This window comes from Pseudopipra pipra, chromosome 1 (assembly GCF_036250125.1).
Source record: "Pseudopipra pipra isolate bDixPip1 chromosome 1, bDixPip1.hap1, whole genome shotgun sequence".
NCBI lineage: Eukaryota > Metazoa > Chordata > Aves > Passeriformes > Pipridae > Pseudopipra > Pseudopipra pipra.
Genome location: NC_087549.1, coordinates 150,709,300 through 150,780,059, shown reverse-complemented (window position 1 = coordinate 150,780,059; position 70,760 = coordinate 150,709,300). Strand labels below are relative to the sequence as shown.

Here is a 70,760-nt window from a genome sequence, read left to right as displayed (position 1 = left end):
TTTCTGCTTGCTGCTGGGTGAACCACCCTCTCTGTGCCTGTCACTGGGAATTTTTTTGCCCCTCACAGCAGTGCTCAGGAGAGAGTTGTAGGGCTGTAGGCATAAAAGAGTAAAAAATATCACAGCCGTTACCAAAAAGCTGTCTCTTCTCCGCGATTTTTATCGCGGGCAGACAGCAAACCCACACATCTGGGTGCTGGTGTCTGCCCTGCTTGGGAGGGGAAGGGAAGGGCTGGTCTGGGCAACGTGCCTACCTGTGCTGGCTGTGTAGGGGAGCACAGCAGCCAGGGCAAGGTAGTGTGGGCTGCAGCAGGGCCTGGCAAGCGGCAGCCCCCAGAGCTCACACGGTGGTTGCCATCACATCCCTCAGCCAATCCTGCACAGTCCTGTGCCAGCTGGATGGAGTCGGCCTTGGTATCCAGGGGATGGAGCTGCAGTGTCAAGGCTGCACAGAGGGATGTGGTCTGTGGTGCTTAGTGACAGCGGGAGGCGTGTGGTCCTTGCCCAGTGTGCAAAACTGGGATGACCCTGTCAGTGTTTCTCTTCAGGACATGAGGAAATGGCCTCAAACTACCATATTCAGATTTCTTTACTGAAAGGGTTGTCAAGCATTGGAATGGGCTGTCCTGGGAAGTGGTGGACTCATCATCTCTGGGAGTGGTCGTGAAATGAACGGACATGGCATTTAGTGCTGTGGTTTAGCTGACGTGGTGTTTGGTCAGAGGTTGGACTCAATGATCTTGAAGGTCTTTTCCAGCCTTAATGATTCTATGATTCTGCAGTGTTTTGGTGCACAGGGTGTCTGCTCCCAGCATCTTCATCCTTTGAGCTGTTCTTCCTATCACCTGTTATCCACTGCTGTGCCTTCACAGTGCAAAGGCTGGAGCTTCAGTGCAGGTAAAACCTGCCCTGTGGGGTTTTCCATAAGCATTCAGCCCTGGCCACACTCAGAACACACCAAGGCTGGATATCACTAATGCTGGGGTGTCCAAGACCCTCTTCCTGTTCTCTCTGAGCTGGAGGGGTCAGGTTCAGACCCATGTGCAGACTCCAGGAATACAGCTGGTTGTGCTTCAACTTTCTGTAGGTTCTTCCCTCTCCTCCTGGGACCTGGCATCCTGGCTAGTGGAAAATGTCCTCATTTCCTCTGGTGCTGGGCAAATTTGCCCTCAGATGCTGTTTGGGAAAGTGGCTCCAGAGCCACCTTCTCCAGAGGCTTTCTCCTGGTTATTTTGCTAGCCCAGTGTGCACTGGAGTAAGTCAGGCTGCAGGGCTGCCCCCAAAGCCTGTTGAAGTGCAGTGGCTTGCGCTGGTATCGGAATTTTCAATGGGGAAATGATTTTCCATGACATTGCCAGCAAACTTGGAGCAAACTGCATCCCCTCATGCTAGATATCTTCCACTTAAGAGTGAAGGAAACCTCTGAGGACAAACACAAAGAAGGACACAGTGTGACTGTCAACTCAGCAACGTGATGCTCTAGAGAAGGATGCAAAATAACCTGGGAAGACCCCACGTGTTAGTGATTCCACTCAATGCTCCCCACACTTGCTGTCCCTGTGCAACATCACTGAGACTGCAACCAGGGTCCTTCAGCAGCAGCAGCTCAACACAATTCGCAGGGCAGGGAAGCAGCTGCAAAAGACAGTTTGGGAGGAATAAAAACCCAGTTGGAAATTTCACTACCAATATCCATGCCACAGAGCCATGCCAGGCCACTGGGATTTGGCAAGACAAAGTCCTGTCTGATCCCTCCTGAGAGCGCTGGGACCTCAGCTGGTTTTGCTCCCAAGGTGTGACGCCAGCTGTCTTGCACCATCCCCAGCTTCCACATGTCTTTGTGCACGTTTGCAGACTTTTGAGAGTTGCAAAATTTCCCCTTCTGCCATCATCCCGAAGAGGGAGGACACTAGCACTGTTCCCAGCCCCAGGGTCAGTTTGCTCAGCCTTTGAAGATATTTCCTTGGAGTCCTTGAGCCGAAGTTTCTTGGCCTCTTTGAAGTTTCCCCTTGAAGTTTCTGGGTGACTCTATTCCCTCCCTCTCTGAGCCAGATCAGATCTTGTTTGTCAGCTTTGTCTTATGTCCACCTGCTTAGATAACTGCCACATATGCAGTCTTGGGCCACCAAGTCCAAGGGCTCTGAATTTCTGGGGGACTCTGCATGTACCAGCATCATCTCGTTCCTTCTTGTTAGTAGCACATTTCCCTGGTATGAGGGTCTTTGAGACATCCCTGCTTTCTGGAGGTGAAATCCTACAGCCCAACTTCATACTCAGGATTCCCACCAATCAAGAAAATAGAGTGCTTAGCCCTCATTTCCTCTCAGTTTTGCTGTGTGGGATTGAAATGAGGCTGAGAGAACCAAAACATGTCTCCCAGAGTCATAAGAAAACACCTTTGACCTTTTCAATCTTCCTTCAGGAATGACTCCTTTGCTCACATCTTTTCTGGAGGACTTTTCCAGCTGCAGTTGTGTCCTGAGGGCTGCCGTGGTCACCTTCAACAGCAGGAATCAGATTTGAACTCTTCATACTGCCCAAGGCTTGCACAAGCCACATGTTGGGTTTCGATGTCCATCCTGCAGCTGCAGTGAGTGTGCAGAGCTCACCCTCATGCAGAGCTCACTCCCATTCAGAGCCAAATTTAAGGGGAGTTGCCCTTATCCAACATCCACTGATCTATGTCTTTAATCTGGGAAGGAATTTGCTGCAGGTCACAGAAAGTCAGTGGATAACTCCAAGATTCTCGGGGTGTCCCAGTCCTGCAGCATCAGCCTCTTGGGCATGTTTTTCACCAATGCAGATATTCATGCACTTCTGGATGAGGAAACCAGTCCCTCAGCTTAGTCTCCTTACACCCACTGACCTCTGAACCCTGGAACTCCCTGGAAAAAGCAAGGATTTAAATGCTAAAAGCCAGTGGGATCCATAGCTCCACTGACACTGCTGGAATTAAGTGCCATGGAGTTAGAAGGGTGAGATGGGGAAACCCAAGATAAACAAGCTTGAATTAGCACTGATATCCCAAGCCAGAGATGGCTCTGCTCCTACATGAGAGTAATCCCTCCAAGCCAGCGAGCTGGACTCCTTGTGGAGCTACAACAAAGGATTCAAAATGTTTCCTCTTGGAACAGGATGAAGCGAACCATCTGCAACCCCATCCATTGGGCAGGTTGTCGTCTCCCCTCTCCCTGCCTCCATGCAGAGCAGCAGCTCTGCTTCTCATCCACATCCACCCTCCCCTTTGAAAGCCAAGCTTCCTGCTCTGGGCTATTTCTGACCTCCCAAGTCAAGCTGTCAAGAGCCCAAGGACGAGCTGGCCAAGGGGGGCTGCTGGGACAGGGCAGGGACCTGCAGATCTCGGGGTGCTGGAGACACACACTGAAGACTGCATTACTTTTCTCATTGAAACAAAGCAAGATTATAGAATCATAGAATGGTTTGGGTTGGAAGGGACCTTAAAGATCATCTACTTACAACCCCAGGATGCATCCCTGGTCAGCCGGGTCCAAGCGGACGATGCTTCACCCACCCCCACCCCAAGCCAAACAAGAAATCGCCACTTTTTGGCCCTCATTTTCCAGCATTCTAGTATTTCTGCATGTGCATTTATTCCCTCCTATTCACATGGATGTATAACCAGGCAGCAGCTGTAATGTAATACCAGAGTCCTGTATATAACTCTGAAAACACCACTGGAGCAGCCCTATTATCGTGAGACCAATCTGAGCAGGAAATATTATCATTACCAGGGGGCATTATTTTTTCCAATCACACTTCATATCAGTTGTCATCAAACCCTGTGTTTTATATAGTGTTACAATAGCCACAGTTGCCATGAATTGTCTCTGGATGGACTGTAAGTATTAAAAACAAAATAAGAAGCATATGTTGGAATGTCTGAAACTAGCAGACGAAACTCAAGGCTTTGACAATGTTATGGGTTTTTTGGAAGGAGCCAGATTTTAGCAATAACATTCCACTTTTGTGAGTCTACCCACCAGCATCTAACCTGCCCTATAACATCTCACTAGAGTTTACAATTTCCTTCACCTCCTGTTCCTCTCTAATGTAAACTCTCTGGCTTTTCTTGAACGTGTGGCTTGGAAGAGGAATAGCTCCAGCCTCCCAGGTGCCAAGTGGAAATCTTCCTTTGCAGGGGACGAGCAAGAACAAATGTACAATCTGAGGAAAGTGTTTATCCATAGAGCATTTTTTTGCCCCTCCTGCTCTAGCTGCAGCAAAATGTCAAAGGCATGATGCACGCATTCCTTTGAAGCCATTCCATCGCCTGATGATCCATTTTGCTTACGAAAGGAATGTACGCTCGGTGCTGTGATTTTTGTTGGAGGCCTCAGCAGCAGTGTAATAACTGCAAGGAACACTGCCAGGTTTCCCCCCTTCCTTACACATTCCAAAACATCCATCCAGTGAGCAATAAATAGCAAAAAAATATTAATTACCCAAAGGAAGAATTCTCTCCTGAACAAATATTGGCTTTGTGACAAGAAGGAGCTTGTGAAATGTGTGTTTGCCTACCAAGCCCACTCAGTCTATTTCTGATTTCCAAAGAACATAATGACCTGTGTGCCAGATTTTATTTGGGCTTTTTTTTTTTTTTTTTTTTTTTTTGCATGGCCAGCAAGAACTGTAACAAACATACAGGAAGGAAAACACTCTATTGTTGCTCTTGGTCTTTTGGTGGTTTTTGTTCTGTGCTTTTAACTGAGCTTCGTTTCTGGAGCTGCACAGAAAAAAACCCCAGTTATTCTTTTCTAACCTACTCACCAGCTCTCCCAGCTTCTCCCTAACTCATTTACTTCTTAAAAATATTCAGTAAATGAGCTTGGGAGAAATCAGTTTTGAGCTGATATGTGCCACACACACAAACACACAAGCATACTGATATATATATATATTCACAGATACACAAACGGGCTTGACCCTGTAGCCAACTGGATTAATAAAAAAAGTATAAAACCACAAAACTCTACAGTCTCTGCTCCAAAGCAAAAATTATGATCTCCATCCTGTGAGAAGTGCTGTGCACAAGGGCCAGTCTTTGTTTGAAGAACTTGGTGTAAACAAAGGTGAATAACTGATGTTTTGGGTCTAGTGGTGAATACCACCTACCCTCATCTCTGCCACCCACCCTGCAGGAGCTCAGGTCCTAGAGGTACCTCGAAGCAGAAGCTGTGCTGAACATGAGAGAGTGGCTGAACTGGGCCAGAAAAGGGTCCAGCCAACCTAGAACCCAGCAGCAGCCAAGCACAAATGGCACAAGAGGGATGTAAGAATTGGGGCAGGAGGTGATGCTGCCACCAGGATCTTCCCCAGCCTTAGCCTTTTGCAGCTCAAGGACTTCCTTAGCTGGATGTGAGTTTTCTGTGTTTAATAATCCTTTTCTGTCAACGTCTCCAATATCCCCTGAACCTGAAAACTGAGAAATTTTCTGCAGACTGAGAGGAAAAGAGAGGAACTGAGAAAAAGGAGTGTGTCTGCTCCCACTTTGGTTTGCTGGATGCAACTCCCTTCCTCCAAATGGACTGTAGGTCACCCCACTTCAAAACTCCCATGGAATTTCCCCAGTAGGTCCCCCACAACCTTCACAGGTTTCTTCCCCTTGTGTCAGGCTCAAATAATTGAGTCTAACAGGAGCTGAAAAAAAATCTTGATATTTGCTCTTTGCCTGACTTGTTTTGGGACTATTCTTTTGGGAAAACAAACAAGCAAATAAGAAAAAAAAAAAAACTCATCACTTGGAGAGGACTTGGAGGAGACCAGGAGGGAGTTCAGGTCTGTGCAGCCTCAGGGCATGGTAACCACAGTCCCAGAACATGGCATGCCAGCCCTCTCCCACAGAAGAGCATGGCAGTGACATTTTGAGTCTAAGTAAAATGATGGCAGCCTTCCTGAAAGCAAAGCCTGCTTCAAAAAACTCAGAGGAGACCACCCAGAGAAGATGAGGCTGGAGATCCCCATGAGCAAATCTCTTATATCCTAAGCTATCCCTCATCTAAGTTGCCCAAGGCAGGACAAGATCCATTCATAGGTTGTGCCCTTCCCTGCTGTGGGAGCTGGTTGTATTGTAAAGGCAGTCAGCAGTTAGGAGCAGTTACATAGAATTATTTATCCACATAGAGATCTTTTCATGAACAGAATAGTAAATCTTTTCATTCAACAATTTTTAGACAAGAGCTATTTGTTAATGTGACATTTTTCAGCTGTATCAGTGCAAACATCCATCCATTTAGTTTTTCACACACAGAAAACTTCTTTCTTGCTGTTTGCAAAAAAAGAAAGGGAGGGTGAATGAAAACTGGATGTATTTTTGTTGTTGTTGTTGTTGTTTGGGGTATGTTTTGCTGAAACAGAAAAAAAGGTCGAAATAAGATACCACTGGGAGTCTTTAATTTGGGGGAAAGGCCATTTTTAACCGTCTAAAATCACTTGATTCAATAAATGTTTCCCAGCTCTAGTGTCATGCTTTGCTAATCAGATTTCAGGAGACCATTCAGCACAGTAGATCACGCTGCCATGTCTTATCAGCTAACAAAACGTGGTTACACCATGAGCAATATCACAACAGGAAAACTCAGTGTTCACAGCCAGCCCCTGTAGGACTCTGAACAGTGCTGCTGATTTTCTGCACATCCTTAAAACCAGTTCAGTTCCTATGAGGAGCAAAAAGACAGGGAGACCAGGGAGAGGATTGCAATGGTCAGTAACATCCATTGGGATGCTTTGGGGCCGAGATCCGTCCAACCTTAGCTTCCCTTCCTCACCTTCCCCATGGTGGTGACTATCTAAGAGGGGATGGATGCAATCCTCTACATATCCTGTTTGTTCTGCCCTTGTGCAGTGAAATTATAGTTTCTGATCATTGCCTTTTTTTTTTTTCACCCCCATGCTTGTCTACACTTTCAACAGGATTCCTTTCGCCTCAACCAGGGAGAGTGGATTACAAAGCGATTCAGCTGGAAAAACTGCCAGGAAGTGAAACAAACAATTTCTTAAATTGTTTTCTGCACAAAAATCTGAATTCTGGTTTAAATTCCTAGAGGTGGAATACCACCTGGGCGATTATGTGCAGTTATCTCCAACCGCTGGGTATTCATCTTTTCTCCTGGTGTGTTTCTCTGATCATCGTTTGTGTCTTGGTAGAAGATAAATTTCTTTTAGTTTGATGTTATTCCTGGGGCTTCTGTGGTGTTCCCACACAAAACTTTAATTGCCATAAACAGCTTGAAATTTACTTCACGTAAAGAAATTAACTGATTTGATAAACAGCACTCATCGCACTAAAATAAGCGCAGCCTTGATTTCTATCATGCAAAATCAGCTCTGGTGTGAGTATTCGAATAGCAAACAGGAGGTTTCATGGGAAAGGCAGCTTGTTTGCAGCAGGTAGGATACCTTTGAATATTTCAGGTGTGACTCATTCAACAAGAGCAGACACCCAAATTGCCCATCTGAGCGAGTCTCCCCGGTCTCCCTTTGCAGTCGCTGGAGATCTCAACAAGGGAGACAGGACTCTCTCCTCCAAGGCAGGCAGCTAAACCTGGCCTGATGCCCCTTGCTCTCCAGCCCTGACCCTGGCATGGTCCCAGGTGGTCACCACACCTGGGCATTTGATGGACAAAAGGTCCAATTTTCACCCGTGCATTGCTTTGAAATCCACCAAAATGCATCCACCACAATTTTCACCTCCTACTCTTCTCGTGTGGTGATAATCTGTATTTGGGCTACACAAAGACTTAAGGTGCAGCATGTATTTTCTCCTGGTAAGGCAGAGATTGTCTGTCTTATCCCTATGCCTTGCATCCTCTAACACAGTGTGGTGTCGCTTATAAATGAACCTGAAACTCATGTAGCATCAGACTTTTCAAAATCCGATCTTGACTAGCCTCATGTTCTGAATAGATTTGGGGTTATTTCTGGTTGGGTTTCTTTGTTTTGGTTTGTTTGTTTGTTTGTTTAAGAGAAACCTTAACCCATTCGAAAATCTTAGAGGGAAATTGCAAATGTTATGCTTGTCTGAACAGGAGTCACTCTTGGAAACACACTACAGACATACTAATTTCTGAGACTTTCCCTCCTGCCCCCTCCCCCCCCATCCTGTGCATACTCAGACAAGGAATGTTCTGTTTTGGCTTATTCCCATCTTCTAATACACACACACTGCTTATCAGAGATGCACTAGTTAAGGTAGAGGAAATTAAGGTGACCTCTACTAGGTTAGGTCTTTATGCAATTTGAGATGGTCATTAGTCACATATTTTGGCATGCTGTGAATTAAAGGCTCTGACAGAGTATCTCAGATCTTTTGTTTTATATTTTGCTCTCCTTTGTATGACTGAACACTCAGGAAGGTCATTTTATTCATCTGACTCTTAAAACTGATTACTTTATACAATTTAAAACAATAATATACAATTAAAAAATCTGTATGTCTTCTCTGGCTCTTTTGGCTAATAACGTGTGAAAACTCCTTCCAGATTCGGTGGGAAAAACGTTTCTCAGCTATTAATCAAGCCATTGATTTAGGAATTTTGCTCAGGGAAAGAACTTAGCCCTCATGCAGGGAAAGGACCATAAATCTGCGAGAGGAAGAACTTCTGGGGCTCTGTTACTCATCCTCTTCCTGCCTGTGTGAATGGAGTGACTTTTGCAGACCAGATGCAGGAGTCAACACTGCAAAAGTGGCAGGGAAATCCCTGTTTCCCTCTTGGCATGGAGGAGACACGATTTGAAGATGTTTGGCTGCAGCCAAGGATGAAGAGGCAGAAAACAAGGTGAAAATCACCCCTGGGCTCTGCAGTTGTGCTGACACACACTCACTGGAGGACAACAGAAAATGTTGCTGTTCATAGAATGCCCTGAGCTGGAAGGGACCCACATGGACCAAGTCCAGCTCCTAGCTCTGCATAGGACACCCCCAAGAATCACACCATGTCCCTGAGAGCATTTTCCAAATACTTCTTGAACTCTGTCAGGCTTGGTGCTGTGACCTCTTCCCTGAGAAATCTGTTACAGTGCCCAACCTCCCTCTGGGTGTAGAACCTTCTTCTAATAAGCTGTTGGGACACCCACATGTGTTTCCATGCATGGATCTAAATGCTGCACAATGAGATGACATCAAACCTCCCTTTGCCATACACCTGGACCCACACCACCTCCTTAATCCTGGTGACAAGGCTTCACAGACCATCTCCTCCTCCACCACCCCCTCATCCCACCCTGGCCAGTGCTTTCAGAAAGGCTGAGCTGCCCCTGGGGACAGAAACATAACAGAAAAAACCTCAGTAAGTGTCATGGGGAAGCAGTCAAGGACTGTGAGGGAGGCCCTAATTTTGTGCCTTTATAGCTAAAAAGGGCTGTGCACAGCTGATGTGGGTAAGTTATCTCACTGTTAAGCAAATCTTCCTGTTAGTGAAAACATTGCTCAAGAAAAGGCCAGTAATAGCTTTTAGAAGCTGATTTTTTTTGTGTGGGCTTACCCACTTTTTGCCTCTGTCCTAAGTAGCACAACTCCCACTGACTTACTAGAAATATTACGAACTAATGACTCAATTTCTAAGAATAATTTTGGGTGTTTCTATTTATAGCTACCAGCCCTAAGCTCAAAAGCATTGGCAACACCAAAGCATCTATTTTTCCATCATGCTTTGATATCACACTGAAATAGCCTGGAAATCAACACTTTCCACTGTTCCTTGTTTCTGGATATCTGCACTTTCCAATGCAGATAGCTCACAGCACTTGATTGCTCAGGAAGGGACATGAGCCATCAACTATTTTCAGGAAGTGTCTGGAAGCTCAGTTTAAAATAGAAGTGGAGATGCTGGTGGACAGATGCAAAGTTGTCCTTCTGTGGTGGATTAAAGACATTAGAAAGCACTTCTGAGGGGCAGCTGGTGGGCTGGACGTGTCACTGTTGGAAATGGTGTGTGTAAAGGAAGTTCAGCTGTGGGGCTGAGGATGGAGAGGCAGGGGGTGCAGAGGCAGAGGATGGAGAGGCATGGCATGGAGAGACAGGGTATGGAGAGGTAGAAGTTGGAAAGGCCGGTCATGGACAGGCAACCTTGAAGTTATTTCAACTTATGGTCACCAAAGTACCTTCAAAAACATCCCCAGACGTGAATAATCAGACCCACTCTGATCACTTCTGACTGCGTTTTTCGGAGATAACCCATGATTTTTAGAGGGCAGACAGAATCATAAAGTCATTAAGGTTGGAAAAGCCCTCTAGGATCATCAAGTCCAACCATTAACCCAAGGCCACCACTAAACCACGTCCTCAAGTGCCACATTTGCATGTCCTTTCAATCCCTCCAGGGATGGTGACTCCACCTTCTCTGACCAGCCTCGATACTAACCAGGCATCAAAAAATTGAGGCTAGAAAGTCACTCCTGAGCATTTAGAAAAAAGAAATCAGTAGTGTATATCTCTAACCAAATAATGAAAATAGACACCTGCACAATTTAAAAACTACATAAAGTAGAGAGATCTACTTGTTATAGTAATCTCCCAGGCCATTTCATGTCCCTTTTTAAGACTACAGCATACCTGCTACTTTAGGGCAAAAGAACCTGCTTGCTCATGTTTATTATTTAGAGGAGCAATCCCACTATCAAGGTGTTAGTGGAAGGACGGGCTGCACTTCCTCCTCCACAGTGCTCAGCATGGCATCTCCACACCACCAGTTATCACCAGCACACTGAGATAAGGTTACAAAGCTTGTCCATGCAGTGGTGGTATTGATAACTCCGGTGCCAAGACATGCTTGCTTTTTCTTTGGAAATTCTCTTTGCCCTTCCTCTGTCCTGCCCTGGGCTCAGCAGTCAGAGGCAGGATGCCGGAGACGTCAGCGTGTGACTCATCCTCTGGGAAACTGAGCATGGTGTGGCTTTCCAAGGAAAGAGCCCGTGAGTAAGGGCTTTTTTTTTCCTCCCTTTTTTTTCAATTTTCAAGGGGAATTGGTCGATGCAGAACAGGGGCACATCAGTGAAGGCTGCATCAGGTTGTCAGGGAGGAGGGGCACTGCAGGAGCTCCAGCTCTCCCCCCTTGCTCAGAAGCCACAGAGTTTAATGATGTGGTTGGGGAATTTTGGTTATAAAAACCCTTTTTTGGGCAAAGAGAAATAATACCAAATAAAATGAAATTGTTTCTCAGACGTTGTTGTCTCTCCTGAACAGGTGGTTTTGAACAGTATTATTTTAATCAAGTGTTCGACTGCTGCAGGATGTTGCAAGGAAGCTGGGAATACACATGGATCAAAACAGGTTTGAAACAGCAGCATTTCCCTTTGCAAAACCAATGATGTGTCTTTCCCTATAGGGTTTTAATTTTTTTTTTTTCCACCAGTTCTGCTTAATTACTGGTTCAGACAGCAAAACCAGTCCATCTCTGATTTTTAGGAGAGATGAAATAAGCCTTTCAGTAACAGCACCTCCCTGCCACACCTGGTGCTGTGAACCTGTTGCTATTAGGAATTATTAGTCATGTAGATGCTGTCAGTGGACTTGATGTGCCTGGATGGGTTATGTTTTTTGTTGGATATCCTCTGCTCAGCACCCTCTGTGAGCATCCTCCTGCCCTCAGCCAGCCCACATGCCCCAGGGGCTGATGGCTGGTCAAGGTGACATGAGTTAGCACCGACCTAATACTCACACAAGCTCATTTTGGCTCTCACAGGTACAAGGCCAACAGCTCCAAAATGGGGAGGAAAGGGGCCTCCAAGAGGGGCTACACTCGGTGTCATGGGGAAGGCTGGGTGGGACCTGGTGTCTTCTGCCAGCATGGAGAGTCTTGGAGGGGGTGTGAGCCCTGTCCACAGAGATCTGGGGACTTGTGAGAGATCCCTCCCAGTGACATCTCCTAAGGGAAGACAGAAATAAAGTAGGAAGCTGTCGCTGATAATGTCGGAACGGCCAAAGCGACACGAAAAAAGGTTCCAGCAAAGTTTATTCCAAGAAAAAAGCAGGGACAGCGGGGCTGCTGCGCAGCCCCTTAAGTACAGTTTTTGAACACACGTAATGCACACGGATAGGACAGTTCAAACTTTCACACCAGAATTCTTACAGCTAATAGGTGCATTTTCTAAACTCTACTTTCTCACAACAACTTTGCTCTTTCTCAAAACAGCCCAGTTCTTTCCCACAACAGTCCCAAGCACCTGCTCTTATTTTTCTCTCATGTTGATGTTCTTCCCAACTACTCTCATTCAAAACAGGTCCTTGTTCTCATGAGACAGTGCTCCTGTTCTCATGAGACAGTATTCTCTGTTCTCACAGGACAGCTTCTTCAGGATGCATCAGTATGTTGTCAGGATCAGGGCCTCCATTTTCAGTCCTCTCTTTCAGTCCATCTCGGGGGTATACTTTGATCTGGTCAACATCTATTGCTTCGTCAGTATGTGCCAAGGTGCTGACAGACCCACTGTCACCCGTGACAGGAAGCCAAGAAAAAGCCAACCAATTTTTTCTAATGAGTTGGGGAAGGCTGGAGTAGTTATTTTACCTATTCACATTATGCCCAGTGAAGAGGTTAAAAATAAAAGGGAAAGAATCAGGGCTGGTGGCACATCCCGGTGACAGGACAGCTTCTGTTAATGGGTCTGGGGGGGGGAAAGTGTGACTATGTCCCCCAAATAACTACCCAGCTTTTGCAAGAGAGGTCACCCCACTGGCAGAGCTGGCACAGAGGTGGTTAAGGTTCATGCAGGTGTTTCCTTGTAATAGGCACTGTCAGGTACCTTTGCAGCCTTGATGACCATCTGGTTACTATAAAGAAAGGTTTACGGGATCTCATCCTGGTTTTTGACGACTATAACATAAGTATTGCGAGCCTGTAAGTTACAGCTTCATAAAAATAACAGCTTAATAATGAGAATGACTTTCCCCTTCCAAACCAGGGCAAACTCAGGTGTATTTTTCCCCTCCATCAGGATTGTAAAATGAGACAAAAGAGACCCAGGCACCTAAGGGCAAAAAAACCCACAACCCAACACACTTCCCAGGCCTTACAGCAGAGTGTAAGCACAGCTCAAAGGTGTCTGCAGGGAAGGACTGAATCCCAGCCACCAACTTGAAGAAGGGAAAACTGAGGCACAGAGCTATAAAATAGCTTGAAAAGCATCATCCAGGAAGCCAGTGGCCAGCATATGAACCACATCTTCAGATCTCACTCCATCCTGCACTCCTGTAATTAAAAACACCAGCACAGCTACCCAAAGATTGTCACCCTTCATCTCAGCTCTGTCTCGACATTTCAAACTCTTTTTCTTATTTCCAGAAAGCAATAACCCTCTTCAGATCCATCTTCTCAGTATTTTGTAGAATATCAAGGCAGTATGTAAATACATGACTTTCTCCTTTCAAGAAATGCCTGCTAGGTCTGGCCCAAAATTGTTTTATTTTTCACAAATGTATGGAGGGGTGGGGGAGGACCTTCTGCTATGCATTTCTTTAGGACACTGAAATCTTGGATGTGTAAAATCAATGGTTTTGAGGTTTCCTTTGGGCAGCTCTCTCAAAAATATTCTCAGAATTTGCTCTTGCAAAAAAAAAAAAAAATCCAACAAAAGTTTTTTCAGTCAGGTATTTGGAATGAAAGATTGAAATTTGGGTCCCTGAATTTTTACAGGCAACAGAGACAACAATCAGCTGAAAACAGGGTTCTAGGTCAGGTGAAATATCCTCTGGAGTCACCTGTTTCTCCACAAAGCCATGGGCTGGACACACAAGCCCAAGGTTGAGCCTTGGAGAAGGGGAATCAGCAGGGACTGCAGCCTCCCAGGGAGCGGGGACATCCAAGCATCTGGTCCTCCCCTGGCCCTTCCTTTGCAAACTAATCAGCAAAGGGTGGAACCATCATGAAATGACACCTGACCAAGAGCTGGGGGGACTCAAGTCCAGTGGTGGGCTTGACCCTCATAGCCCTTGATGCCCTGCTTAGACAGCACAGTGGGGGGCTTGGTGGTCCCAGAGACAGGGAGAGCATCAGCACTCTCATCCTTTGTCTGCCAGGGAAAACTCCCTCTCTTTTTTCTTTTTAGAGCCAAACCAGCTCCTGGTGTCCTGAGATGGGCTGGGGGAGCTCTGGAGTGGGCCAGGGCACTGGAGACCATTGGCTGCATGTCTGGGAGGAGGCAGGGGTGGGGATTATCTTTCTTATGCCTCCGATTTGACCTCTTTGCCAGCAGATTGTTCTGATTTTCCACATGGAGGAATCTAGGGACCCTCTCGAAAGTTCAAACTCCCAAGGTCTCCCATGCAGGCAGCAGCAGAACTCTAAGCTTCTGCAAAGCCCTGTCTCTCAGGGAGCTGGGCTGCACAACAGCGTCACTGACCCAGCTTGCTTCATGCACAAATTTGGATATTTCATGTCTTTTTTACATGGGACCATGTGTGTTTTTTCGTTAGTCAAAAATTTCCATGGAAAACTAGGAATTTAGCGTTGCATTTTTTGTTGTTTTTACCACCTCACCAAAAGACCTGGGGGAAATTGCTGAGATGATTTCAAGGCAAAGCAATCCCATTTTTTCTTATTGCAACAGAAATTTCTTACAAAATTTGTGAGCGGTTAAGAACCGAAAAGCTTACAAGTGAAAAACAAAGAAACAGGATTGTTTCTTTCTGCTTTTAACTCAGCCCAGAAAAGCAAAACATTTCCATCTTTAGTCAACCTGAGTTCTTAAAATTTTACTTTTTTTAAAACTTCCTCAGATCAGCCAGTAAACCTGAAAGATCAGCTCTTTGCACAGCTTTGTCTGGCAACCTCCTCAACTTCCTACGTGCTGGTGCAAGACCCTGGACTTGGATTAGCCAAGTATTGTCCAGCAATGCAATGCAGCACAACGTTATAAAACACATGGGAATAAGAAGTGCTGTCCTTCTGCCCTTTCAAGCTCAGGGAAGCATCAGGGCATCTAAAACCAGAATTTGCCAGTCCGTGGCTGGAGCACAGAGGCTCCACAATCACATATCTTAATAACAGGTCTGACCCAGCAGAGGAGTGCTCTGTGACATGCACGTTATTGCTCCATCTGCCCTGGCTGCAAACATTTATTATTCTCTGTGACACATGCTGTAAAATTGCACTGAGGGAACTACGTCTAGTTACTAATTTCCATTCAAATGAGCTGAAGGAATTAGTGAATTTGGAAGATCTCAGATCTTTGGAGGCAGGGACAGGCGATGGCACGCTGGAAAATAATCACCCTCAACTGCGCACAGGCTTGAAACCACCCTACTAATCACAGGCAGCCAGAGTGCTTATCGGGGCAGAGGGAGAGCTCAAGCACCATTCAAACTCGCTAATAATGGTAAATGATTCCGCAAACGCACGTGTTCCCGGCTCGGACTGCTTCCAAAGCTAAGTGCTTATGAAAACTTGAAGTGCTCCACTGGTTTTAAATCACTGTGCAGGGCTGACTGATTTAAACTACCAGAACACTTCTCTTTTCCTTGCATTTTCTTCTCCCCCCCCCCCCTTTCCTTTTTTCTTTTCTTTTTTTTTTTTTTTTTTGAACGCTTCGATTTGGAAGCAAGTCAAACACTTCAGTTTGGTGGTTCGAGACCATATTGAACCGATTTAGAAATATGTCAAAAAAAAAAAGAAACAGTAAATTACGGTTTCAAACCCTTTTGTTTCAGAGCATTTAAGGAGCAAAGACTGCAGCTAGAGCTGGGATGTATTAGCAGGGGCTGGACGACAGCACCGGTTGCAGGCAGGGACGCTTATCTGTTTGATCACATACCTACTGCAGGACAGATCTGCCCATGTGCTGCTCCCTGCCCTGCACCTTTGATGTGCTGACTTTTTCCCTCTGATCCTCAGTGGCCTCTTGCTGCAACTGGAAAAATGCCTCCGCTTGTAGGTGCGGTGCTAAAAATGGTCTGAAATTTAAATGTTGTTCATGGAAATGGGAAAAGATGCAGCCCTCATATGGGCTTTTTAAACGAGCAGTGTTGGAGTCTTGGCAGCCTCCAACACCAGCAGCGCCACAATCTGAAAGTGAAACTTTCTGGTGAATTCATAACTCTCAAAAGACAGAATAAAACTGAAGCAGACTGCATAAATAATGGAAAAGTGAATTAGACTTTAAAAATTCTGTCCTGTTTAATAATTCAGAATGATTATAGCATGCTGAAAGGAACTTTTTTTTTAATTACTTCTAGCCTGGCAATCTCCCATTAGTGCACACACGTCTCCATCAAAAATCATTAGCTAATGAGAACTGCATCAGCCTGAGACAAGTGGCAAAGTACATCCCTTTGGATGATTATTCACACTAAGGACATTCCCTGTGTTGCCTTCCCACACCTACAACCCTACTGGGGAGGGAAGAGATGCCACGGCCTCCAGGACCAGAGCCCTGCCCCTGGCTGCAGCCACGCTCTGGCTTGCATAAAACACTCAAAACAAAACTCCCTCGGAGCCAGTAAATCGAAGCTGCCTGTCACCATGGCTGGGAATCGAGTGCAGCGGGGAGGAAACCGAGCGTACGGTCACAGACATGAGCTGAGGTTTCCCTCTCATGTAATGTGGTGAGGTTGAGGGACTGATACAGCCACAGCAAGTGGGGGAATAGAGGACATGGGAGCATGCCAGGCTGAGTGCTGAAGGCAACATCCACAGAGCCTGAACGATGAGTCCTCCCTTCCTAAAATGATGGCAATCCTTGTTTAGTGACTCAGTCTGTGCACCCTCAGTCTTCCCTTAGGATGCTGAAGGTGGAGAGAGGTCGACTGCTGCTGACATTGACTTGCTGGTAAAGGCTGAAACACAGGCAGATCATCAGCGTTCCCGCCACCAAGAGCCACATCTTCCTTCTCCCAGAGCGAGGACCTTTGGCGGCGAGAGCGAGGAAGCATTGCCCGGGTGACACTTTTCCGTGAGACACAGAACCAAATGGCATGTGGGTGAGGAGCAAAGCTCTGGAGATGTCAGGAAAGGAGGAGAGCAGATGGCAGGAGAAGAGTGGTAGGTGTTGTGATTGATAGCTAAGAGCTCCAGGGAGCTGAGTCCAGCTGAGTCACCAGCACTGGCACAGCTGGAGGCAATGGGGCTGAGGGCTGAGGCAGGGGACAGTGGAGTAGCCAAGGGGCACAGCCTGAGGAGCAGTAGAAAATGCACACAAAGGGCTCTTTTGTACCGTGAGGTGAGCATGGCTCTGCTTGCACGACTCAAACCTGTGGTCATAGGAGCCAGGCTGTGCTCTGAGGTTGCAGCCAGACTCATTTAAGCATTTTGCAGGCCATAATTTACAAGCAAATATAAATACGGGCCACCCACAGAATATTCATAGCAGCAAAGCTGGTAGGTGGGGAAGCACGGCCACCCCTCAGCCACTGCCCTCACCGTGCCATCTGTCTTGCTGTTGCCAGGCCCATGATAGCCATCTGCCTTGTGGCTGCTATGGAGAAAGTTAATTATGATTTTTGGTAGAGTCACAACAGCAGCTGGAGATGCCATCCAAGCATACGTGAATAAATCAGGCCCAAATTCCATTGCCAGAACTCAAAGAGAAGTTATTTCTGCGTTAGCCATGCTTCAGCCCCACCACACCAGCAAGGAAAAGGTTTCCAAGTGTTTAGGAGCTGCTGCTGTGTCATGCTTAGGCTTGGCCGTGATGCCTTGGTGTGAGGGAAGCTCTCCTGTGTCAGAGAATGTGTGGTGGGCCAGTCTGCTCCAAATCCTGCCTGGACTTGTGGGGGGACATGAGGAAACACCCCTTCACCTGATCTCCCAGCTCCCACATCCATCAAGCGAGAACAGCCATTCCCACTTCCTTTGCAAAATGCCTCAAGCAGGAAAAAATAGCATAGGAACAAAGTACAAGAAAAACAGAGTTTTCTTTGGCTCTCTTAAAACTCCTGTGAGACAACTCAGCTGTGCAGGGGCATTGAACCAATTATTTTCTTTGCAAAATCTCACCCTTTTGGACCAACCAACGTTCATTGGCCACCTTCAGCTAATCACAGCTCTCAGACATCCCCACTGCCACCACTGGCACATTAGCATGGTCCTGACCCCAAACCAAGCAGATTTCTTTTGGGTCCTGGGGGGTATGGAGGCAATGCCACACTTGCACACTGAGGCCTTTTTGGGGTCCAGGTTGGCATCCCTGCACTCTGCTATTCTGTGCTGCACTGACATAATCCTGCATCTTTGCATTTTTCTTCATAGGTGAACTCCCAGGGATCAGACTTTTCCTCCCCTGTGCATCTCAGGACACCAAACATATTCTGACGGACACTCTCAAGGGTCCTGTTTTCATTTAGGTCTGGAGGAAGCTGTGTTGTCCTCACACAAAAGAAGCACCAGGGCATGGATTAAAGCCTCTCAAGAGATGTGAGTTTTCCAAACTGCCTCATAAAGGGAGCAGCACATTGTGAGAGAGAAAGCTCCTTTGTTTTGGATAGCAGCTGTAATCTCCACATCAAGCACATGTTGGAATTTGTAAGTGGCCATTTAGCCATATTCTGACAGCAGAACAAGCAACCTCGGGGTGGCAGCCAGGCCTATTTATAGAGAGGAGGTTTGAGGTAATATCCTTACCTTGGATGCACTGTCTCCACTTAAGAGCCTGGCTTATGAGGGAAAGTGATGCCAGACAGGCAGCCAGCAAGGAAGGAAAAGAGTCACAGCTCACTCTGCCTGGCTTGCTCTGCATCAGAGCAAATTACGTTTTACAACAACAATAGAAATTTCTGAAAACTCATTTTCTTCCCAAGTCTAACAAGAAAAGGAATGGCAGAAGATAGACAGCTGGAGAGGTTCCTCAGGCCAAACCTGCACAAGCTTATCAAGTTAATGTATCGCTGTTGTCACAGTACAGGAGGGTTGGGAAATCGTGAGCGATCCAGAAGGTCAGATCTCTGCCCATAAAATGTGCTGACCTTTTTGTTGACATTACTGATGACACCCAATGGCTTAGGAAAGCTCTTGGAACGCTCATTGAGTGTTATCATGAACGGAGCTTGTCCCCCCATATTGCGTCAAATATTGACGCTTTGAGTACTCTGAGGCCAAAGTATTCGGTAAAACTCAAGCAGTGTCAGCTTAGGTGTCCTATACAGATGGGCTGGGATCCAAGCCTGGCTGAAATCTGAGGGCTTTGGAACTCGCCTGGGACATCTGAGAAATGGGGACTTTTTCAAAACAAAGAGGAGTCAGGAACCCACGGAAAATGCGAGAAGGAGAGAGGACACCCATGTCATGGCTAGACCCCTTCAGTTAAAGGGCTGTACTCAGAATACCAGGGTGTCCTGTAGATATGATAATCCAAGGGTAAACTCTGGCTTGAAACAAGGCATGGTGAGATGAGATTCAGCTCACAGAAAAAAAAATAATCTAAATTTAGCCATTTCATTTAAATTTATTTCTACGCTGCCTGTAGGTCAGCTACATGTCTGAGCTCCCATTGTTGCCTGGAGAGAGATCACATTGGCCAAACCTGGGTGGTTACCTTCAGGTATGTTGCACAGATAAGGTCTTTACTCAAGCACTGTGTTGAATAGCCTGAGGCTGGTGCCTTCACCAGAATCCTTCTCTTCTTGCTGTAGTGAAAAGGGAATAGGTATGACTGCTCCTGGAGAGGTACCAGCCTCGTGGTGTTAACAGCAGCTGAAGGTTTGTGTTCAGAGCAGGGCTTTGATCACCTTGGCTCATCCATGCTCTCAGAGGAGAGCTCATACTGTTTCTGGCTTTTTGGCTTCATGATCTGTGTACCAAAATCTGCCTGAGACTAAGAACCACAAGACACACCTCAAGTACCACATGGACCAGAGGAGATGCTCACTCATGCGACCTGAGAGCCTCACCTTGAACCTTTAGGTCACTCCTGTAATTAACCTGATCTTTTGAAGCTCCTTCTCCATGGAAGTAAGATGCTCTCCCAGTCAGGGGGCAAGTATTTTATTTGGCAGGTAAGAAAAAGAGGAATATATACAGGAATGCATATTTGTAGGAATATAAATTCTAACATCAAAGTTACTCTAAGAAGTTTTATTGTAGTTCCCACCGGGCACATGGGAATGGGGGAAATACCCCTCCGAGATACCTCTGAGTCCTTCTTCTCTTCCCTGAGTTAAAGTTGCTACTGCTGTTGCTGCAGGGACAGCTGAAAAACTCCTGGTGTGGGAGGGCAGGAGAAGCTGGCAGATATCCAGCATCAGCTTCTGCCGTGGGGGGAGAGTCCTGCTTTCCAACAGATGCTTGGCTTTTACAGCTCCCCAGCCCAGTTCCCTTATCTTCCTGGGACATCTCTAGCTACTCCTTTACTGACTGAATTAAACAGAAGCAGGGATTGAACTGGAAATATGCAGATTTTCTGATATGCACACAAAAATCAGCAGATTGAGAAGAAAATCTACATGCATGTACGTATACATACGTGCATGTTTCATGAATGTTGAACTGCAAAAGATGGCTGGTTTCCTGAGGCTCATATCAGTTACAAGCCAAAAAAAGGTAAAAAAAAGAATTTAAGTAAAAATGTAACTTATAATTAGAAATTCAGTGGAGCATATTTTGCCTTAGCCCCAAAACCTAATGAATATGCACTACCTATAGGGTAATGTCTGAGTGTCCACACACAGAGTCAAACACGACACATTTGGAGGAAGGAGAAGCTGATTTTAACAATAAGTGAAAAGGAGAAGTCAGAAATTGTAGGATATTGATAAAGGAGGCAAAAGATAGAGGGAAGAATTGTTCAGTAAAGATGCCTAAACTGTATTGGTGAAAAAGCCCAGTGACAGAATCTTAGCGTGTGATGAAAATTAAATACCTCCACTTCCACTAATACTTGTTGTGGTCATTAAGCAGCAAGTGACTAAAGCTAAATGGATAACTTGAACCCCAGGATTTTCACTAAGCTGCCCAAGGGCTATTAGTATTGAATTTCATTATTTCCAGGGTGTCTGTGAGTTACAATTCGAGACTGTATCAATTGTAGCACAATAATAAACCCCTGATAACTACATCAGTTCAAATGTACCAGATTAATAAAGACACTAATGTAGTCAATACCACTCAGCACCGGTTCACGGAAAGGAGATCCTGTCAAAGTAAACTTACCTTTTCCCTGTTGATAGGGACAACAGTGTTAATAGAGTTGGCACTTTATAAAGGTATCGGTAGCACAGGGTATTTTAAGCTGATTAAATCCACTTGGCATACATAAAATCTGTTAAGAACTGGACATTTGATAGATCTCAAACCCCAATTGCAACAGGAGACAGTTCACTGAGCTCCTCTGCTTCCAGTGGTATTTTGCAGAGCTGTTTTTGGCCTTACACTTTAACCTCTTTTACTAATCTTCTGGAGAGAAACACGTTATTAGTGTTTGGAAATGATGGGGAAAGCTGGGAACTGCCAAAGAAAGAAGAGGTTGGGGTAGTGGTACCCCTGATTACTTCTTACTCTCATTGCAGGCAATTGATGCTTAATATATATTGTACATCTATATTTTGAATAATGAGGACTTTATTCACTTTGACTGTACAACGCAGTCCCAGGAAGTAGAGATTTTGGATAATGTCTTCCAGGGGTTTAGAAGGTAAGTTAAAGAAGTATTAATACACTGGGGAGGGTAACAGGACGAATAAAAGGATTTGAATATATATGGTCTGCACTAAAAGGCTTATAGGGCCCTCAAGATGTCTAGAAAAGCAAGAAAACATCTAAAGGGTGACTTAGTTCTGTTAAGTCATCACAAGATGACAGAAGGACATTCTTCTTACCTGGCATGGGCATGATAACATCAGACATAAAAAAAATTAAGATTAACAAATTCATATTAGAAACAATATTATATATATTTCAACAGTAAGAACTATCAGCCTCAGGAATCAATTTATGAGGTTTTTATTTGATTTTCCATCCATTTTTTTTTAACAGATTTTTTTTTTTCTAAAATATATATATTTGAATGATAAAAAACCAAGAATAATTTCCTACAGGCCTTATAATTCATAAATCCAAATAAAATATAAATCTATTAGCTTTATATTTTCCCAGAATCCGGGAGATACCTAAAGGACCACGAAGCAACCTACTCTGCCTCCTAGACCTGGGATGGCAAGCCAGGATCAAAGTGATCACCTGATTGAAAAATTCACTGCTAAATCAGTTTTTCTGCAGGTCAGTCTTTATCTGCCAGGTCATGGACATTGTCTCCACTGCGTTTTGTCACTCTGCCTTTCAGGTCCTGCAGGAATTAGCCGGATTCTGTGCCTTAACCCCTGTATGTGTTCATCCAAATGGAAGAAAAGGTGAAATAAATCTGGAGTATTTCTGTGGTGTCCTCTAGTCTGGCTCTTCTGAATCATCAATTAATGGCATATTTAATCACATTAATTTTTTCTCTAGTCCTGATGAGACTTACTCGTGTGCTTAACTTTATACTTTACCATGTTGACCTACTATTTAATGTAAACCAGGTACACACGAACTTCCTCCCACTGAGCTCAGATAAATTTATCTACCAATGTGCTAACGGTTACTGTGTCACATGCAAGAGCAGAACATGATAGCTGGATTTTTTTAATTAATTAGTTTGTCAAGCTTATTTTAAAAAGGAGAAACCTGAGCCTAACTTTGCCTGTCAAGCAAAAAATACTATGGCTAGGTAGATTTTCCAAAGCATGAAATTCAAGAGGAGTTAGGTTTCCCTTTGTGCCTTTGAAGAGCTCTCCTTCGTGTCCAAGGGCTTCGTCTTGGCTAATACGCTCTAGGCACTTACCCACAGCCATTCCTGGGATGTTTTGCTGTCTCCAGGAGGCATCTTGACCAGAGGGCTCCTGTGCAGCCAAAAAGGCACAGGCCAGCCAGTGGTTATTGCACCATCCCGAAGGTTCATCCCCCTTTTTTTTTCCTTATATTTAAAGACTCAGTCACAAAAATGCCTCTGGCTACACACTGAAAATCAGACCAGGGAGTGATGACTCTGACCTATTTTTCTGTCACAGCACACGTCTGGTTGACAGCGCTTCCCGAAGAGCCCTGGAGTTTTCCAGCCAGCTGGGCTTGGAGTAAGGACAGTGGATATTTCACAGTGGACATTGAGAGGGGCCTTTCCAGACACTTCAGTCAGGTCCAAATAAGCTTTAACTATGAGCCTCTGAGGTTTTGATTAGGTAAGCAGGGTCTGTGCGGGTTGCACGTGATATCCATACAAAAGATCTTATTTTCTCATTCTCAGCAGTGATTCCAACAAAGCTGCCTTACTTTGGAAGAAAAGGGAAATTCTCCACGTGACTAGAGCAATGCAGGATGAAGGGGAACCTCTTGTAATACAGACCCAAATGTTTTTGGAGTGATTTTCAGCAGAACGGAATCAAAAATAGATATTTAGATTTACTGGTAAAATGAATTTTATTAAAGGGATGACTGATTGCAGGCAAATGATGGAAGCAAACTTACATGAAAATGTTAAAACAAAGTCTGAAAGCATCTTATAAGAGATTTATCATCTAATCATAGAACGGTTTGGGTTGGAAGGGACCTTAAATACCACCTTGTTCCAACCTCCCTTCCATGGGCTGGGACAACTTCCATTAGACCAAGTCCCATTCAACCTGGCCTTGAACACTTCCAGGGAGGGGCATCCACGACTTCTCAAGCAACCCTGCCTCACCACCCTCACAGGAAGAATTTATTCTAAATAGCCAATCTAAACTTACTTTCTTAGTTTTAGTATTCTTTTTCTTCTGCTGGGGAAGATTCTGATTTTCTTCGAAATCTCAGTGAGCTTTGCCTTGTATATGTGTCTTAAAACCCTCTCTTGTTCTTCTGAGATGGCATTTCCAACATGAATGCTCCTTATAAAATGAAAATTAACCTTCCAAACAAGCCTACAAGATTAATCCAGATGCTCAGCAGGATCTTTCTGATATGCTTCCATTAATGTTCCTCCTCCCTTTTTCCTAGTATCCTTTGTCTTTATGGAAATTAAAGTGCAGAATCAAGCCTTGAAGTACAGGAGCCATTTTTTGCCATCTTGTTTAAATTAAGTCACCTTTCCCTCTTCAGACAGCCCAGCCAGCTTCAGTAGAGGCATGTGGTGACCAAGACAAGATGGGACTTCCAGTGCATCCTTCAAATATTAAGTACTCAGGGGCACACTCCGTGTCCTAAGGAGTTTCCAGCCAGGACAGAGAGAGAGAGCAAGAAGTGAGATGAAGTGCAGCAAAGGCTAATGCGTTCAGTGAACACTGATGTATCATGTATATTTTATTATTCCCGCTTTGTAGGATTCTCACAGGATTTCCTGGGAAAAAAATTATGCAGCACATGAATATCCCGGGCTTGTCAGACTGCTGAAAATGCTCTATATGGATGGGCTGAGCACGCAGAACATCTGTGGCTGTGGTAGCCTGAAATCCCAGGCAAATATCTGACATCCCAAACACACATAGCCTTGATCTCCACTCAGAGACACATGGGCTGGCTGAGAAAACCTGGGGAAATATTAATCTACCCCATTTCTCTCTCTCTCTCTCTCTCTTTTTTTTTTTATTCCCTTAACTTGATGTTTTATTAGGAACCAAGACATCAGTTTTTAAGGACTTTTAGATGGGGAAGGGAGTTCAGTGTGACTGGCCATAGCTCAAGGAAGGCTCTAGATATCAGGAGACATGTCTGAACTGATGCTTGGCTAAATATGATGTCAATTTAGCTGCCAATTTTCATATTAGTATTTTTTAATATTTAGGGGTCATCTTTAACTCCAGTCAGAGGGTTTGGCAGGCCATGCTGGCTGTGGCTACAGTAGGAAACCAAGCAGGGCCAGATTGTCCCAGACCCACCTGGTTCTGAGGATAAGTACAAGGACATGGCTCATTTCCACAGAGTCACCTCCTCCCTCCCCCTTTCCAAAAATCCCACATGGTGAGTGGTCTTGCCTATAAGGTTACACACCCTGGCCCATGCAATGCCCTGAACTGTGCCCATATTGGAGCCTGAGAGTTTGCATCGGCCAAAAAACATGCCAGGGAATGAGGTAACTTTTGGTCACCGTGGCAGAGTGTTTGATCCCGTGCCCAGGTTTTGGGTAATTACTAGATGGTTCAGACCACCTACTACCAAGCCTAATCCAAGTGTTGCCATCACCTCCCTCCACGAAGTCTAGGAGGAAGCAGGAATCAATCTGCCAGCCTGGGGTAGCAGAACCCCCTTTGATCTCTGTAGCAAAGGTGCCCCAGTGACGATATGTGTGGGCAGCCTGGATGTGACCTGAGTTCCTCTATCATTGACCTCTCCTGACAAGCCATGTCTGAGATAGGGAACTGTTGTTGCCCTGTTTATACCTGACAGAGACCCACAGGAAGGCAGGCAAAGCCGTCCCACACGTCTCTCCAGCTCCCTACCACCCCTGTGCTGCACCAGGTGGGTTCAGTCCTGCTCTGTTCCCCTTTGTAGTTTAATCTCAAAAGTGACTTTACCTTGCCAAGATGATGGAAATATTCTGCCTTGAGGCTCAGTCTACTTTTTTTTCATAGTATATTCTACTGAGAATATTTATTAATATGCCACCACTGCTTCTATTGTATTTTGGAGTGGGGAGACGGATGTTGTTTTAATTTTCAGTTAGACATGAAGAATCAGCATGAAAAGCTTCAAACTTTTCATCTCTGATGCCAAAGGAGCACAGAGGGGTGTTTTTCAGAGCCAGGCTGGCTGGGAAGCCTTGGGAATATATGAAGCTATTTCACTCCTCAGTCAAGCAACTTTCAGATATTAAAGAGAACTTCTTTACCAAACCTTAAACTATGTTTTCCATCTGAACTCTAACTTCAAGAAAACTGTTCCTTATATTTTTAGATTTTCAATTTTGACTTAAGGGCTCTGCCTGGTAGGATGTGCAATGTAGAAATTGCCTGCACAGCTTCTAATGCCAGTGTTATATGTTAAATTTTTGGATCTTTTGTTTATTTAATGACAAAATAGGGGTTCAAACTGCAGCTGTAGCCCCATTTGCTATACCCATTTGCACCCTGCTACAGCAGCAGAATGTGGTTGTTGATGTGTTAACGTGGAACTGGGAACTTGGATGATTTCTGTGCTTTTATTGCTTTTTTTGGGCTTCCCAAGATCTTGGGAACTTTATATTTTATTGATGAATTTTTGGCCTTTCTGGATGTGGAGGAAAGCTTAACCTGCTGACTCAAAAACCAGAAGGCAAGAAGAGAACGTTTAAGTCAAAGATTTTTAAGTCAATCTTTCCCTTTCAGGGGGGCTCATGAGGCTGAGATCTGACACATCCACAGGTGGATTTTGCTTTCAGTGAACAAGATACAAGGCGTAATCTGAGTACCCGCAAAGGGGTGATCTGCTCCCAGCTCTCCCAGCCACGCTGCTGAGGAGAGGGACAGCATAACTCAGTACTGGCTCATTATGGGTTTGATGGTATCTCCCTTGTAAGTTACTAAACCCATTTTGTTCATTTTGCAACACATCAATGTTATGGCTGAGGTTGAAGTATTTACTCATCCTTGGGGTTTGCAGTTGTTGAGATGGAAAAGCATCTTGCATATAAAATGTGGCTGAACTCTGCTATCCATTCAATAGAGAGTCAATAGTTCAGGAGTTAATTCATGAGAAGAAGGGAATAAAAACACACCAAGGTCAGGATCTCATGACCCACAGGCTGTCTATAACTCCATCTGAAAGACCTTGTAATACATAGGTATGTGGCTTAGAAAATGTGTAATATTGTGGTTAAGTGAGGCATTTCACAAGTTTTGTAACATCACACTGCTGGCAAACTTTCTTGAGCACATGTCATGTTCAGATCAGAGCTCTCTGTGGGGTGGAAAACGTTAGGGTGATGAAGGTTTTAAGTCTCATGACACACAAATTGATACACAGAAAAAATATTTACAAACTGATGAGTGTCGCATAAACCCCCTCCAAAGATTTTCCTCCTTAGGGAGCTGTGCCGACTCACACCAGAGCTCTGGTCCTCTCCAAACCATATCCTAGAAGCCAGGGAATGCCAGGCCCAGGAAGTTTCTCCCAGTTACCCACTCGCTGTTCCTCCTCACAGAGCCGTGAGATTTGTGTGGTGTCAGCACTGACAGCCAATTTCCTGCCTTTCCCTCAGTTCATCACCCATGTGGTGCAGACGAGGTTCGGGTTTCCAGCTCTGCACAGCTCCAGATCCACCTCCAAGTAAGACTTCAAGGCATCCTCCTTCCTACCTCGCCTTTTAAATGCCCATCTGCCCTGATCAGGAGAGAAGGCTGCAGAGAGCCACACCCTCTCTAGTGAAGCATGGACCTGGTGAGGAGTGAGAGCAGAGCTTCCTGCCTGTCCAGCTGGCCCTTAGCCTGGAGACAGGAGTTTGGGATGCCATGCACCAACCTCGCTCCAGCCCATCACTTGCAAGCTGGAAGGTGCTGGACACAATCTAGGAGCTGGAGCACCTTTCCAAGGTGGACAGTGGGTTTGATCCTTAATCTCTGCAGTGGCGGCATCCAAGGGATTGATGGCATGGTCACATCCAGCCAGATGCTCTCTGCTTTCTCTGAACTGGATCCAATCTCCTAACTGACTCTGGGAAATGACCTGGCTTAAAAAAGTAAGGGAGAGGAATGGGACACAGGGTTTCCTAAATCTAGACAAGGTCCTGAACAAAAAGGCAACAGGGGCTGCTGTGGCAGCAGGAGGTGTCAGGGACCTGGGAGGATGGGAAAGAGGGAGCAGGAAGGACAGGAAGGAGGGCTGCTCTCAGACACCACTGCCTCAAACACTTGTCTCATAGATCCTGAGGCTGCTGCCAGCACGGAGATGCACACAACCCCAGTTGTGTGAACTGGGGTAAAATCACTGGCTTTCTGTTCCTCATGTGCAGAACGAGACCCTTTGCACTTCCCTTCAGACCTGTCCTCTTTGTTTGCAGAGTGGGATGGTTGTGACAGAGAGTGTCTCTTGCTGTGTGCAAGTGCACAGCTCCCAGCACTGCAAGCTTCCTTCGGGACCCGGAGGTGTTCCTGGAGAATTAATTCAGAGCAATATTTGCACTTCGACCCTCAATGCAGCCTGTGCCCACGAAGGCCCCCTCCTCTTTCACTTGCAGGTTTTTCTTGCAGCGATTTGAAAAGTAAGGGGTAGGAGGAGGGAGGGAGAAAGCATTAATGGAACAAATGCTCCAAAAGCAGTTCCAAAAACATTTCCATCTTCCGGCAGGAGAGCAGCTGTGGCATGTCCAACGCTGTGTTCGGCGTAATGGTCACCAGCTGTGAGGAACTGCTTTTTTATTGACCAGAGCATTTCCTCGGGGCTGCAATAGACACCAAACACCTCCAGCTCCAAGTTTTGCAGGTGCCCAGAGCTGGCTGTGCCTTCAGCTGACGGTTTTGCCAAGGAACTCCCGCAGCTGAATTTTCCCCCCGCCACCCCTCTGCCCACACTGTCCTCCAGCCTCCAGGCAGCAACAATCTAGCTCAGGATGGGAGAATTGGTGCTGAGCTCTCCTTGCCCAATGCTCCCTGAAGCCAAATGCACACCAGTCCTAAAGTCATAGTAATTAAAGGGCATTTAATGAAGTAATACCAAGGATAAATCATATAGCAATAATAATTTAAAAATAATAAAAAGCTAAGACTTTTATTTCAGGAAGACCTTTTGAGGAGGGGGGCTGGATACAATCTTTTTGAGTGCTCTATTATAAGCTCTGAGTTATAAATAAATCCATATTTTAACATCTGGGATTCATAACATCTTGCTGACAGTCAAATCTCATAAAAGATGTGGTGAGTTCTACAGATGTGGGAAACCTCATTGAATGAGCTGCATAACAAAGGAAATCTAGTTCTTTTTCATTATTTACTGTTAAATCTGTGTCTCTCTGGCTCCAGAGAGGGAGCAGAGCTGCAGGGTCACCCGTGCTTAAATGCACCCTTGCTAGGAAACTCACAGCAGCATCATTGTCTAAAAACCGTGGGTGAAACGAGCACTCTGTACATCACGGGCTGCCTGAAAAGTACAGAATTTTGATCCCTCCCTGAAGCCCCAGGCTGCATGTTCATGCAGTAACCAGCAGTCCCTGGGAAGCTTGCAAATAGTGGGGGATGAGAAGGTAAGCACTGCCTGGGCATCAAAAATACACTAAGATTGGCATTAATGCCCCTTTAGTCCCAGCACAGGATCTATGTGAGGTGAAACAGGGGGAAGGAAGGGAAGAGAAAGGGTAGGACAACTCATCTCCCATCTCCAAACCCTCATGAGCCACCATAGCTCCTTAGCAAGGATGTAACTAATTGAGGCTACAGCTCCAACACTTTTTAATTAACTACAATTGTAAAGAAAGGAGGGAAAGGCATTGAAGTATTTTCTGGCAAAACTTAACACCATTGACCATATTCCCACTAACTAGACCCAACACTTGCAGTGTCACGGGTGTTAGAGCAAACTGGAAGCTCCTTTCTACTGGGTAAACCCAAAGAAAGTAAACAGTTTATTATGGTCACATTTAATTTGGGCTTATACAAAGCTGGAGCACTGCAGCCTGTGTTTAATGCATTTGTGGTAGTAGGGATTTGTTTTTTCCCTCCCCAAATAGCTTACTATTGATTTTCCTCTTAACAAGTGCACTTGTTCCGACAGTCCGTCTCACTCTCTGTGTTCAGAGTAAGAGGTTGTAATCTTCACGTTGGTGATATCTGAATCCTCTAGCCATGGGCACGGTTATGTTTTCACTAAAATAGGATTATGACCTATTAATCAATAAAGATGAAGTGGGTTAGTGGAGCCGTGACAAAGGCGTGATTATTTTGCACGGCCCTGGAGGAACAGGCAGGTGCAAGAGGCATGAAAGAAAACAGCATTTCAACAGCATCATCCTCAGCCACGGGTTTTCTCTGTCCGACAGAAACGGGTGGTGTAACAAAAGGTCACACAAAGAGCTGCTGTTGATCTTTGAATGATCAGTCTGCTGCTTTGTCAGGACCCACACAGTACAGGTGCTGAGCCTCATGAGACAGGAGACCAAACGCTCCCCTGCTCTTCTCAGTGCCAAATCTCAAAATACTTTATAGTGAAGAATAGAATCCTCTGTGTTTGACATAGGGGGAAACTGAGGCAGGCAAAGGTGGTGAGATTTGTCTGTGAGCCTACAGGAAATGGGAGCCAGGGCTGGATAACAGAAAATAGGGTTCACGAGTTTAGTGAGTCCAGCCCAGCTGGCTGCATTGTGTGACTTGAGCTAAGAGGCTGGCAGGCCCCTAGAGCTGAGCTAAAGCACTGGAACTATGAATTTCCAAGCTTTCAAATATTTGGATAGCCTATAAATATGATTTTAAGCTCCTAATCCCTCCCTGTCAAATGGTATAACTTTTTTTCTTCTTCTTTTTGGTTTCAACCTTCCTTCTCTCTTGGTTTTGCTAAAGCAGCCTCAGCTCTGACATCATTTGAGAATTTCACTTAACAAAATGTTTTGAATCATTTGTGCTGGTTCTGGAGACTCTGCCAATGGAAACATCCCCTGCAGCAAGTGCGATTTTAAACCTTGAATGTGCCTTTTTTTTTTTTTTTTCTCCCTCCTGTAGTTACATTCAGAGCAAATCTCTTCCCTTGACTTCTGGCCAACTGTCCCAGAGGAAAGGGTTGCTCTGGGATGTCAGAACATGGTTTGCTCAACCATAGAGAGCCCATCTGGAGACAGGGTAGCTTCCTCACATGTCTCCCTGTTCCCCATCAGTCCTCCTGGGTGGGTAAGAGGAGGAGGAGGAAGGGCTGGGGGAATGTTTGTGCATGTCTGGGGCTTTGAATGTGGCACAGTGGCTGCGATACCAAAGAGATGGTGAAACTCAAAAACGGGTAAAGGGAGAGGACACAGCTGGGAATGAAATCTGTAATCAAATTACTCTCTGTAGCTACCAATATTATTTTTTATTATATGACAACGTTTGCACCTCCTGCTAACCAACATTGCTCGAGAAATTGATGTCCTTGTATTGAGTTCTCCTTCACCCTCTTTTTAATGGTTGCATGGAAGTAAGAACATCATGTCCTGGAGCCAAATAAGGCAGAGGTGCATGGTCCTGAGGTCACGTTTAATACTCAACAGCCTTCAGATATCAAAAACAAGCAAAAAACCAAGGTGGCCCTCAGACATATCTGAAGCACTACTGCCAGATATCTTCCTTGTCATGATGTGCAACACTTGGACAACAGTATTTGGTGCTTGAGATTGCCTTTAGGAAGCAAATCCTTGACCCTCCACAATGTGTCTCTGATCAAAACCAAAAGACATGCATTAAAAACCTCTTCTTAAGGATCAGGGCTGGGGGTAATGGACTTACAGGTTATTGCCAAACAAAATGCTCCCTGAGTCCCTCTGGGCACAAGAACCACTCCACGAAACCCTTGGATGAGGAACCTCTTTTCCAATGGCAAAAGAAACTCCAAAAAGGAACATGTGGGATATTTTATGGCACTATTATGGTTCTATTGATACTATTTGAAGCAAGTGCAAACACACTCAGGCTTATAATAAGAGGGTGTAATAGATAGTAAGTGCAAATGACTCATTCACTGAGATTTTCCAGGATTAGACAGCAGCAGAAGGGCAACAGCTGTGTAAAATGGACTTTAAAAAATAATCTTCTAATAAGATTTTAATAAACCTGTTAGTAAATTATAATGCTTGCCTTCAAGAACTATTTCTCCCCTGCAGTGTTTCTCTGTGGACTTGAAGCTGTGATGCTCTCCAGCATGCATGATACAACCTCGACTGCGCTGTTGGCAGGGCAGGGAGCCCTCAGGTCAATGAATGAATGGAAAAATCACACCTGTGGGCAGAAGCTGAGTCTTGAAAAGCTATTTCAGGCCTCCTGCCATATTAACTTCTAGAATTGAACTCAAATCTCCTTTTTTTTTTTTGTACTATCCTTGCCACGTTTTTCTTTCTGTTGCCTTGAGTAGATTAATTTCAAAAATAAAATAAATAGTGTTTTATGAAAAAAAGAACCTCCTCTTTTCATTGCACTCCAGATTGTGTGTAGCCAAATGCTGGCTTACCAAAGCCTTCCCCTAAATCCCATGTCTGGACAGGCATGTGCACATTGCCGATGCAGGGAAACTGCCACAGTTTTTGTCCTTTTCTCAGAAGTTTGTCTCCTGGGGTCAAGTCATTACATGGTAATCTTGGAGGAGGGAACTCATTTTTGCAGCTGCCACAGTTTAGGAGAAAAGCTTGTATGAGCAAATGTTTAGGAACTCAAAAACCAGAACGGAAACCAAAAGGACTCAGGTTTATTTCCCTTCCTCAATGCTGTCTAAATTGCTGCCCAGTTGTATTTAAGCTGGACCTGGCCAAGCTGCTCCTATTTCTTATGAGTTTGTGGGTATTTTGGCCCCAGCAGGACAATGTTCATCTCCCTTTCTCCTTCTTGTTAAATGAGGTGTCAATCATTTATCCTGTTGACTTATAGAGTTTTCTACCACCTTCAGATGTCACCACAAAGTACACATTATGTTGGTAAGTGTATATGCAAGTGTATCTACATAACACATCTACATTTTTACTCTCTTGAGAAAGTTAAGGGGCAGAAGCATAAATGCAGCTCCTCAGTTTTACAGGATGATTGGGGAAAATAACCTTCAGGTGGGATGAGATACATCAAAGCCCAGATCACCTGCCCCGCTGCACTGGGGACGGGTTGTGTCAAAAATTACCAAAGGCTCAGTGTTCTGCTGTAAACTATTCAGTGGCAGTTTTCCCTTCAGCTTCCACCTCACAGGGCAGTGCTTGCCCTTCTGGAGTACGTGTGTTCAGTAGGTGCCTGCAGTGAGGGTTTAGGATTCCTACAGAAACACCTGAACTCCTACACGGGGTAATTCAGAGTTCCCTCTTTCTGGAGCTTTCCCCCACTGATATTAAAGTAGCTTGGCAATAGGTGGCTTAGGCTCAGCCTCAAAGCCTCGTGCCTGTGCCCATCCTTCTCCAAAAGGTTGGTTCCAGCTTGGTGCCTCAGTTTCCTAATGGTAAAACTAGGGATAAGACCCAGGACCTGCTCCCAAGGGAACAATGAGAGTGGCACAGTCACACTGGGGAGCATCAAGACCCCTGGATGTGGCAGCTCTGTCAGTGGCCTTGCTGGGAGTTAAACAGCAGATGTGAATTTGGCTCAGAAGCCCCAACATTGATCACAAGCACTTCAGGAGTGTGACATGCCACCAAGCCCATAAAGCACCACCAAATACAGTAATTAACCCCCTACCTAATTCCATACATGTGCCCTTTTCATGCTGCCAGGATCTGATGTTAAAACTCAGTGACCCTGGGCATCCTGCAAGTGTCAGAAGGACAGCGACAGCTCACAGATAAAACCAGCACACAAATGCAGACCTGGTGCTCTTTTGGTAGCTTCCATTTTTAAACCAGTGCTGTCATCTGGAGCTCTGGCACTGAGAAGAAAGCACTGGAGCATCACCTGTGGCTGCTGTGGCCACCAAACGCTGCTTCAGCTTTGGGTGACATGGGAACAGCACTTTTTTGTTCGGGGATTTGCTGTGAATTAAGTCAATCAAGTTAAATATAAATAGATTCACACACATCTACTTGTATTTATATAAGTTTTGCATGTATTTTGCTGCTGTTTCAGCCCAGCTCAAGCATCATAAGGGCTGCTCAGGGGAAGCAATGCCCCTGCCCCATAATCTGGGCTTGTGAAAACCTTCGTTAGAGGAGAAAATTGAGCTTTAGTCATAATGTTATTTTTATTGGCTTTAGATCCTGATTTCTCTCTGAAACTCTTTACTCCTAAGGAGCCACTGCAGCCCTCCAGGAGTCTGCAGCCCTCTTCGGCACTGGAGCTTCATCCCAGCAGTGGCAGGGGCAGGTGTGCTGGTGTCCCAGATGCTCCCATTCACAGTCCAGCCCATTTGCTCCAACTTTGCATCAAAATGGGATCATGCTGAGATGCTGGAATCAACTCATCAGCCTTTCCTGAGGCAGGGGGGTAGTAACTTTTTCAGACAGCTCAGGTATTTCCTCCAGAGCTCCAGTCTGTCACATCACTGCAAATATATCTTCACTGGATGGTTTTTGCTGGTCAAGAGTGGGATGCAATGAAGGCTTTAGATTGCCTCTTGCAAGGAGGGCAGGGGCTGTTGGGGGCCTGCACGGAATGAACACCCAGTGGTGTCTGGCCAAACCCATCTCCCTACCCAGCTCAAGGTCTAGAGCAGCTTCACTGCAAAGCGACAAACAAAAGGCAACAAGAACTGCTTTTTCTCTCTAAACGCTGTCACCAGCCAACCCAATAGAAGTGAAATAACCCTCTTGCCCAGTCTCCCTCATAGTTTATGATAAAGAGCCTTTTGTTGCAGTTTAATTTGCAAACTTTCTCTTCTGCCATTCTCATGAACCACCGTTCCGGAGGCTCATATAATTATTTTTACAAGAAATGCTTTCAGACAAATAAGTCTGGGGAGGTTTGTAATTTCTATTACCTCATGGCGACTCTATTGATAGACAGCAGCACACCTTGGGAGAATTAGAGAGCATAAAGTAATAGGGGTTTTTGTCCTCTCAAGACAGAGCTGTGAGTGCTGCCTGGCTCACTGCCAACACCACCAATTACCAACCTGGAGCAGGAGACAGGTCCTAGTGATGAAAAATTACAGTTTTCCAGCAAGCCTGGTAATGATGGAGCTGTACTGTGAGCTACCATTTCCTTCAGGGCCTGTTAGGCATCCAGGACTATGATATGTTTTGGGCCACCTCAGTGTTTAGGACAGTTGTCCCTCTACTGGGGGGAAAAGGATGGAGTTTGTATTGCTTCCCCTTGCCTTTGCACCCACTCACGACTCTTTCCTGGCTTCTTTATTTTTTGCAGAAGCCCTTTCTGCCAGGAGACAGAACAGTCGAGCATAAAAAAGCAATTTCGGAGGCTCTGTCATTGGCAATTACGCTTGAAAGCCAGAGATTTAATTATTGTGTAAGAGCGATACCCTTGAAAGAGAAATTGCAACGGTCCCATCACTTGAGACGTTTCAGCGCTGAAACAGACGGCTCACGAAATGTCAAGGAGCGAAAAACGCAGCACTCCTGTACTTCCCACCTCCAAATCCTGGTGCGAGGGTCTCTGTTGACACTGAAGTTAACTGGTAGTTGGGTTAATTGAGGACACAGGTGCCCCACTCGAATCCAGCTGTCTGGGGCTTTGTCATACTTATTTTCCTTGCTGCCAACCATCGCAAACGTGTGGCTGGAGGTACACGGAGCTTCCACCATTCCCATTTCGTGCCGGCACTTTAAATTAACACTTATTCACTCAGGGTGATGATTTTTGTGTGTTTGTTGGGAATCTAGCAATTATACCAGCACTCACCGGCAAACAAGTCATATTCTCCCTCTCTCTCAAGTGTACAGGGTGCCTGTACACATAGGAGAGCACTGAATTACTCTGTCCCTATCTCTATCAAGGACTGACAGCACAGTGAAGAAAGCACATTGCAGTAAATACATAAATAATTCAGCCAGTATATAACAGCACAGGGCTTTAAATGCTATAGATGTGACTATCTTCCAACATCAGCTCAAAGCAGGAGTTGGTAGAGTTGTGGTGGTATAAAATCAATGAGCTAACCACAGGACATCTTCATCACATCTGCATGGCCAGACTCACACCCCCAAGGCTGTCCCAGCACAGCTGTGTCCTTCTGATGGTTCCCAGCGTGAGTAGCCCAGAGTGTGGCTGAAACTAAGTCTTTGATTTGCCAATTTTGTGTCCGTCTTTCAGAGGAAGAAAAAACCTCAAACCAGCTCAATGCCCTTGTTCAACGCGTGATTCGGATGCGTTGGGTGGGAAGGAGCCCTGGCACCAGGTCAGGCAGCCCACAAGTGGCCACAGCAGTTCCCTGTGATTGCACAACATATTACAACAACAAAGTGTTCACTTTATCTGACTGTGAACAGGAGGAGTTGGGGCCAGGGGGCGAGTTGGGGACACCGGGAGTGATGCTGGACATGTGATTGCTCAAGTGGGCGTTGGTTCAGCTGTGGTTTCTTTTCCCATGTCCCTGTGCCATCACTCTCAGATGGGTTGTTACAGTACCCAGCAACACAACCACAGTCAGATACAGCTGATAAACCCTTTCAGAACCACACTCAGCATGTCACATAAAACCAGGGAAAAAATTCATATCTCCAAGCCCAGATATTCCCGATTTATCCATCCCTAAGCACCAAAAGGCTTTTAACCCCAGGGAAAGTGCTTCTCCAGCTGCAGGGCAAGCACAAAACTGGCAGCGAGGAGCTTGACATCCCGAGCTTGTCCAGCTCACACCTCTTATCTCGCCTCTCGTGTGTCACACAGAATCCTCCCCCGGTCCTTTCCCGCTGGGCTCCCTGCTCCCTGCGCTTGCTCTGCTGCTGCTGCTCCCTGCCAGGACACTTATCCCTGCCACGGCCGGTCAGCAGGGAATTTCCTCCCGCCGGAGCAGCGCTCACGTGGCACCCAGCCAGGGAAACCAGCTCCAGGTCGGTGCTGCCAGCAGCCTTTGCCAAAGAAGCGAGGGCTTTCCTGGGCGCAGGGGCTGCGAGCTGTGCTGGCTTCACAGGGAAAGGATGCTGCTTCTCGAGAGGTGTTAAAAACCAAACCAACCTGGCTCAGGTTAAAGAGAAACAGATTTTTTTTTTCTCTCTCGCTCTTTCTTTCATGAATTAAGTTGTTGGAGGAACGAGGCTCAGAGATGCAACAACAAAACACGTGTTGAGTCAAACAGATATTTCTTTTAACCTACACAGGAAAACGTCTTGTATTGGTTGGGGGTTATTTATACTCGTGTGTAAGCTTCTACTTATTGATGTAGTAGAGCTTTTAGGTTGATATTAAAACAAAAAATATTGCTGCTTCAAAAACAAGTTTTGTTTTGGCTCCCCCTTTTCTTTCACACACACAACTACGGGCAGTTTTGAGTCAGAATTGCTCATTGCCTGACTGAATCGCTAAATAATTTCTGCCCTGTGTGGGACTCTATCTCATAGTGACTTTACTTTCTTTAAAAGTAATAGAAGCAAGAGAGAAAATTTGTAATCTGGAGGTTGCTGGCAGCCTTTCTTGGTTTTTTCCCTTTCCCATATACCCTGGGTTTCACACAAAGCTCAGCCCAGGGATGGTGGCCAATGACTCCCCCTTCATCGCACGGATACAGTGTAGAGACAGGTGATATTATGTCCTGGTCTGGTCATACTGAAGCTCTCCAGGTCCCCAGGGGCTGTGAAGTGAGACCTCCCTGGCGCCAGGACCCGTTTTGGGCTTGGCAACGGGCGGCTGCCGGGCCGGCGGGATGTAGCCTGTGAGGTGGAGGAAGTGAGGAGCCAGTGTACAACCTGAACTTCGTCACCCTCAGCCCAAACCCTGAAGAGGAAAGCCTGCATGCATGACATCTTCCTGTTAGGAAATATTAATCACGGCCATGTCCAAACATGGTAAATGAAACCTCAGGAAAACCGCTCCTTTGGCGATCGAGTGCTGTGCACTGGTATATTCAGGAAGGCCCTCCTGCCTCAAAGACAGGACCCACCGTCATCAGGGCACCATCTAGAATTACAGATTGCCTCTATGACATTTGCATATTTGAAGCAAAATCTCAGCTCATCCCTCTGTGGCTCTGTACCACTGGGAGCTGTGGCTGTTGTTTTATGGGCTGGAGAGAGTGACAGGGGGTGAGCCAGGTAGTGGGGTGAAGCACCTGGAGAGGAGAAGCATCAATCAAGTACAGCAGAAAAATTGGCTTGAGGATGTTCTCAGTTCTCCTTGGTTCTCAGCCTTGCCCTTTGCAGCTCTTAGGGCAATTCGTGGGGCTGCCCTGTCCACGGGAATCACTGGCACACACCATGGCAAGACCAGGAGAAAAATCCTGCAGGCACCAGAGGGGCATAAACTGTTTGAAGTTTTGGGACTAGAGAGGATATTTTTCACCATCAGATTATTTCCCCCCCAACATTTTAGCCCCAGAGTTTAAAAGCTTTCACTGGTCAGAGGACTAAGGCTGAGACTTTCACAGCAGTCTACTCTAAAAGAGCTGAGCCACACATTCAGGCTCTCACCTCTTTTCCCCTCTTCATGGTCAGACTGGGCACCTTCCAAACAAGACACCTGTGTTAGAAAAAAAAAATAAAAATAAAAAATCCATAAAAGGCATCCTAAGAGGTTTACAAGTAAAATAATATTCCTGGAAAGAGGTGCCAGCACTCTAGCTTGCAGAACTGTGTGGGAAGCATTTTGGAGCTAAGGAGCTCACAATGAAGCACAGAGATACATGTGCTTGGGGAAATCCCCCCACACCTCAATCCATCCTCCCTCACCTTCACAATAAATCCCCCTGGGGGCCAAGCCTCACATATAGGGCTCAAGTCCCTTCTTGGGATCCAATTCTTTGTGGGGAACAGTTCTTACTTGTAGGGCCTAAACCCATTTTTGTGATCAACCCTTGCCCATGGGGCCCAGGTCCCTTTTAGGGGCTCACATGTCCTTGGGGGATCAATCCTTGCCTGTATGGGGATCAAGTCCCTGTGGATACAAAATGCTCTTGGGGGGCCAGACCTTGCAGATATGTAAGGGGGTGGGGGGAAAACCCCTTTTGGAATCCAAACTTTGCTTGCGTGCCCCAATTTCTCAGGGGACTGAAACCATTTTTGTAGTCCCAGTCTTGCTTGTGTGGCCCAGAACCGCTGTGTGATCCAAGTCTGTTTTGGGTCCCAAGCCTTTCGTGTAGGTGTCAAATTCCCTTGGTGTCCAGAAACCCCTTTGAGGGAGAAAACTTGCTTCTGGATCCTAATCACCTCATGGGGCCAAAAAACTTTTGGGAGGTAATTCTTGCTTGTGGGTCCCAAACCCCTGTGGAAATCAAAGCCCCTGAGGGGTTCAAAGCCCCTGTGGTGCCCCACTCTGTCTTGAGACCTGAGCTGTGCCTGTGGGTCTCCAACTCCTTGTGGGGAAACAAACTCCTTGCAGGGTCCAAATCCCTTTTGGAGTCCTCACCTGCTTCAGGGTCCCAAGCCATCTGTGGTATTTACATGTGCTCTGGGGTCCATGTTGTGCCTGTGAGTCCCTTGGCAGAGTCTAAATCCTTTTCAGAAGCCAACCCTGTGTGGGGGTCCCCAGACCGCTGTGGTGCCTAAATCTGTTTTGGTGTCCAACCTTTGCCTGCAGGTGCCAACCCTTTGTGATAGCCCAAAGACCCTGAGATGCCCAAATTTGTTTTGGGGTCCTCCCAAACCCTTGTGGGCTCTGAACTCCTTGAAGCACCCAACACCCTCTCACTTCAAGGTCCCCAGACCCCTGTGGTGCACAAATGTGCTTTGGGGTCCAAGCTTTGCCTTAGTCTCCAACTCTTTTTGAGCTCTGAACCCCTTGAAGTAGGTTTCCTTTTGGGGTCCACATCCGCTTTGGGGTCCCCAGCCCCTGTGATATTTAAATTCACTTTGGGCTTCAAGCGGTGCCTGTGGCTTCCCAACCCCTTGCAGAACACAGGCTCCCAGTGTGGCACAAATCAGTTTTGGGGTTCCCATCCCCCCCATGGTACTCAAACCTACCCCGAGGTCCAACTTGTCTCTGTGCCTCCCCGAGCCCTTGTGGGATAGACCTCCCTGTGGGACCCTCATCCATTTTGGGGTTCCGAGCCCCCCGTGGTACTCAGAGACACTTTGCGGTCCACACTGTGCCTGTGGCTCCCCAACCCCTTGGGGGACACCCCCCCATGGGACTCAAATCCATTTTGGGGTTCCCAGCCTCCCGTGGCCACTTTGGGGTCCAAGCAGTGCCTGTGATTCCCCAGCTCCTGGTGGGATAGAATTCCCCCATGGGAATAAAATCCATTCTGGGGTTACCAGCCCCCGTGGTACTCAGAGACACTTTGGGGTCCACCCCGTGCCCGTGTGGGACACCCCGTGGGAACCAAATCCCTTTGGGGGCCTCCCTCCCGCCCGTGCCCCCTCTCGCCGTCTCACAGCGGTGCGGGGCTGTGCGGTGCCCGCGGTCCCTGCGGGAGTTCGGGGCGGTGCGGGGCGGTGCGCTGAGATGCGGGGCGGTGCGGGGCGGTGCGGGGCGGTGCCTCCCGCCGCCCCTGACTCAGCGCCCCGCCCGGCGGGGGCAGGAAGCCGGGCGGGCCGGCCGGCCCCGCTCCTGTCACCGCCTGCGTCAGAGCCCGGAGTTTTCCACTGACGGAAAAGGGCAGCGCGGGGCGGCGCAGCCCGGCCCGGCCCCGGCAGCGGAGCGGGAGGCGCCGCGCCAGGCACCGCCGCTGCAGCCGAGACCCGCCGCCGCCGCCGCAGGTACGGACCGCCGCGGGCAGCCGGGATGGGCATGGGGGGGAGCGGCGCTGGGGCTGGGGAGAGCTCCGTGTTCCACCAACCCTGCGGCTCCGGGGTCCGCTCGGAGCCAGGTCTGTGCTTGCCCAGCGCGGGGTTCGGACGTCGGGATCCCGGTCAGAGCCGTCCCCTTCGCCCGGGGGTCCCTTCCCGCGGTCCCCTTCGCCCGGGGGTCCCTTCCCGCGGTCCCCTTCGCCCGGGGGTCCCTTCCCGCGGTCCCCTTCGCCCGGGGGTCCCTTCCCACGGTCCCCGTCGCCCGGGCGTCCCTCTCCACGGTCCCCTTCGCCCGGGGGTCCCTTCCCACGGTCCCCTTCGCCCGGAGGTCCCTTCCCGCAGTCCCCTTCGCTCGGGGGTCCCTCCGCCGTCCCCTTCGCCCAGAGGTCCCTCCGCGGTCCCCTTCGCCTGGGGGTCCGTCTACGGTCCCCTTCGCCCGGGGGTCCCTTCCCGCGGTCCCCGCCGCCCGTGCCCGGGCGGTCGCGCCGCAGCGGCGCCGTCTGGCCGCGCTGGTCCTGCCCGGGGGCGAGCGGAGCCCGGCGGGGCCGGGGCTGGGAGTGAGCCGGCGGGAAGCTGTGGGAACCACCCCCCCCGAGGCAGCGGGACGGCGTTCCTTGTAGGAAGGGGTACGGGGGTTTGCTGCGCCCCCGGCACCCCCGCACTTTCCCATCGGCAGCGCTGTACGGACATGCGAGCACCTTTATAATATTTACTAGGAGTAGCGCTGAGTTCCCCCCCTCCGTCAGTCCAGGCTGTGCTCCATCTTCACGGCTGCGGTTCCAATTTTTTTGATGTTGAAAGAAAGGTTGGGGGGGGACGGGGGGAGCCTTGCCGGCTCGCTCTTCCCCAAATCCGCCCGGCTGGGGATGCTTTCCCGTCGCTACAGCAACACCTACCGACGGGCGCACGGAGGGACCGACGGGAGGACAGACGGAGCGGGGCACCCCTCAACCCCCCCCCTCACGCCGCCTCCCGAAATAAAACATCGCGGCTTTTACAGCCCACCTGAGAAAAAGGGGGAAAATAGGAATAACCTCCCAAACTACTAAGTTTTCTTAGATTTTTGTAATTTTTTTTTTTTGCTTGCCTCCCCTCCCCCCGGCATACTCCAAAGTGTCTGTCACCTCCGAGTTACATAATGTCGCTGTAGGAAGAGGCTGACACATAGGGACAGCCCTTTCCTAAAGCAGTTCAGCCTTACTAATGCCTGGAATGCCTGAGTGGGATGGATGGAGAGAATAACCCTCACAACCATTTACAAACCTCGGAGTCATAGAATCAGAGAATCGTTAAGGTTGGAAAAGCCCTCTTAAGATCGAGTTCAACCCTTAACCCAGCACTGCCAGTCTTGTCATTTGTTACTAGGAATTCATCATCAATTAGTACTTTATTTTCTTATTTTATTTTTCCATGAAAATTATTTTAGTTTTCCTCTGCTGAGCAGTTTGCAGATAAAGCCCATCAAGGGGTGAGGGGGCTGGGTTTATTTTCAGGAGGGTGAGTTTGTTCTCCGCATGGAGAGACTCTGCAGCTCCCGGCAAAGCCTTTAATAATTCAGCGCAGGAAATGCGTGCGTATATATAGCAGGGAAGGTAACGCACAGCGTGTACCTACAGGAGGACAAATATGGAAACCTGGTGTGAATTATTCATGAGGTGTGATCAAATAGAGGATTTTCCTAGACAAAGCACACTATGCTGTTTTCGTGTTTATTACAGCACAATCAGCGCCGAGTGCATCCCAACCTCCTTTCATTCGGGCCATGTCAGATAACCTTTAATGTGTTTGCTAATGTTTCTTATTTACCTTTCAAGCTGTCAGCAAGAAATAAGGGCTTGGTAGAAAAATCTGACAAGCCTTTTTTTTTTTTTCTTTGTGGCCGTCTAAAAATTAGGAGATGGAGTAAAGACTTCTGATGCTCTTCTCAGGGAAGGCACTTTGCTTGTTCGGTCTCTGACAGGAGAATAAACTCGTGGTGCTCTGGACTGATTCATGCTCCTGCTCCATGGCACGGGGTACTTTGGGTTGTGCTGTTGCATAGTAGGCAGAGGCTATTTTTAACCAGAGCAAGGTTATGAAACCTTAGACCCAGCTGAGTGAAAATAATCTGGTCTGAACTGGAAAGCACAGCTTTGCGTGGCTGGGAACACGCGTGGGACTGTCCCCTGGAGGGTCCCAATGGGATGATCCCACTTGCCTTGGCTCCGGCAGCCCCAAAATAGGGAAGTGTTGTCATCGCGGAGGCTGTCACAGAGGCACTGGGGAAACCACTTAAGTAAATATGCAAAGAATTAAAATAGTTAAATGAGCGAGCAGTGAATCAGTGTTGATAGTGTGGTGATTATTAAATAACCCCAGAAGTGTTACTGGAATCACCACTGCTGTTAGACATCAAATTTCTGGGATAGCTAAAGAGGAAGCTCAGCTCCACACCAGTTTTTGGTGATTCTCACACCGAGGTCGCTTTACCCGCAATAAACGGTGGAGTGCAAATAAACACCAACCCCAAAAACTTCCCTCAGCTCTGCCCCACGAGTCGCCTTCGGAGCCGTACCTGGCTAAAATATGCGGTGGTGTTTTTTAAACTAATATTTACTCCTGCTAGACCTGCACAGCCACTGCAGCTCTGGGGGAGGGAGCGGGAGCCGCTCTGACTCATGGCTCAGCGGAGTTGTTAACTCACTCCCGGCGCCCGAGCCCTCGTCCCGGTGTGCCGAGAAGAGTCCACCTTGGTGTACTGGGATGAGTCCATTTTGTCTCCCGGGCTGCAGGCTGTGCTTTAAAGTCAGCAAGCCAGTTCAAAAAGTCACTGGAAAATAAATATTTTCAGTGCATTGCACTGAGGTTTGTGGGGTAGCAGGGATTGTTGTTTTCTTGGTGTTACCCAAATTGCTTGGCAAAAGAAACTTTGCTTTCAATAACTCATGCAAATATTTGGGATCCTTCCATTCTTTAGGATGCTTCACCAACAGAACCCTCAAAATTTAAAATACCCTTGCTCATAGGCATTATCCTGCAATACCATGGGAATTGTGGCACAAGCAAAGGCAGCTGCTGGACTCGCTGTGAGGAGTTTCCTTTGCTTTGCTTGCACTGCTGCGATCGCCTGTCGCTTCAAAGCACATCTGCAGCCCCAAAATGTAACACCGAAACATCTTCTCCTCATAATTCTGCCCAAAGCCACGATGCCTCTTTGTGCAGTCTCTCGGGGACTGGACACTGGTAGGAGTTTTAGTTGCCTTCCTCTGCGCTTGGCTAAACAAATGCCAAACCTTCTTAAATCTAAATTACTCGAAATATTTACTGTTGAGACGTCGTCCAAGAGGAGGATAGTTAAAACATTAATTCCTCGCATTCCAGTGTATTAGAGCTTTACCCTGCGACTTGCTGAGTGCCAGAAATGGGACTTTGCAGATTCGATTCCCTTCCCCCCAACTAGATAGCCCCCCCTAATTCCCCCACCCAAACTTTAATGCTTTTAAAAAAAAAAAAAAAAAAGGAGGGAGAGAGAAAGAAAGGAATGCACATCTGGGCTAAATATTTGTTAGAAAGTATTCCCAGGATAGTGGGAGTTCTGGTGCCAGAGAGGAATTCCTGCGGGTTTGATCCATTGCATTATGTACTTGTTCCAAAAGCTGTTTTCAGTAAAATAGATGAGTAAGAAGTCTTAGCCAAGAACAGAATGTCTTTTTTGGCAACTAAAAGGAAGATAGGATTATTTTATTTCAGGTTATGTAAAAAAAAAAAAAAAGAAGGAGAAGGTGGTAAAATCCTGCACTCGGCAGTGCCTGCAGAGATTTGCAATGGCAAGCTTAGATATAGATATTTATTTTTTTTATGCTACTGTGGACATTTTTAGGGCTTCCTTGTAAGACATTGCTGTGAATTTAAGGTTCCTTACAAAATTACTGCAATTAAAATATCCTCATTGTGTCTGAATGAGCCTCTGGGCTTTTTTGGCTGAGTGGCCAAAAGCTTTGATGGCATGGGTTTAAAGGCAGCATCCAAATTGCTGGTGGGAAGTCTGGTCCCATGTGCTGGGCTGAGGAGGGGAGGAGAAGATTGTCCTGCCTTTGACAGGAATACCCCCATCTAGAGGATATTTTGGGGGTGGATAGAAGTGGGTACCAATGGCTGCAGCCCAACTACATCACTCCTGAGAAGGATTTGAAAACATCACCTGGAAAACATCACAGCCATAAATCAGCAATAAGGGGGAAGGCATTAGAGAGGAAAATTAATGTATTTGGCTGGTGGGCAACAGGTTCACCAGCTCTTTCCCATTAATTGAAAATCCTGTTTGCACGACACCTACTTTGCAGTAACAAAACAATAGGTGTTTTGAAGAAGACAGCATGCCAGAAGTGTTTGTTGTTTTTTTTTTTTTCCTATGCATTTGGCTCATTCTCATAGATGGGAGCTGCACACACCTCCCTTCATCCTTCTGGCTGATGACAGTATTTAAAAAATAAATAAATGGAATTGCACCATCTTCTGCACAGCTTGCCTTGGCTCTGGCTTGGTGTTTGTGTTAGCTCAGTTCTCTGTCTTGAGAAGGGCACTTTGGTTTTCCCTGTGGTGTGGTCTGGGGGGATGTGATGCAGCTCCTGAGGGGCTGGTGGGTTTGCAGGTGACTTGAGTGTCAGGGTTGCATCTTTGGTCCGGACCTGGGAGTTATGCCTGTCTCAGCAGAGTGATCTTGGCTGCTCCACCACCCTCTGGTGTCTCCCACAAGGCTTGGATGTGATCAACATTGTATCTCAGAGGCTGTTTGCTGTTGGATGTGTCCCCTAGGGGCTTTCTGAGGAGCTGATTTTTCCCTCCCTTGGCTACAGTGGCTTCCCTCGCTGGCAGTGTCAGAGTTGTCCTTTGGAGCAGTGAGTGACCACTCTGTGGCACAAACTGATGCTTTTTCAAGCTAGCTGTGGGGGTTTTTTTGCAAAGTTTTTGGCCGTTCCAGGTGGACAATGGGGTCTGTAAACCTCTGGCTGCAGCCCAGGCTTTGATTCGGACCCCTGCCTTGGATTTGGAGGGTTTGTGTGCTCCTGGTTGTTTTCCTAAAGCAAATGTGAGACAGTGCAGAAGGCATATATATATAAAAATAATAAAACTATAATATTTTGTAAATGCAGCCAGGTCGTTGGTTTGGGTATCGTGGCTGCCTGTGAGCTCAGCTTTGCTGTGGAGCAGGCAGAAAAGGGGTTAATCCAGGTGTTGGGTAGGACATGTGCTGCTGGGGCTGGAGGGTGGCCAAATCCACCTTCTCTGCATCTATTTTGGATTAAGGCCAAAAAACCAACAACTGCTCTGTGGCAAAACCACCTGCAGCTCCAGGTCTGCAGGAGGAGGAGGAGGGATGGAGGGATCACCTCTCCCCATCCCCCAAGTTCGGGGCCGTGGGGGATGTACTGGCCCCATAAACATGTGCTGCAGCAAATGATTAACTTCTTCAGGCCAGGGAACTGCTTCATCTGGAGACTTTTCTGACCTTTTAGGGGACTGTTGTCTCCTGGGAAGCTGATGGTAAACATAATTAGCGAGGGTTGGTGCAGAGCTTAGAAGGTACTGCATGTGCTCCCATCCTGCAACGTGATACTGCACAGTGCTGTCGGGATATTGAAAATCCCATCATGGGGAGGTTCTTGAAGCTGGTGTGGGGTCTGTACTGCCTGCTTAGGGCTGTCAGAAGGGCAGATTTAGTGTTCTTTTTTCTGTTTCAGGGACTTAAATTAACTTCAGACATGCAAAAGAGGGTGAGAAAGTGTTAAGGTTGCAGAGGATTAATTTGGCCTGTGGAGGAGTTTCAGGTGGTGGGAGGGGATGGGGGCTCGTGTCTGGCACCCCTATATCTGCGCTGTCACCATCCTGGGGCTGTTTACTCTCTGTGTTGTCCAAATTTTAGGCATGCTTTAGCTTCTGTGTATTATGGGGTGGCTAGTAGCATCCCATGTTGCTGGGGCTCTCCCCTCCTTGCTGGAAGGAGTTTCTGGGCTGGAACTGCATCTCTGCCACTGTGATTGTGTCTTACAGCCTGGTGGGATGGGGATGAAGCAAGTCACCCCTCTGGCAGCAGCCTGGGTTTCAGTTCTGGAAATGGCTCACTGGCTTCAAAATAAGCTGGCAGAGACTTCTGCAGAAGCAGGGGCAGCTGGGGTGGTGTTGCCAGTGTCTAAAAGGTGGAATGGTCCATCATCGGTTCAGGAGCATCCCAGCTTGGGTGGGAGCTAATATTCATTAGAATAATGGAATATCCTGTGTTGAAGGGACTCACAGGGATCATCGAGTCCAGCTCCTGGCCCAGCACAAGACCACCCCAAGAATCACACCATGTGCCTGAGAGTGTTGTCCAAACCTATTGTAGGCAAAGTTTGTAGCTTTTCTGGCTTTTGTTTTTGTTTTTTTGTTTTTGTTTTGTTTTGTTTTGTTTTTTGTTGCCTGAAATTGTACAAACTTTATAAAAGCAAAGTTTAAAAAGATGCAACACAGTTATTTTGGGTTTTTTTCTTTCTTTTTTTTTTTCTCTTTAGGATGAGCAGGGGCAAAGCACGAAGGAAATTTAGGAATCTAGGCAAATACAGAGCTTCTTTGTTTTTAATTAGCTGCATTGTTTTTAATTGCTACTATGCTTGATACATAACCCAGCCTAAACAAGAATAGCTTATTGAATGGGGGACTGACTATGAAAGGCACTGTGAGGAGAAGGGCTGTTCTTCACAGTTGATATATTTGTATTTCAGTGCTTCATTTAATAAGTCTGTTTCCCCAGGGGGCTGTAGCAAGTAAATCATGCCAACAGATTGTTCTCTGCAAACTGGCTTATTTTTGTAATTAGCAAGACGTTAAAGCTGTAACTGCATAGAAAGCGATCTGGGTAAGGAGAGCGAACATAAAAGAATTAGTAAGCAAAACGTAATACTTACTGTTTGATAACATTTGTGTTGATTGAATTGGTTTCTGGACAGTTTGTTGCCTGGGATAGTTGTTTTTTCTCCAGTGTTGTAAAATGTGAGAGTGATTCAGCAGGTGTTCACAGCGAGCATAGTAAGGTGTGGTATTTTGGGGGGAGCACTTTTTGGGAATCGCACCTGCATGGCCAAGTGGATCTGGTGGAGGAGCCTTGTTGGGGGGGGGAGGAGGCTAAAGCCATTTTGCTCATCATCAGAAACTGCCAGTATTTCCCACGCTTCATTTTGCTTTTCTCCTTTGTCTTCCAGTTATATGAAAAATACGGCGTCACCATGAGCGGAGTATTGAAAAGGAAGTATGAAGAGCTGGGAGATGACAGTACTTACTGCTCCTCCTCCTCCTGCTCCCCCCTCTCCTCCTCAGCATCCTCGGGCTGGGAGACTGACGAGGAGAGCTCCCGCGGAGAGCCCAAGCCCAGCTCTGCCTTAACGTCCAGCTTCACCCGTGAGTATCTCCAGCAGCCCCTTTCCTGGGATCAGCCATGCCTCTGCATGGGTTTTTTGTAGCATGCTGGTGGGTCTTCACCACGCAGAGTCCCCCCTTGGAGCCCACCTTTGTGGGTGGAAGTGGCTGTAATGCCTGTCATGACACCAATTTATAATCATTCAGCATCCTCAGGATCTTCAGCCCTTCCTCCCAGTATTTGTCATTGCTTTATCGTATTTTTGCTGAAGTCCAAATTTCCAGGAATAGAAACCCAAGGACCTGGATGTGCAGAGGCATGTGGATGCCTCCAAGCCCATGCTGCAGGATCATCCCACCAGCCCTCAATTCCCTGTCAAGCTGTTCCACAGGCAAAAATTAATCAGACAGCAAAGGCCCATAACACTGTTTTTCAAAAATGATTAACCAGTAGTGTAATTACCATTTCAGAACTCGTTTCCTACATGAGTTGGGTACTTTGCCAAAGAACATGACATGTTTGACATTGCCTCCGCTGCTAGTACAGATAAATGCTATTTTGTTTTCCCAGCAATATCAGTTTTGAGAGCTTTTAGGAAAACATACAGGAGGCAAGGTTGTAAAACCCTTTATCTGCCATGTGAAGGGAAAAATAAAAGATACAATAAAGGAACATCTTCACGGTGGAGAAATAGTTCAGCCTAGTAAATTATACTGAACACCCACTGTATATAGCAGTTAAGGTCCACTTAGCAGACATACACAAACACACAGTGGTCTGAAAAGGCTTTAGAAGTCTTGTAATAATAAAGAGTCTCATTCTTGCTTGTCTTCCCAGGTTTTGTGACAAAACAATGAACTTTTTGTATTCCCTGGCTCAATTGGAAAAGGGTCAGGAATGGGAAAACAATTTCAGAGGAGGGGTGCAGGGAGAGAGAAGCAAATGCCAAAGTGCAGCAGCTCAGTCGATAGATGATCGCAGTGGTTAACTTGCCTTTTGATAAAGGGCTCGTGTTTTAGAAGATTGAGTCAAGGTTATTATGAAAGTGCAACGCGCAGCGCAAAGATATCATCAGAGCGACTGCAGCACCCAGTGTGAACCCCCAGCTATTGAGCAGAAGCTGCTGACACAGCTGGGTGAACACTTCTTTTTTCTTTTTTTTTTTTTTTTTCCCATGAAACTGAAACGCTGTATTTTGGCAAGTGAAACCTGTGAAATGTGGGTGCAGCTAACTGTCCAGTCTCGCACTTTCCCAGCCTTCGGGGCCAAGCCAAACTAGCCAAGCCCCTCAGGTTTTCACAGTCCTTTTTTTGGCTCCTGGCCTATGTCTCTTCCACCTGAAGAACAGGGGTCAGTCCCAGCTCTGCAGGAGTCGCCCATCCTTTCTGGGTTATTTCTTCCCATAATTTCCATGGTGGCCACCAAAGCACCCATTCATCAGCAAAGAATAGGACCAAAAATACCCACCACCACCAAATTTGGGTGCAGCTGGCTCTTGTTCCTGCCACTCTCTTGCAGCTGTGTAGCCCAGTACTGCTGTGCTTCTCTTTGCTTTCTTGGCCAGCTACATTCGTGGAAACTCACTGACTCTGAACCTGCCTTGACTAATTAGTCCCCCTACATCTGCTGTGTTTGCATGTGCAGATGTGCAGGACCAGGTATCTCTGGAGAGGCTCCTCTTTAAATGGTGTGTAGCATGTTTCAGCAGTTTAAGATAAACCAGAGTCATGTGTTGCCATGTTTACCCTGGGATCACCTGCACGAAGATTAACATCTTTGCAGCTGCTCTCAAATGAGTCTCTTGAGAATAAACTATAGATTCAGAGTTCCTCCCAGTGGATGGTGAAAGGAAGTACCAGAAAAAAACCCCAGCCATTTGGGCTACTTTCTGCCCTGCCACAAAAGCTGGAGCCATGCAGTGCTGGAGTGCCAGTGCTACAGCATCCCAGGAGCAGACCATGGGCTCCTGAATGTGGGGCAGGGTGTGTGGGTTTAGAGAGACAGACGTGTAGGATGGCTGGTTGCTTGTTCGTTATGCTCTGCTGCACGTGAAGAATAAGCAAATGTGTGTTTCCTGGGGGAAGTCATGCGGGAAGGAGAAGCAGCAGCCGTTTCGTAGGGTCAATCTCATCGGCAACTCCGTTGCAGAAGGACTTGGCTTACTTTTCTCTCCATCCTCATCCCACCTTTGAAGTGTTAGTTGCTAAAACACCACCAAGCAATAATGTAGCCTCGATTGCTGCAAGCAACGATGTAGCCTTGATTGCTACAAGCAATGATGTAACCTTGTCCTATCATGTCCCTGTTGAGAGAGTAATTATAAGTCCTGGTGTTTGTGATATTTACAGCCTGTTTGTAACATTTCTATTCTATCTCCAGGATGGCAGCACTGACTTTGTGCCTTTTTTTTTTCCCCTCCATTTTTAGCCACGTCTATCCTGAAGAAATCCAAGCGACTAAAGAAGAACAATGTGGAGTTTGACCGGGTCACTGTGTTTTACTTCCCACGCTGCCAGGGGTTCACGAGCGTGCCTAGTCGTGGGGGCTGTACCCTGGGGATGGTGAGCAAACACAGCTCCTCCCGGCAGTTCACGCTGGCGGAGTTTTCAAAGGAGCAGGAAAATGTCCGTCGGGGGAAACTTGAAGAGAAACTAAAAGAGGAGAAGTTGGAAGCGTTGAAATGGAAAGTGAGTAGGAGCATGGGGCTGGGTTGATGAGAAGTTGGTGGATGTCATTAGTAGCTGGCCAGCTTTCAGTAGGAGCCTCTCTGAGACCAGGGGGCAGCAGTCCTTAGCCCTGTTTGGGTCTCCAAAAAACACAGGCTCCAGTGTGGGTTTTTCACTTGGTTCTCCATCTTTGAAAAGTGATGGAAAAGACACTGAAGATGTTTTTATTCTTTTGGTAGTACCTCTTTATTCCTAGACTTGAGACTCCTCTCAGCATCTCCCAAAACCTTTTCATCTCTGATTTAGACACTTGATATCCCAGGAAGCAGCCCCTGTCAGGTCTTTGGGGGCTCTGACGCAGATGTTGTTCCTGGAGTTGGCCATCATGGAGGGGGCAGGTCATTCCTTTCTCGTTTCCCCTGATCTGGGGATGCTGATGGCCCTGCATCCTCAACAGGCCACTAATGCTTTGTCCATTTTCTTCCCTTAGCTCACCATGAACGGCACAAAGGAGTCGCAGGAGGCCAACCAGCTCACCATCGATGACATCTCCGACGACGACATCGACGTCAGCAACGTGGACCTGGAGGATGGGTTCTTCCTGCAGCCCTACCCTGCCAAGAAGAGACGTGCACTGCTGAAGGCCGTGGGGGTGAAGAAGATTGACAAGGAGGAGAAGCGGGAGCTGCACAACATCCGCCTGTCCCGGGAGGACTGCGGCTGTGACTGCCGGGAGGTCTGCGACCCGGAGACCTGCAGCTGCAGCTTGGCAGGCATTAAGTGTCAGGTACTGCCCTCACCTCTGGCCGTGGGGAAGCACCATGGCTCCAGCTGTGTGTTAGAGCAGGGGGGTTTGGAGCCAGCAGGACAGGGTTAGAGCAGCCTGTAAAGTGTGTCTACTCCCAGCTATGCTCGGAGCGGAGCAGGTTAGGAAAGGTCTTGGAGATGCTCTCCAGGCTGCAAGGCAGACACTGCTTGAAAGCGTCCACTTCCCAAATCACACGTGCAGCAATCCCTGTGCTGCTGGAGCAGCCGTGGGGATGTGCCTGAGCCTGCAGCGAGAATGCACACACCACGTGTGTCCCCACGAGACCCGTACCTGCTTGGTCTCCTGCTGGAGATGGGCCACATGGGAATGTCTGCAAGGGAAAGCTTCTTGCTCCTCACACAAGGCTGCGATTTCTCCCCCTCCCCCTGGTTTTATTTTTAATTCTGTTTTCCCTTGGCGTGTGTCACAACTCCCAGCGCGCTCAGGAGAACGTGGGAGTGTCAGCTGAGCGTCAGCCCACAGCGAGCTGTGCAGACCACCTGCACAGTGGGATAATCCCTCTGTATTCAATTAGTGTGTTATATTTTTCAGCTTATTTTTTTATGGGTACCTGCCTAGCTGCATTTGAGGAGCCGTATTCCCTATTCTGGGCACTGCTGTGGTGTTTGGAGGCTGGAGGTGGCATAGGTGGATGCACACAGTCAGATGGGTGCACACGGGTGCTCCATGTGTGGGCCACAGCCCCCCTCTAGTGGCTGCTGCAGATCAGATAATGATATCTATAAATAGCAATAAATAGAAAAACTCACGTTTGCCCCCTTATGTCTCCGTTTGGACCATTATATTTTGCTTTCTTTTTGAATCTTTTGATTTTCTTCACTGAAATCCAACTTTTTATGACACCCCTTCAAAAGAGCAGGGCATTTTTATTTTTTTTTTCTCTCCTCAGCTGTTACTTGGTTTCTTGGGGTGGGTGAGTTGCAGGCGGTTTTGACTTTGTGCCGCTTGGTTTGATCCTAATCCTCCACCTCTTCTTCTCCCTGTGCCAGATGGATCACACCTCCTTTCCCTGCGGCTGCACCAAGGATGGCTGTGGCAACACCGAGGGCAGGATCGAGTTCAACCAGGCCCGTGTGCAGACACACTTCATCCACACCATCATGAAGCTGGAGCTGGAGAAGCAGCAGCAGAGCAGTGAGAAGGTTTTGGAAGCCGAGCCCCCTTTCCGGGAGCGGCTCCCGCCTCTGGGATGCACGGCAGGGAAGGGCTCCTTGGAGGAGCGCGCAGTGCCGCTGGCACCTGCCTTCCAGTTCAGCCCTGACCTGGAGGCCCTGGGGGAGAACAGCTGCAGCAGTGACATGACGGACTCCTCCATCTCCTCCCACCCCAGTGAAGACCTGGAGGAGCCCTACGAGAGCCTCCCCTCCGACAAATCCCAGTCGGATGTGGACGACGATGGCTTGGCGCGCATCCTTCACTTCAACGACTCGGATGCTGAGGAGGAGGGTGGCCATGGCCAGGATGACCTCAGCTGCTTCCACCCTGCTGACTTCTTCATTGAGGACCATGGCAGTGAGGCCAAGCCTGTCCCTGGCCACTTGTCCCACCTCTCGGAGTGCCTGGACGAGAATGCCAACCAGGACAGCGGGGGTTTGCTGGAGGATGCTGCCCACACGCGGTGTGATGGGCTCTCCTGCTGCGCCTCATCCCCCACCGAGCCCTGCTCCAAGAGCTACGCCGACCTCAGCCTTTCCTCTGACTCCTTGGATTTCTTCCAGTCCTTCTCGGACTATAACTTGGGACCGCTTTACAACTCCTTAAAGGAGTACGAGAACCTCGATAACTTCTCAGCGTTACAGTTTCAGTTGCCTAATTTCCCAGGCTTCCCGCAAGCTGGAGATCAGGGCTCCTGTTTCTTGGAGTCCCTCATTGGTTTGTCTGAATCCGTCCCTGAAACCCCAGCCCCTTTCACAGACAATCAACTTCTGGAGGATGCCATCAAGTCATCGCTGATGGAGACGGTGAAAGTGTGAAACACCCGTGTGGCTCAGGCAACAAGGACTGGAGCTGAAAGGAAAATGGAAGAACAGTTGGATGGGCAAACTTTCACCAGAAGGATGACATTGTGCTACTCAAGTATAAGGAGGAAAACCCAACAACAACGAAAGACTTTCTAAGCAGATAAACTATTTTTGGTCTTTATAGAACGTGGACGTTTTGACATACTGCAGCTACAATCAGTTCTCTCGCTGTTTGTGCAAAAATTTCTAAACTCTCATGATGGGATGGGGAGGGGAGGGAGGGCAAAAAGACTTTCACGTAAGAATTTCCTTGTGTTTTGTATGAAAAGACCCGTTGAGAAATACTCCTCGCTAACGTTGCCAGTCGTACACACAGCCCCTTCTAGAAACGTTTCAGTGTTGCAGGAACTTTTTAAGACAACTTTTTGAAGCTGTATTTATTGTAAAAAATTTGTGGTTTGCGTAAGAGTCAGCCCAACCTGCTCTTGCGTTTAAATCGGACGAGGTTTACAGAAGAGATCCATACACTATATACATAATCATTCTTCATCTATTTATTGCAAATTCCAGAATTTAACTAGCCACCGAAGCTTGAACTAGCATGAAACCTTATTTAAATTGGTGATACCTCAGATGTATTATGTGTACAATCATATTTTTTTGCATAATATATCTGTATTTATTTATTTTCTACCTGTAGTACGTGAATAGCACTGTGGTTTGTCGATGACCTGGAAGGGCAATAAGGTCTTCAACAGGAAGATGACCCTGGTTTTTCTGAGTGATGTTGGTTGTTTGGTCTTCACTTCACATTTCTAAAAATGCTGAACACAAGTGGGTGGGAGGGCAGGGACGAGGGAGGCGTTTGTGCAACATTCCTTGGTTTCTCTCAGCCCTCAGATGGTGTCTGGTCTCCGTAATATCCCTGTGGAGAGCAAAACAAGCAAAACCTTCAACTATTTAAGAAATAACAAAGAACTAGCTCAAAACAAAACAAAACCCAACCCCTTTTTGTAAATTATTTTATAATTTATTTAATTTCCTGAGGATTTGGCCATGAGATCTTTCCCCATCAGTTATGGTGCCTGAATATGCAGAGGAACTGTTAGCAGTGGTGGGGAGGTGTAAAGATAAGGACCTTTGCAGCCCTCGGGGGGGGCTTTGGGAGAGCAAAGCCAAAACAGCAACACTGTGCTCAAGCTCCTCAGCAAGTGCTCCTTAGGACTCCCGAACACCGAGGATGTCGCAGCTCCAAAATCCAGTGGATCAGGCTGATTGTACTAATTTTTTATGGAGGTGAATCAGGTGATTTAAGTAAAACAGATGGATATGAAGTTTACTGGGTTATTTATCCTTTGAGTACGGTTTTTGAGGGAAGAAAGAACAATACCTGAAGACAAAGCTGAAAAACTAAAGGCTTTTGGTTTTTAAAGTGAGATAAATGATCATGTATAGGAAGGATACGGGAGGCTGCCTTGGCCTTTTGCTATTTAAATCAGTTTGAGAACAAGACACTATTTGGCCACAAGATGTAACTGGTCATAAAATCTGTACGTCAGTGATACACTAAGTGCCTACACCAGTGGTATGGAAAAAACAAAATGGATTTAGAACCTCTCGGCTTTAAATTCCCCCTTGGAAAATTTGTTGATGGGAGCGATTCCTGGCATTACCAGCACAGGGGGAGGACACAGCTCTGGTGTCCCAGCCCCACAGCCCTGGGAGCAGCTGGAAGGAGCTCCCGGGGGTGCAGAGACACACAGTGAAATAACCCCAAAATATGGATTCGAGGATTTTTCTATTGGCTGAACTGTTTCTATCCCCGACGACAGGGATGGTGCTCTTGGGTACCTGCTCATCCACAGGTGCCTCGCGCAAACCTGCGGGCAATTTAGGAAACTTCTGGCGTACGAATATGGCGAAGGCTGGGTTGCTTGGGGGTTTTTTTAATCGTTGTTATTCCTATTTAATTGTACATCTTCTCTGGAATTGAGCCGGTCAACTCGGAAGCGGAGCCACGTCCTCGCCCCGCGCTCGCTGCCGCATCCTCCCGCAAAGCATCGCCCCCGGGGACCCCCCGCCGGGCAGGAGGGCGACTGTAGGAATACTACTGGCAGATGGAGGATTTCCTGGATATATATATATATTATAATAATTATTATTATTGTTATTATTATTATTATTTTTTTGTTGTCGTCGTCGTTTCTTTTAGGCTGTAAAAATCCCCCCTTCAGTTATCTCCCTAGGTGGTAGTTGCTATCCTTCAAGACTGCATCAGAAATACTGACAGTTGAAAGTCTGGTACCGTTCTGTATTTATTGGCACTAATATATTTTATAACATTCCTAGGTTTCTCTGCATATATATATTTATATATATAAAATATATACACATATTTTATATATATAATATACACATTTTTTTTTTTAATGAATGATTGGGATTGACTCCTGCCTTTGTGGATTTTTTTCAATAATTTATTCTTTTTATTTGTATTGGTGCCAAAAAGAAAGAAAAAAAGATTTTTTTTCTCTTTTTTTTTTTTCCCCCAGGGCACTGAATTGTAAATATATAATTTTTTTTTCTTCTTGGTATCTGTGTAAAAAGTCGCCTGTTAAACAGTTTAAAAACTGGGTATTTATTGACACAATCTGTAATTATCTAATGTATTGGTTGAAACGCTTTGGTTTCAACATAGCTTTATTTTAGCTTTCTTTGTGTATATATTGTGATTATGTTGCTTAAAGGTACAAGTTAAAAAAAAATGCTTTATTTTTACCTTATCCATTTGCATTTGTTTATAAAAAAGCATATTTGTCTACAGCTGCTGTCTCTCATTTCATCAAAGCAATATGAAGAAATTTCCATTACACTTTCAATAAAAGAATTTTGTTTGAATATGGCAGCGTCTTCACCCTGTTTATCCTTCACTGTGGCTCAGAAATTTGGATGATGGGTGTGTATGGTGCATTGTATGTCACAGTTGTCTCTTCTTTCTTTGTTTTTGGTCCTTTTTATCCCTTTTTGAAGCTAATGTGTGTGCTGGGGTTCCCACCTTAAGTGTCAAAATGGGAGCATCCTACCATGGCAGGAGCAGCCCTTGTCCCAGCTTGGTGTCTTCCAAGAGGCTTCTCCTGAGCCTGGGGACTCCCATTGCTTTTCTCACCCCCCAAAAACATCCCAGGGAAGGAAAAATGAGATGTAACCTCTTGCTTCTTGGCAAGATCCGTGTCCAGGAGATCCTGAGGTTCCTGAGGTGCCCTTGCTCAGCTGTGCCATGGCAATGTCCTCAGCACATCACGTTGCAGTGGCATTTGACAATCGTCCTGTTCAAGTTGCTTCCTGCTCCACCAGTGTTTCTTGTGTGGCACAATAACCGCTTTTCTTTTCCCTAAATAAAGTAAAAATCAGGCGCTGAGGTCCAGGGTGTGGTGTTTCCTGAACTTGCTGGGCTTGTGGATGGTGGCTGCCTCTCTCTGTGGGATGGTAGAATAGACAACAGTCATGGCAGCATCCACATCACCCAGAAGCATTTAGGAGAAATCTTAGGAAACCTCTTGGAAACCCTGGAAACCGCTTTCCCTTGTGGGTTACAAACCATTTCTCATCACTCCATGGCACTCCTGGAAGGATGGGACCTGGAAGGATGCAGCCAAAAACAAGCATCACCACAGTCCTGCACCCTAGGGGAAAAGTAGAGAAAATATTCTTGGTTCTGGCAACCGCACAGAAAGAAGAAGGGGGTGAGGATGTGAGCCAGCCCATGGTAAAAAGCAAAAGCTGAATAAATCCCAGGAATCTAGATAGGGAAAAGCACACCTCTCCCATGGGTTTGTGTCTGTCAGCACAGGCATAAATCATAACCCCTGCCATTGACCTGAAAGCAAGGGAAATTGGCCAAAGAACGCCATTGTCTAATTTTCCATTGGGAATCCGATTTTAAAGGTTGCCATCTGCCCCCAGAGCAGAGAAGCTCAATTAATTGAATAAACTATTTGTTACAAATTATTTGCTGAGCTGTAAAAGCAGGAACACTGAAAAGAGGCTCGTCTGTGGAGGCTCTGGGACACGCGGTGAACCCCGGCCCATTTCCCCACCCAGAAGGATGTGTTTTCTTATGGAGTTTTCTTCTTTTATGGGATTTATGTCTATAATTCCCTCTTACATGAACCTTTTTCTGACTGGGAGGGGAACAGTCCCCAGCATACAACTCCAGCTGCTGCACTGTTGGGTTTTGGCTCACAGTGACGACTTTGTGCTGTGCCCTGGCAAAGGGCATCATTACCCAGGGACGCATCAGCCCCAAGAGACAGGGGTGAAACAGCCCCAAGGTGCTGTATCCCATCAACCAGCTTCTGGCATGGGCATCTCCATGGGGAATTGCAGAATCCTAGAAAGGTTTAGGTTGGAAGGGATTTTAAAGATCATCAAGTTCCAACCCCCCCAACACCTTTCACTAGACCCAGTTGCTCCAAGCCCCATACATTGTGGCCTTGAACACTTCCAGGGACGGGGCATCCCTGGAAGTGGAGCTTCTTTAGCAAACCTGTGCTAGCATCTCACCATCCTCACAATAAAAAATTTCTTCCTAATATCTAATGCAAACCTGCTCTCTGTCAGTTTAAAGGCAACCTTCCTTGTCCTATCACTCCATGCACTTGTCCAAAGTCCTTCTCCAGCTCTCTTGTAGCTCCTTTCAGCACGTTTCTTTTGATGCAGTCCAGGACATGGTTGGCTTTCTGGGGCTGTAAGTGCACATTGCCAGGTCATGTCCAGCCTCTCATCCACCAGCACCCCCAAATCCTTCTCTCCAGGACTGCCCTCAATCCATTCTCCACCAAACCTGTATTTGTGCTTGGGATTGCCCTGATCCAGGTGCAGGACCTTGCTTTTTTTTCCCATCATGTACCAGTGACAGACTAAGATTCAAGTGGGCTGCAGGAACATTCCAATAATTGCCGATTCTGCAATGCCCTTTTCATGGAAAAGCCAAGCCAGTCTCTAGGTCTGAGTTAAAACCTCAGGTCTGGCAAACTTCTGCTGAATTCCATGAGAAATGTATGTGCATGGACAGAGAAAGTGCCTGTTACAGTGACAGAGGTCAGGGATGCAGAGGCATCACCTGGGATATTTTTATTGCCTTTGCCAAAGGCCTTGGACAACCTTACTCCCTGCAGTGTCACACTGCTCAGCCATGAGGTGCAAACCTGCCTTTTCCTTCTATCGACCAGACAGATGAGAAAAGGGTTTTTTTCCCAAAGCTCCTGCCTCCAAGACAGGCACAATCCCACCGCATGCAGGATCTGGCCCTGTGGAAATGCCCTCGCTGCTGCGGAGCCAACACCCCTGCCCTGACCTTGCCCTGCAGCTGCCGGGTTGTTCTGTTGTTTGTATTTTTTTTCCCCTGACGGAGATAAAGTCCATCCTATCCGTCATTTTATAGCTGTTCCTGACGAGAAAAGTCCTCGGGACTCTTATTCCCGCCCGGCGCCAGGTTTGGAGTCGCCGAGCCTGGCGTCACAGCCTGTCCCCGTCCCCGCCGGCCCCTGGTCGCCAAATGACTCATCCCTTTTCCGGAGGCTGTTCCGCCACCCGGAGAGGAATGCTTTCTGGTCTGGTGGCTGCACACGCGGTTCAACGCGTGCAGGCACCGAAAAACGAAACGAGAGCGGGGGATGAGTAATGCTGTGCTTGTGGGTGCTGCAAGCAGGGTGCAGACGGGATGACTGCGTGCAGGAAAAAAAGAATGCAAATGGAAATAAAGAGAGTGGTGAAGCCCTAAGCAGGATGGGGGGTGCAGGGGTGGGTTTACTTGGGGTCAGTAAATCATCGATTTCCAGGGATGGGGAGGAGCAGCCCCACCCGCTGCCAAACGGGGCGGGAGTCCCAGCTCGGTGCCACCGGGCTGGGACACGTTTTTCGCGGTGAGTGCAGACAGTCAGCTGGTCTCAGCCCTTCCACGGCTAGGGAGAAAACCGTGGGTTGCACCTGGTTTTACTCCTTCTGAGATGCAGCCCTTTAAAAGCAGAGAGGCCACGGTTTGAACGCCAGAGGGCCTTGCAGGGAGACCATCTCCAACCAGCCGGGAAACTCATACAGGGCTTCTCCAGCCTCCAGCTTCAAAGGAAATGTCTCTTGGCACAGAGGCTGTGATAAACTCTGATGTTTCCAGACGTGGACGTGCTGGAGTGAGTCCAGAGGAAGACACAAAGATGCTCCAAGGGCTGGAGAACCTTTGCTCTGGAGACAGGCTGGGAGAGTTGGGAGTGTTCAGCATGGAGAAGAGAAGGATCTTGGGAGACCTCAGAGCCCCTTCCAGTGCCTAAAGTAGCTTCAAATAGAGCTGGAGAGCGACTTTGGACAAGAGCACATAGTGATGGGACAAGGGGAAATGGCTTTAAAATGAAAAGGGGGAATGGCTCTAAACTGAAAGAAGGCAGGGTTGGATTAGATATTGGGAAGAAATTCTTCCCTGTAAGAAATGTGAGACACTGCCCAGAGAACATGTGGATTCCCCATCTCTGGAAGTGTTCAAGGCCGGGTTGGATGGGGCTTGGAGCAACCTGGTCTAGTCGAAGGAATCCTTCTCCATGGCAGGAACACTGGAACTACATGATCTTTCTGGCCCCTTCCAACCCAAACCATTTTGTGATTCTATGACTCTGTGACTCCTTCACAGCTATGACCACTAGGAGTTTTCAGTGCTGCTTAATCCACACATTTCCATCAGCTTGTTTTATCCCTCCAAGCCTGCTGCTGACTGAATGGCAGTATTGCCATCTACTGGGCAGCTGCCTCCTTCTCCCAATCTCTCAGCTGGCCAAAGTGCTCTTGGGCAATGCTTGTCCTCCTCTGTGGGACCAGAAGCACCACGTATGTCAGTAAGGTATCACACTAAAATAAAATGAAATAAGGCTTAAAAGACACACTTTAGTTTGGAGGAGAGATGGACATGTCCTGGGGCTTGGCTGTGTTTCCACATCTGGCCTGGCACACACATCCTCAGCTGGATGAAACCATCTCCATAAGGCAAGTGCTCAAAAAAACCCAATGGGTGCACCTACATTTTGACCAGGGAAGCTGAGTGAGGGACCAAAAGACCAGTGCTGGGCATACCTGACTCCATTACATCGATTTGTGCATGAAACTCACCAAAGTGGGAATATCTGCAACCAGTGGAGCTGAAATATTTTGTCACAAGCAGAGGCTTTGGGGGCTTTCAGGTCAGTCCAGCTGAGGAGGCTGAAAGACTTGAAATTGCCTGGGAACCTGATTTCTTGGGGACCACATGAGCTACACACCAGGGGTGAAACATTACAGGAGAACCCTGCCATCAGGATGAATACCACAGAAGGATCTACCTCTAAAATAAACCTGCTCCCCTGAGATACACTGCATGGGAAATTATTATCTATTATACTTCTCTGGAAATAAATACTTGGCTACTACTTTGTAGTAAATAGAGATGAGAACTTAATGGTCCTTAAGTGCTTTTCATAGTCAAAGTATCCCAAAGTGCTCTCTGGTAATTAAGGCTGAAAAGCTGTCAGGAGGCAAGGGAGCCTCTTGTAGCCACACTCCCAATATCCATCACTTTTGCCTGCAAGTGAGCAAGGGAATGATTGGTGGAGTGATACAATTTCAACTATAGAGATTTTGGAGGTTATTGTGATAAAGAACAGCAGCCCCAGGGTAGGATTTGGACGAGGAGATATCTATAACCAGAAAATCTCTATGCAGCTGTGGTGTGGCTGAGGGTCCTGTTGCTGAGCTTATGTCTGTGTGATTTTAAAGCTCTTCAGCTCTGTTTGTGTTTTGGGCCAGCTGAGGTGCTCAAGGGTATGAAGATGTCCCCATGGGGCTGGTGAGGTGACAAGACACCTCAGCAAATCTGTGCCCCTTTGATGCAGCAGAATGGGATGGAACAGGTTGTCCTCAGACATCCCTAACAGCACTAAGTTGATACCTGCACCCCCACACTGTGTTTCACAGCTCCTACAGCCTTACCTCCCCAGATAGCTCAATGTGTTGTGGCTGGTCCTACACCTCATTGGACACCCTACACATGGTGGGACAAACGGATAGTTCTGTTGCCACGGTTGTCTCCTTTTTCTGCTCTCCACGAAGATGTGGGGAGCACCAGTTTTCCAAAATCTAGTTCATTCCCTGGTTTAGTTGCACCCTCACCTCCCAGTTTTGGAGAAAAGGACATAGACATATTGCTGTTACACCTGCCATCTCCACACAGTAAACCCCGTGTAAAGCACCACATTTTCCACAGGCTTCCCGAGATCACAGCTTTGCCCGGCAGAGCCAGGGAACAAGCAGCTCTATCCAGGCACTGGGATAGTGAGAGGCAAATGAGGGCACAGGAGAAGCACACGTGCCCTACTCGTGCGCTGCCAGGCTCCCGCCTCCCTCTTATCACAGCTGAGCAGCACAAGCTGTTCCTGTCATCAAAACATGGAAAGAAATGCTGCTCTTGGCACCAGGGATGTGATAATGACCCTGAATTAGGGCTGTATGTCTCCAGCACCTGATTCTCCTGCTCCTGTGGGTGCAGCCTGAGGTTTTTCCTCCTGGATGTTGTAGGAAGAGGTCCAGGTCTTGCTTATGTGGAGGAAGAATTTAAAGGAGCAATGTCCAGCCTGGCTTTCAGAGCAGCTTGTGACAAGAGGTTTCAAGCACCCGATGACCACAGCTGCCCTGTGGAGACCAGGGCTGTGGGCAGGAGCAGGGGCAGCCTGTCACTGCTGTCACATCAGGGGACAGACGGGGGATGGCTCTGGTGTTTAGCGTTGGGTCAAGGCACGTGCATACTCACTAAATTCCTAATGTGGTCCCGGTAGCAGCAATATCCCCAGTGGTTCCCAGCTCTGCCCAGTTCTGGCCAGGAATGGAGGCTGATTAGAAATTGTGACCCCATGTGACATCCCCAAAATTCCCCCATGGCCCATGCACCAAGTACAAAGGGGTTAGATGCCCAGCGCAGGCATCGGGCACTCTGCAAAACCACCGGGCACTCTAAGACTTCACTTCTCAGCACCTGAGTAATTCTTGGAAGCGGTTTGAGGTGTTCCCTTTAAAAAGATCTTATTTCCCAAAGCCTGTGATCTGTGTTTTTTAATTCCTTCTGAAGCTCGGAGGCAAAACTTGAATATAGTCAGGCAAGACTTCAGGTGCCGATGTGCTCCTGACATGTGGCTGTGCAGTTGTTCTTAGAAGGGACATTACTGAGCCCAACAGCTCCAGGCTCTTTCAGAAGTGTCCTGCCCACGGTGGGCTGTTGGAATGAAATGATCCTTAAGATCCCTTCCAACCCAAACCATTCTGTGTTTCTATGATTTATAGTCTAGCAGCAGAAATCACACGTGCTGTCTTACAAGGAGCAAGAACCATTCAGCAATATTAAAAAGTAGAAAAGCTGAGATTCAGGGGTTTTTTTAACCTGTCAGAAGAGGAGAATTGCCAAAGTACTGAGTGCCCAGGAGACACTGCCAAGTGCAGCCCAATAAAACCAAGAGCCGAAAATACAGCCAGGACTCTGCTCCTTCACAAGCCTTAAAGAAAGTGCTGCTGGTTTCATTTTCGTTTGCTGTAACAAGGAAGATTTATCTGTTTGCAGATCAGAGCTCTGGATAACGGCAGCGAAAAGCAGCTCCTGTGCGTCATTGCTTATCTGTGGGTCTGCAAGCAAACACGGAGGACAGAGTGCAAGGCTGAGACAGGCCGTGTCACCGTTCCTGGCCCGCAAAACTCCTTTAGCAGTCGGTGGTAACCGTGTTGGATATTCCTTCGGTTGGCCAATGCCCTCTAGTGGCTTTTGGAGAGGAGAAATGTGCATTCCACAAAGCGAGGATTTTGCTAAAATCCTGCTATGGCCCAGGTGTGTGCAGGGTTTGGGAGAGAGGGGACACAGGTGGTTTAGAATGATAGAAGAGCTAAATCAAGACCCTTCATCCATAAATGTGCATCTCATACACAGCAAAAGGGGGAAAGGGAAGGCTGTGGGATTCCCTGTGTTTTCCAAGAAGGTGGTTTGTAGTTCACAGAATCATAAAATGATTTGGGTTCAAAAAGACCTTAAAGATCATCCAGTTCCAACACCCCTACTTTGGGCAGGGCCACCTTCCACTAGGCCAAGCTCAAATCAAACCTGGTCTTGAACATGTCCAGGGATGGGGAAGGGATGGTTTTATAGTTCATGAAAAGACAAATCCTGCTTTATTGTACACATACATCTCTCTCTCTTCCTCCTCCCCTCCCTTTACCAACCCTGCTGTGTGTCTAATAGGGAGATGGCTTTTATTTGGAAATATTATGCACTGCACACAGGCTTGCCCAGCTGGCTGAGGCCCCTGCACACCTAACAGCACAAGGGATTGTTTAACAGTGAATTTATTGCTTCCTCTCTAGAAAAGCACCTTCCAGAAATGCCCTTTTCTGGACTCTTAGTCTTATAAAATTAATTTTAAAAATTGTCATCCTGTACAGAGTGGATTTAAGAATAAGTTGGATGGATTGTTCTTTCTGTGGGTCGAGTTTGTCACTACACTTGAGGCAGATGGTTTTTGCATGAGCAGTGCTGTATTGAGGCTGTTTGTTTAGGAATATGAAGATAACCCAGTTCTGCAAGTAAAACTGCTTGGCTGCTCTGAGAACAGAACAGAATAGGAATATTTATACTTGTGCCCAGCAGTGTCACACATTGCTCTGCTCCCACTGACCAGGAAGGACTGAGCTGACCTTTGCCAATGGTGGGGTTATCCCTAAGGAAACCCTCAATGAGAAAAACCCATCCTGGTCATCTTCAGTGTGGGTTTGGTGTCAAAATGACAGCCCTGAAGAGCTATGCTCGCTGCCACGGCCCAGCCCCAAGTTAAGGACACCATCACTGGAGCATTCACTGGAGTCTCCTTCTCTGCTGGCCTGGTCTGAGCTGTGCCTGTGGCTGAGCAAACACAGCAATGGGTCACTGGTTGCAGTCACTGAGACTTTATTACCCTGTTAGCCAAACCTTGCTGTTAGTAGCCCAGAGAGCGCAGAAGGGATGAGAGGAGGGTTAATGAGTAGAGATTCTTCATTCTAATCTCTTATATTCATACACCAGTTGATCCTTCTCTAGAACCCCCCGTTATTCTCCATAGTCTGGAAAACACAAAAGAGATTAATTCAGTAGAGAGCCAGAGTAAGGCATGTCTCTATCCCAGGTGATGCTCTGAAGAAGGGTTTGTTCCCAGCTGGGCCAGGAGATTACTCTAAAAATCTGTTCCCACCCAAAATGGTTTATGGACCACAGTAACCTCCCCCTTCCTCACACTGATTTAAAATACCTCTCTCCACCTTTCTTTTCAGCATGACTCATAGTTTGCAGCTGCCTTTCCACATAACCATCCCTTGTGCCTGGGAAGAGGCTGCTCCTTGTGCCAATCATTATTTCTGGGAGCAAAGGGCTAGTTGTTTGTTCCCCAATGTGATGCTGAGGGTGCATAGTGCAGCACTGCAGGACTTGCACTTGCAGAAATACTTTATGGTTGCTGTATTTCCCATTCAGCTGATTCCTTCCATGGTTTCCTCCAGCAAGGATTTGTCTGGGTGAATGATGATGATAACGTTTTGGACTTGGAGCACAGTTCCTGCCTGGCTTGAATTTTGTCCACGGTCCTCAGCAGAGCATTGCAGCTCCAAGGCAGCAGCTCCTTCCTTACTGTTGTTTGATTACACCAGAAGTAACATCAAATATCCTGATTTTAGACCTCTCCAGATTTCCCAGCTTGGCTCCTAATGTTCTAATAAATGAAAGACTCCAATTCCCCTGGCAACTCCTTGCTTTCTTGGGAGATGAACCAGGTTACCTCACAGGCATTAAGCAACTTACACTGTAGATCCAGTCCACATAGGCTGACACTCGAGTGAAGACTGTTGGTTTCTGGTAGGTGTTACAGTAGGGCACTAACCCAAAGCTGACAATCCCATGGACTTCCCAGTGATCATCTTTGTAGCAGTTGAGAGGGCCCCCAGAATCCCCCTGGATCAAAGGAAGGAAAGGAACATATTGAGCTAAATTATCTGAGCAGCTGGAAGACTGGATAGGATTAAGGAGCATGGAAATAAACATGAAAATAAACATGAAAATAAAAATTTGTGCTGCTTTCTTTTCCAAGGGCTGACTGGTCCCCAGCAGTGTGATAGCAGAGACTGCCCAGCACCTTCTGAATTGCTGCAAAAATCAGCCCCTCTATGTGTTATCTCAGTCCTCATGCACATACACACACATACACACACCCATATACCCCCAGGATGGGCTGAAACCCTAACTTACCACCATTGTAAATTTAGTGACTGTAAGCAAATGGTCCAGGGCACAGTGCATAAAACACAATCCTTTCCTGCAAGGTCCACCTGCTCAGCATCTCTGCTAAACAATCAGTGCACTCTCCAGTTGTAAGGGACCAGGGAGAAGGGAAATGCTGTTCCCCTTGTTTTTCACAAACATGTATATACAAAGAGTCCCAGGAAGTTAAAGTGGTGAAAAGGAAAGGAACTCGGATTAAAATATATGAGAAGATAAAGGCTTTTGCTTGGCTCGGGACCTGGTTTTTAACAGGGTTCTACCATAATTAAACCTCACAAAAAAAAATACACTAAATATCTACAGACCTATAATTACCTTATATAATGTAGTTGAAATATGTATAACTCTTTAACCTGTTTTATTTCTATATGTGTCTCTATTATATTCATATCTTTACATAATCAAACATGTTATGTATTTGTCCACAATTTTTTAAGGGCTCTGCATGGTGGCTCTTACCAGAAGCCACCTCTGCAGCAAAGGGAATACAGGCAGAGGTCACAGGTATTCCCTGCCTTCATGTGCCAAACCTCCTTGCCTTGATGTTGGGGCCACCTGGAACCTCTGGGATAATGAGAACCTCACAGCATCTTCCTTTCCCACCCAACCTGGGCCAGATAGTGCAGTTGGAGATGGCCAAAACTTCCAGCAAATTCAGCTGTCCATACAAACAGAGCAGAAGGGGAGGGAAGGATGGACAAGCAGAGGGAAGCACTGCCTGGCCCGGGGTGCAATGTGACAGCAGTGTTGGAGGAATGGACTGACTTCCCCACAGTTTTGCCCTTTGGGTGAGGGTAGAGGTAACTGCCAAAGTTTCAACCTAGTCCCCAGGATCTGGTCCATGGGACACACTGCTGGAAGACAGGGCAAACCTCCCCTCCAAAATCAGGGGGGAGAGGCACACCCTGAGGACTTGAAGGTTTTCTCTCTGCTGTGGGGAGATGGAGAAATGGGGAGCAGGTCTGGTTTGGGAGGTATTCAGCAGAAATCAGCAAAGGGGCCAGGATTTGCAGGAGAGCTATTCCAGGTGGAGAAATAGCAAAAACAGGTCCCAAGTGAAGGAACAGCAAGGTCAGAGAGATAGGAAAAAACAGAGAGGAGCTTAAAAATGCTTTGATAACAACAGCTCTTACACTGCATCCAGCCTTCACGCCATCTCCACCAGCACAGAGCATGGTGTCCTTTGCCAGGGATCCCCACCAATCATCCTGGGAGCAGATCTCGTGGTCGACCACCGGCAGCGTCACCTCCTGCAGCCTGTCTGCGCTGCCGCCCCCCGCTAGCAGGGAAAGGGGCAGGGAAAGGGGGAGACAATGGCCCAGGAGCTCCAGGGGTTGAGGAAGGAAGCTTTACCTTCACAGTGGTCCCTCTGGAATCAGGAGGGACTCTCAACACTCCTACTTCCCCCTTACTTACCACTAACCACCCCCCAGCCGGTGACATAGCAGGGGTAGTTATTGGGCAAAATTTCTCCTTCAGGTGGAAGCACTCCCAGCTCGACGAACCCGTTGGCACTGGCAGGAGACTCGAGGCGCAGCAGAGCAACGTCATAGCTGAAACAGGACGTAGGGGAAAGATTCCTTACTGAAAATCCTGAATCGGTCGTAAACCAGACATCCTGGCATGATGCACCTTGCAAATATCATTAATTATTCCTTGTAGGTATCACAGGCAACAGGAAAATAGGAACAATTAGGAGAGAAGAGGCCATAGTACAGACTGATAAAGGGCTAATATCCCTCAAAAACCTCCTACTGCTTTGGAGCTCTCCAACCTCTGAGTGAATTTTGGTGCATCTTGGGTGGACGGGAATGTCTCTGAGGGGTGATTTAAGACAGTCCTTCAGCATTCCCTTGTTGGTTTCCCTTCATCAGATGCACACAGTGCTGTGACTGCTGGCAAGCCCCTGAATCCACTGTGCATCCAAGATCCATTTGGTTTTTTCCAAGATGGGGAAAAGAGGCCCATCTTTTCTCCATCTTGGACAAAGCAGGACTGAGGTCGTCCACAGACACCGTGGAACACCTCCAAGAGAGGAAGCTGCTTGGGAAATCTCCCTTGCACCATCTTTCAGTGCTTCCCACAAATCCAGCCTCACTGGGAATTGGATTGAATACACACGCTAGTGGGACAGGATGCTAAATAGCATTCAACCATCTGATGTTACTCAAAATAATTACCCATTGGCAATGTCATTGGGATTCCAGCCATCATGAATGAAGATTGCATCCACATCAATGTAGTACTCAGTGCCATCCACCTCCAGGAGGTTGTGCTCACCCAGAGCCACACGGTAGGATGCTCCTGAGGGCCTGAAAACCAATCACAGAATAATTAATGTAAAAACTACTCCCCACCAAGTGCTTTGCAGTGTAAATACTTCCACCAATGCAATAATTTCCAAAGCACCTTCCATTAAAGGATTTTCAATGGAATGTAGCTAAATTTGTTGTGAGCAAGTCTGGAGAAGGGCAACAAAGCTGGTGAAGGGTCTGGAGCACAAGTTTGAGGAGGAGCAGCTGAGGGAGCTGGGAGTGTTTAGCCTGGAAAAAAAAAGGAGGCTCAGAGGAAACATTAATGCTCTCTACAGCTACCTGAAAGGAGGTTCTAGCAAGATGGGAGTTGCTCTTTGTTCCAGGTAACTAGTGACAGAATGAGAGGAAATGGCCTCAAGTTGCACCAGGGAAGGATTAGGCTGGATACTGGGAAAAATTTCTTCACTGAATGGGTTGTCAGGCATTGGAACAGGCTGTCCAGGGAAGTGGTGGACTCATAGCCCCTGGAGGGATTTAAAGGACGTGTAGATGTGGCACTTGAGAACCTGCTTTAGTGGTGGGCTTGGCAGTGTTGGTTTAACAACTGGACTCAATGATTTTAGATGACTTTTCCAACCTAAATTATGACTCTATGATTCTAAGTGGAATTAGGAACATGCTGCCTGCAGTTTGCTGGCGAAGCAAGTGAAGGTGCAGCATCAGCTGACACAGTGCTGAGCTTGGCCTTGAACAAGAAGGTTCATTCTGCATCTCTGCATCTTTCTGAAACAGAGTGTGAAGGACCAGCTTATTACACTTTATTGGTGTTTCAGCTTGTTGGTGTCCCGCTGTATTGCTGAGATGGTGCATGTCAGACCTGCTGCAGAGCATGTTGTGCAGCACAGCTCAGGTGCCAGCAAACATGCCTTTTGTTCCATCTTTCCATCTCTGTGCAGGTTTCTCGGGATGCAAACCCATGTGAAATGCTCACACTCATGCAAATACACCTCCTCTTATGCAAATCAGCAATCAGCTTGATTTCTGATCCCAGGAAGTCAGCAATTACTATTGCTGTAGTAAAATCAAGGCTAAAGCAAACAGTTTTCCAGTTCCCTTGATTAAGTGAGCAACGAGACGTCCAGCTGTGCAAGGCATGGCACCAGTGGGGAGCTCAGAGGATGAGAAAGGTCTGGCTCCCATCTGCAGCAAGAATGAGGAGCACATCGGGAGTTTTAACACTTTTTATCCTACTCACACGCTGAGGCAATGGGCTGCAGTCATGACCCACTTGCTGCTGATAAGGGTTCCACCACAAATGTGAGCATAGTATCCCGGGTCGTTAGGGTAGGCAATCTGAAGTGATACCTGGAGGAAACAGCAACGTATTTTACACCCAAGCCATGCCATTTCTCTGCAGAAACAGTGTATGTGGCTTTGGACAGCAGAAGCTGTCCTTTCCTCACTGTTGTGGTTGGTTTTTTTTTCAAATATAAGGCTTTTTTCAAGTATAAGACACACCAGTATTACCTGCCACTTCCAGCTGTTTGGTTGGGCTTCGTGGCCTCCAATTACTCGCCCTGTCAGCACATCCTGCTGAAGAGTGTCCCTCAGGGGACCTCCAGAGATTGCCCCTAACACACAAAAAAAAAGAAGAGCAGTTTGTCATGTGGACTCCTAAAGAGCATCAGTCATCCCAGCCAGCCAGGTCTGAAAGATGGAGTGACTGAGACTTGCACGTGGTGACACTGTGGTCACTCTCCATCCTGGAGGCTTCTTTAAAGCCTCCGTGGTTGAAAACTACCAAAAACAGGCCTTAAGATACAAAGCTATCATATAAACTGACTCATTCCCCCTACTCCAACCCCACCCTGCTGCACCAACCTAAATCCTCTTTCTTTTAGGGTGTAGGTTTCCCTTCCCTCAGAGCACTTCCAGACCTTTCTCATGGAGATAATGCTCCTGCAACAGAGGAAAACCCTGCCACATCAGGGTTTGCCCTAGCACAGTAACTGCAGAGAAACAAAAAAATTATATGCTCTAATCTCCATCACTTAGAAGTTGAGAGGTTCACCCTTCCCAGCTCAGATAAATTGCATCTTACCCAGGCAACTCAGAAGAACCAGAAACTGAAGCATCTTTAAAGAAGTGGGCACATTTTTTCCAAGAAAATATCTTTTTATACTAAAATATCTGATAAGAAGCTGTATCTAAATTTGGTATCAATACAATTTATCTATACTCATGACTCACTAAACTGATCAAAAGTGCTCTACATGTGGAAAAACCCAAACTGCTCAAGGTAGAGCCCAAGGTTACACAAACAGCTCCACACTGCACAATTCCCACAGGACCATGAAGCAGGGGGAAAAAAAAAAAGGAAAAAAGGGAAAAAAAAAAGAGAGAAATTTTGGGTGCTCTCAGATCACTTCAAGAACAAGGCAGGACAAACCCAGGCTCAAAAGGCCAACACTCCAGACTAGCAACTGTGGATGCCCATGTAAAAAATGTGTTTGTCAGTCCAGCTGTCTGCAGCTCCATGTAACACGAACTGATCTTTGCCAACCAGATAAACAGAGCAATAACCAACAGGGAAAAATGAGGGGGTTCAGCCTAGGCTGGACATGTTAAACTGACTTTGGCGGGACATGCTGAGCCTTTTTTAGGATCCTTTTCTGCTCCTTCCTCCCTTTGGAATGAACCCAGATCCATTCTTTTTGCACCCTCCCTTTGGGTATTTATGCACTTTGATGAGATCCTTCCCTTTTCCAGACTGATCAGTTCCAGATCTCTTGGTCTTTCCTTGTGGGAGCCGTGTTTCAGTTCCTTCATCGTCTGTGTGACCCTTTGCTGGAAAAGACAGCATGGATCACCCACCCAGGTATGCTGATGGAATCCACTCCCCATGGAAAAGACACTGTAGGATCAGGACCTTTTCCCTATCATTCCTCTTAAACAAATCCTTTCTATTTTACTGGAAGCCATAAAAAGTT

The 70,760-nt window shown here is 47.0% G+C and overlaps 2 protein-coding genes across 2 annotated transcripts; one reads left to right on the top strand and one right to left on the bottom strand.

The window, feature by feature from the left end:
* Nucleotides 1–40,189: 40,189 nt before the first annotated feature.
* On the top strand, nucleotides 40,190–56,058 carry CSRNP1 (cysteine and serine rich nuclear protein 1). The gene is made up of 5 exons (XM_064638970.1): nucleotides 40,190–40,305; nucleotides 47,550–47,745; nucleotides 50,132–50,391; nucleotides 50,861–51,157; nucleotides 52,189–56,058. Exons 2-5 carry the CDS (start codon nucleotides 47,574–47,576, stop codon nucleotides 53,170–53,172), a joined length of 1,713 nt encoding a protein of 570 aa, XP_064495040.1. The 5' UTR covers nucleotides 40,190–40,305; nucleotides 47,550–47,573; the 3' UTR covers nucleotides 53,173–56,058.
* A 2,576-nt stretch (nucleotides 56,059–58,634) lies between these two features.
* On the bottom strand, nucleotides 58,635–70,417 carry LOC135409554 (elastase-1-like). Its single transcript, XM_064645278.1, has 8 exons — nucleotides 70,405–70,417; nucleotides 69,298–69,401; nucleotides 69,026–69,135; nucleotides 67,696–67,827; nucleotides 66,932–67,068; nucleotides 66,649–66,794; nucleotides 65,039–65,188; nucleotides 58,635–58,886 (listed from the first exon to the last, which is right to left on the bottom strand). Exons 1-8 carry the CDS (start codon nucleotides 70,415–70,417, stop codon nucleotides 58,635–58,637), a joined length of 1,044 nt encoding a protein of 347 aa, XP_064501348.1.
* Nucleotides 70,418–70,760: the final 343 nt, after the last annotated feature.

What these genes read in the sequence shown, in the direction of transcription:
- CSRNP1 (XM_064638970.1), top strand. Translation starts at nt 47,574, where the DNA reads ATGAGCGGAGTATTGAAAAGGAAGTATGAAGAGCTGGGAGATGACAGT. An exon ending in CTTAACGTCCAGCTTCACCC is followed by an intron (nt 47,746 to 50,131) that starts GTGAGTATCTCC and finishes CTCCATTTTTAG; the next exon opens with CCACGTCTATCCTGAAGAAA. An exon ending in TGGCAGGCATTAAGTGTCAG is followed by an intron (nt 51,158 to 52,188) that starts GTACTGCCCTCA and finishes TCCCTGTGCCAG; the next exon opens with ATGGATCACACCTCCTTTCC.
- LOC135409554 (XM_064645278.1), bottom strand. An exon ending in CAAACAGCTGGAAGTGGCAG is followed by an intron (nt 69,136 to 69,297) that starts GTAATACTGGTG and finishes TGTTTCCTCCAG; the next exon opens with GTATCACTTCAGATTGCCTA. An exon ending in GCGTGAAGGCTGGATGCAGT is followed by an intron (nt 65,189 to 66,648) that starts GTAAGAGCTGTT and finishes CCTTTGATCCAG; the next exon opens with GGGGATTCTGGGGGCCCTCT.